Here is a 64,330-nt window from a genome sequence, read left to right as displayed (position 1 = left end):
GGCGCAGATCGGAGCGGAACCCAAGAGGCCGGGAACCGGGCGAGGATGGCGGGAGCGGAACGGGGAGAAGCGGAAGTGACGACACCAGCTCCATCCTCCTCCCGCCTCCTCAGGTCGAGCTGTCAATCCAAGAGAAAATCTGTTTCCATGACACCCGCACGGCGAGGGACGCCGAGCTTGGAAGCGAAAAGCCTTCTGGGAAATGTAGTACAGAGGCTCGGGAGGACAGTGCGCATGCCCGGGACCCTCTTTACTCTTCCTTAAGGGAGAAAACTACGGGGGTGGCAGTCCGGGTCTTCTGCGGCTGCGCAGACGCGCCGCGGGTGGGGGCGGGGACATCCCGGGCCCCCCCCCCCTCTCGAGGCGTCCCCCCCGGGGCTCTGGCAGCCGGGTGCTGCGGGGGTGGAGTCGAGGCCCGGGGTTCGAATCCTGCCTCTCGGTAGCTGGGGGTCTGCGCCCCCGGGCCCCCCGACCCTGCAGGAGGAAAGGAGGCGCGGACCCGGCGCAGCCCCCCACCCATGTGCCCGGGTCCTAGGGGCGTCTGAGGCCGCGTTCGCCCCCAGTGCTCCCCGCACGGCCCCTCAGGCCGGGGGCTCCGGGGGGCTGCCCTCGGGGGGGTCGCACACCCGGCAGGGCCTCCTGGTGTCCGGGTGGGCACCCCAGACCGGCCTCTGACCCTGCTACAATACATTTTATGCATTTTCATGGTTTTCCCACGGCCTCCTCCTGCTCTCCCACCCAGGCAGCCATCTCACGGGACACAGTTTTTTAGGGTTTTTTGCAAGGCAAAGGGGGTTCAGTGGCCGGCCCGAGGCCGCACGGCTAGGCCACTATTATGTGTCTGAGGCCGGATTGGAACCCAGGTCCTGCTGACTCCAGGGCCGGTGCTCCGTCCACTGTGCCACCTAGCCGCCCCCAGAACACATTTTTTAGAGGCTAGATCAGCAAAATTATCAGCGTACCAAGTCCATAGATGATATTCCACAGCTATGGCCCTCCCCCGTCCGCAGAGGACCTGCTTGTTTTTTATTGCCGTCATTTTTGTACCGTTCTGCTGTTTTCTGGCGGTTCTTTCCGCGTAGATCGCTTCTGTTGCTTCTGCTTACTGCACCCCTATCCTATTCATGCTTTATTATAGTGATATTTCAGTGAATTCAGGCAGCGGTGCTTTGGGTGCTTCCCAGATAAATGGACGAATCAACGTTTTCAGTTCTTTGCTAAACAACAAAAAACTATTGCTATAGTCTGGTGTCTAGAACTCTCTTTTTTAACACTGACTTCCTTGGGGTATAGGCTTAGTAGAGGACTCTTGGCGGCAAAGGGTATGGATATTTCTGCATAAATGCAAATTACTTTCCAAAACGATTGTACTAATTCAGTCTCATCAGCAATGCCCCTGTGGGCCTTTCTTCTCACAGATCCTCCAAAACCTTTCTATCTCTTTGTCCTCTGCCAATGTGTAGTAAAGTGATATTGCCTTCTGATGTGTACTTCTCTTATTATTAGAGGTTTGGAGCATTCAGCATGGTTGATAGTTATTTTTAATTGATGCATTCTTTGATCACTTAGCTATTATATGGACAAATATATATATATGTGTGTGTGTGTGTGTGTGTGTATGTGTGTTTACATATTCATACATATTCAGTGTCTATTTTGGATACCAAAATTCTCATCCAAAATATTGATGGAAAGATTTCCTCTCATTCAGCTGCTTTCGCAGCTGCTAGGTGGTACAGTGGATAGAATACCGACCCTGGAGTCAGGAGGACCCAAGTTCAAATTTGGCCTCAGATACTTAATAATTATCTAGCTGTGTGACTTTGGGCAAGTCACTTAACCCCATTACCTTGCCATTACCCTGAAAAAAATGCTTCCATTCATATCCTCAATGCTTTGGGTCATTCACTCATTTTTCAGTCGTTTCTTCCTGTCTCCAGGTTTGCTTGACACAGATACTGGGACTCCAGGTCTGCTGTGTCACCTAGTTTCCCAGAAGCATCAAGCAGCTCAAAGTCATTGATGTTTATCTTTTGTAATTGCCTCTAAATCTTGCTAAGAATACACCTCTTATGTGTGGCCATGAGAAACATGCTATCTATTTCTAATTTTTAAAATGGCATGAGCTATAATAACCAGGTCATAGATCCACTTATAATTTGTGGAAGATGGTGTAAGATACTAGTCTAACCCAAATTTCTGCCTTTTCCAAGCAGTTATCAACAGGGGGACCTATTATTTAATGTTTTATCAGTGACTTGAATCCAAATGGAAGCTAATCAAAGCAGCAGATGACAGGAGGAATAGCCACCACCATGGATAATAGGATGTGGGAAGATCTTGACAATGCAGAAAACTGGGCTGAATTTAGTAATATTAAGTTTAACAAGAACTGATATAAAAATCTTACAGCCAACTGACTTCCCAGATGGTAATGGCTTAAGTGGTAAGTTTTGTCTACCAAAGATCTGGCTCTATTTACTAAGGCACTTGCTGGCCATCTCCACACATCTGCCTGAACTCCAGCCATGATGCTAATTAACCACTACCCCCCAATCATGAACTCTGGCTAGAACAGATTAGCTTTTGTCACATCTTGCCCAGAATATCAAGAGCTCCTTGATATTTGCTGATCATTTCCATACTATGCTACCAAGGGCTTATTTCCCTCTTTCAAGTAACTTCATATGTTAACTTTCCTCATTAGAAGGCAGTTGTTCAAAGACAAAAAAAGGAGGGGGGCCACTAGATGGTGCCATGCAAGGACCCAAGTTCAAATCCAGCTTCAGACACTTAATAGTTACCTAGCTGTGTGAGCTTGGGTGAAACACTCAACCCTATTGCCTTGCATAAACAAACACAAAAAACATAAGGTGGCTGTTGTTTGTCCTTTATTCTTGAAGATCGTGACATCAGGGACGTGGTGCTGTGGCAAGCACATGAATTGGATTGGGGGGGGGGGGCTGTGCTGAGTCTCCAGCCTCACTTTCTCCTCCAGTGTAATCTGGGTTCAGTAGTCAGATATGGCTAAAGACACCTGGAGATGGGCCTGGATGGGAAGCAATCAGGGTGAAGTGACTACCCAAGTTTACATCTCTAGTATTTCCAGGACCAGATTTGAACTCTGGTCCTCCTGACTTCAGGGCTAGGGCTCTATCCCTTGCACCACCTCACTGCCCCTATATTGGAAGATAGTTTCTGAGAGAAAGAACAATCTTGTTTGTCTTATCCTCAGCATTTAATCATAGTGCCTGGTTCACAGACCATGTTTAATCAGTACCTTCTAAGGTCCCCTACCTGGGACAGGTTTTCCCTTTCTTTTGATCTTTTCCCCTTAGGCCTTCATATTAATCTCCCTGGAGATCCTCAGTCTCAGTGGCTGAGGCTTGAAGCTTTGGAAGAGCTGCTAACACGGGAGTCTGTGGGAAGTAGGCAAAGTTAGCCCCATGGGAGAAGACAGTCAGTTCCTAAGCATTATTAAGCATCTACTATGACCAGGCAGTCTGCCAAGCATTGATTTAAAGGCAAGAGAATTCATGCTCTCAAGGAACTCATTCTAATCGGGGATTCAACATGTGCTTTGCAGAGTGCCTATATACAGTAGGTGCTTAATGTTTACTGAATTAAAACTATGGGATAAAAAGGAGCTAATGAAGAGGAAGGGGTCAGGAAAACCTCCTAAATCCTGGATTTTAGGGGAGACTTGAAGCTAGGGAAGCCAGAAGATGAGTCTAAGGAGTCATGGGGGGACAAGCAAATGAAAGTGCAGAGGTGAGGGATGGACTGTCTTGTCTTACAAACAGCAAGGCCATAATTACTGACCTGCAGAATGCTAGTGAGTGTGATGGGGGTCAGGTTGTGAGGGGACTTGAATAGCAGAGGACTTCACATTGGATCCTAGAGATGAGAGACCTGGGCATTTATTGAAGAAGAGGTTGAAATGGTCCCATATCTGTGCTTTGGGAAGATTAATTTGACAGGTGAATGGGGAAGAGACTTGATACAGGAAGGAAACATAGTGCTGAAGGGAGGAGATAAGAGCAGTGTCCGAGGTGGTAAAAAAGTTACTTGGCAAGAGATCATCAATGGGGTGTGTGAGGAGTTGATGATAACAGGAAATTTGGGATCCTGGATGACAGAGGACAGTGTTACCTTCGACATTAAGAGAAAGGACATGGGGTAAGAATGGAGTCAGTTTGGGGCATGTTGAACTTAAGATACCTATAAGACATCTGGTTCTGGAGATGTCTCCTAGGCTGTAGGATATGAGTCTACAGGTTGGATAAGTTAATAATTTAAGCTAAGTCGATAGTAGCAGAGAAGATAATGAAAACATAGGAGCTGTTGAGATCAAGTGAAATAAAATAGAGGGAGAAGAGGACCAGGACAGAACCCTGCCCGCCGATGACTCAGCAAAGTAGCCGAGGAAGTGGTCAGACGGGAGAACCATGGCAACCCAGAGTGACTGCCAGGCCAAAAGCTACACGGAGGTATAGGCCATTGGAGCTGACAACTAAATCACTGGTAAGCTTGGAGGGCAGGTTCAGTTGAACAATGAGAGCAGAGTTCATCTTCATTAGAGAAAGAAGATACAAGACAATGACTACTGGGGGTGGGTCGAGAGTTTTAGGAAGATGTAGAAAGATGGTATATTCATAGGCAATAGAAACACGGAGTAAACAAGGAGACTGAAGTAAGTTAGAGTGGGCAGGCTAGTTGGAGAATGCAAATAGAGGCTTGCCATGGCAAGGACCAGCCTTCTTGTGAAAGGAGGCAAAGGAAGGGAAGATGTATACTATGTGATAGGCGCTATGCTAAGCACTATATAAATAGTATCTCATTTGATCCTCACACCAGATGGGAGATGCTATCATTATCCTCATCTTATAGCTAGTGTCCAGGGCTGGATTTGAAATTGGGTCTTTCTGACTCAAGGCCTAGGGATCCACTGCACCACCACTGAGTTGCTTTAGAAGAGATACTGGAAGCAGACTTGGCAATGTAGGATACAATGAGAAAAAAAGAAAGTTTTCAGTGAATGGCCTCAATTTTTTTGGTGAAATATCAGACAAAATTCTCAGCTGAGTAGGGAAGGGGAACTCTGGGAGGTTTTGAAGAGCCACTATGGTGAATGGGTTAGTGAGTCAATTGGGGAAGTTTGAAAGGATTGCCTGGCAGCAGTGAGGGCCCATTTGACGTCATATAACATAAAAATGTGGTTCAACTTAACTCAGCCTCTTCAAAGTTCAGATCCATTTTAATCCTTGGTAGCCTGAAGCTGCTTATACAAGACTGAGACTTGCTCCACGTGTGCTGTAGGAGCAGAGGTAGATATTCCTAAGAATCTCAGGTTTTAAATTCTCTTTAAACGTTTATTTTTTCCTCTAAATGTAAGATCCTTATTCAATGACTAAGGAGTAGACATGCTACTGGAAAAATTGATTATATCAGTCTGATATTCTCAGTATACATAAACCTAACAGAAATTCTAACTCAAAGGGAAAATGGTTCACAGCTTCTCCTTAGTTGAACAGGATATGGATAGAGGTAGTTTTATTAATGTACCTAGGATCAAAGGGCAGTTAGGTGGCATAATGGAGAGAGTACTGACTTTGGAATCAGGAGGACTGGAGTTCAAATCCAGACTGACACTTGCCACTTATTATCTGTGTGACCTTGTAAAGTCTCTTAACCCTGATTGCTTCACATCCAGGGTTATCTCCAGTCATTCTGATCCATATCTGGTCACTGGACCCAGATGGCCCTGGAGAAGAGTCAGGTGGATGACTTAGTACCGTACCTAGAATCCAAAAGAGACAATGGTTGGCCATCTCACATTGTAGAGCTTATACAATAAGTATGTGAGAACTACAAGAATAATTGTAGTTTAAAAAAAACAATTGCAGTTTATATATCATTTCTTGGAAAGAATAAGGAAAATTTGAAGAACATAGAAAGGCCCTCCAAATTAAATCAACACATACATGGACATTTGGCAACTTTAATGAAAGAGCTTCGAAGAATGGTTGAACAGCAAATAATACCCAGAGGGCAGGAGAGTTATATGGTAGCCATGAGAAGCTGTCTATACATTGCAGGCAAGAAATTAATCAAAAAGTGGAGTACGGGTCGGCATGAAAACATGAATGAGCAACAATGAGCATGGGTTAGTCAGGTAGTGAATGCAAGAGAAAAACAATTAGCTTCTTGTGCTCTGCTGCGGGGGTCCAGCCTCCGCGGGGTTCTTGGAACCTGACAGGAGGGATAGAGTCGGCAAAATGAGTTGAGTCAACAAGTGGGTAAAGGCAGGAGCAGGTTGACTGTCAGCTGCTTGGATTTATTTTTATAGTTTCAGAATCATGTATGTTTCAAGCAAGCTGAGCTCATTTCCTTGGTTACAAGAGTGGACAATTTTCATCATCAATCATAGTTCATGTGGTTACAAGTTTTAATCATGTGATTACAAGTTTAAGTAATAATCATAGTTAATTGACTTCTTATCCCTACTCAGACCATGATGACCTTAACCTGTCTGTTACCTTATTTATTACTATATTGTATAATTGTTAATTCATTTAAAGTTATTAAGCAATTCTTTTAATGGAAAGTTTTTAATATTTTCTGTGTAAGTAATGTTTTTCGATACACTTCCTTAACAATCTATAGTGAGGGTCTTTATGCTTGTCCACCCATCCGTTAACTCTTACAATAACCAATTTTTCTTTCAGGCCTTGTTGGTAGAAGCCACAATTTCTGTGACTTTTTTAATTCTTTCCCATGTAACTAAGGCTGTTAGAGTTCACATATTGGTCCCCCATACTATTTTCTCACTATCTTTTTCATATATTCCTGTGTATGGTAAGGGCAGCAAAACTATTAATTTCCCTGGAATTCTATCTGACCCCATCTTGTATCTGTTTTTCCTGTATATATTCTGACATCTCCTTGGAATTCCCAGTGCTGTATTTTTCAAAGATTTCATAATGCTGAAGCCTTTTGTATGTCTCAGGGAGAGGCAGTCCTGTTAAATTTGGACAGAGTTTACAATCTGTTTTATTCAAGGAATTTTTCTGAAATCCTTCCTTTACAGATAAACCTATAAATATTGGTATGCATGAAATCCCTATATATATTGAAGAAGAAAATGTTGTTCCATCAGGCAGTGTGACTGCCTTGAGTCTTCTTGCTGCAACTGTGTCAAACAGCTTAGAGACCCAGGCTCCCAAAACTCTGCTCCACTGCTATCAACCCATCAAGCAATGAGCAATTTTTAAAGTGCTTACTATGTGTGAGACACTTAAGGGCTGGGAATATAAAAAAAAATAGTTCCTGCCATCAAGGAACTCACATTCTAGAGGAGGAGACCCATTACACACACACACACACACACACACACACACACACACACGGAGAGAACACATACAAAGTCAATACAAGACATTTCAGGATGAAGCAGAACTAGTAGCCAAGGGCCCAGGAGAAACAGGTGCTATTTGAGCTGAATCTTTTTTTTTTTATTATTTGAGTTTTACAATTTTCCCCCTAATCTTCCTTCCCTCCCTGCCCCCCCCAAGGCAGCTGTTAGTCTTCCCAATATGTCTGTGGTATACATTGATGTAAGTTGAATGTGATAAGAGAGAAATAATATCCTTAAGGAAGAAAAATAAAGTACAAGGGATAGAATTACATAGTAAGACAACAGATTTCCCCCCCCCACTAAATCAAAGGTCTTTGGTCTTTTTTTCAAATTCTGCAATTCTTTCTCTGGATACAGATGGTATTCTCCATCACAGATAGGCCAACATTGTCCCTATTGTTGCACTGATGGAATGAGCAAGGTTGGTCATCACTCCCATGTTGCTGAAACTTTTTTTTGTTTTTGTTTTTGCAAGGAAATGGGGTTAAGTGGCTTCCCGAAGGCTACACAGCTAGGTAATTATTACGTGTCCGAGGCCGCATTTGAACTCAGGTACTCCTGACTCCAGGGCCGGTGCTCTATCCACTGCACCACCTAGCCGCCCCCATGTTGCTGAATCTTAATGGAAATCAGGAACTCCAAGAATTGGTAGTGAGGAAAAAGTTCATGCCAGGCTTGGAGACCAATGACAGAACACCAGAGGTACAATGGCAATATGCCAGTATGCTTGGACTGCAGAGGTCAAGGGGCTTAAAGTGTAAGAAGACTAAAGCAGTAATGGAAAGCTGAGCTTCAGAAAAATCCCTCTGGCAGCTGTGCAGAGGATGGACTAGAGGTAGGCAGACCAAAGAGGAAATTACTGAAATAGTCCAGGTGAGAGGGTATGGGGAAATAAACTAGGTTGAGATCTCACAAGGAGAACAAAGGGTCAATTGGGAATTCAAATGGCTTAAATCATAAAGCCTAGATATTTTGTTTGTTTTAAAAATGTGAATCTAACTTACCAAGCTAGGAAGAAAAATATCTTATTAAAAAATCTTTCTTGCCCCTCAGAAGGCACTTTGGAGGAGGGAAAGTCAATTTGCATTTGTAATCAGAGGATTGAGGTTTGAACCTCCCCGGTTCATAAAATGGCAGGCTGGAGGAAGAATCTGAAAAGTCCCCTCTAAGTTTGTGTTTTTTGTTTGGGATTTTTTTGTGTGTTTTTGCTGGGTTTAAGTGACTTGCCCAAGGTTACACAGCTAAGTATTAAGTTCTGAGTCTGGATTTGAATTTACATCCTCCTGACTCCAGGGCCAATGCTCTGTCCACTATACCACCTAGCTGCCCCTAAGTCTGGACTTTGTTCCTTTAAAATTGAATATTGTTCATTTTAATATCAACTCAATGCAAATATCTAAATTTGCTAAATAACTTACTTTCATTTAAATTAACTGTATAAAATACCATACCCTTTTATCAGTCTCATAAGTGATGATCAGGATTCTTTTCTTCCTATGATCAAATGCATTATTATTGTAGCTAGCATTTATAGAACACTTTTAAGATTTACAAAGTATATGTATTATCTCATTTGATCCCCTCAATAACCCCAGGAGGTATGTCCTGCTATTATCTGCATTTTACAGTGATGAAACTGAGGCAAAATGACTTAATGACTTGCACCTGAACACACAGTGAGAGGTCAGATTTGAACTTAGGTCTTCCTGACTCCAACCTGCACTCTACCCACTATCACCTAGCTGCCATTTTCCTAGTTGTTTTATCTCCTTCACAATATTTTATAAGTCTTTCTAGATTTATGACATTAAGATTTTTACTTCTGAGGAAAACACTTCCCCAATAAAGACATTCATTCTATCCCTTCTAAGATTTTGATCAAGAAAAGTTGTGATTTCTCGAGAAAGGTCTTCCCAAATTCATTATACTCATAAAGTTTCTCATCTGAACAGAACATTCCTGGATGAAGTTTAAGATGAGTGGTAATAATCACCAGAAAATCTTTTTTTCTCTACTATGAATTTTTTGATGTTGAATTTTTTTTTTTGCAAGGCAATGGGGTTAAGTGGCTTGCCCAAGGCCACATAGCTAGGTAATTATTAAGTGTCTGAGGTCGGATTTGAACTCAGGTACTTCTGACTCCAGGACCGGTGCTCTATCCACTGTGCCACCTAGCCATCCCTTGAATATGTTTTGAACTCATCAGGTTAACCTTGGAAGGCCTTCCCACCTTCATGCTAATTTCCAATGTGATCTCCTATTGTGGATTAAATTTTTAACTCCTAATTGAAGACTCCTTTTTAAGAAAATTTCCTGATTTTTTAAAAATTCATTTGAAAAAAGCCTTTGTATATTCAATACATTGATAAATCTTTTTTGTTTTTAGGGGTTTTTTTGCAGGGCAATGGGGTTAAGTGACTTGCCCAAGGCCACACAGCTAGGTCATTCTTAAGTGTTTGAGGCTGGACTTGAACTCAGATACTCCTGACTCCAGGACCAGTGCTCTATCCACTGTGCCACCTAGCCACCCCCATCGATAAATCTATACAACACTCTACTTATTTCATTTTTTCCTTTCCCAGAAGTTCTTTGCATAACTATTACATTGATAATGTTTCTCTCCACTATAAATTTTCTGATGTTTAGAAAGATGTGTACCTTGGTTGGACTTCCCATCTTCATTGTATAGCTGCTGATTTGTTTCTTGGGCTCAGTTCTGCCCCACAAAGAATTATGACTCAGACTCAGGAAAGTAGGTTTTGGAAAGAAAATATGAGATTAAAGGATATTAAGAAATTGATAGAAAAATTAGAGTTTTAAGAGAAGACAACGTGGATTGCTGACTGAATTGGCTGGAAGGTCAAAAAGGTGAACCTCTCCTGCAATCTCCTTAAATTCTCTCCCAGAGCCCATGGGAGGGGGTGTGACCTGGGAATGACCCAAGTTACTCACTGGAGATTTTGCCTCTTGGGGAGGGGTCTATTTTGGGTGGTCTTCCAGAACCTGTGCTCCCTGGTTGCCCCACCAAAAAACAATGTAATCCAAATCAAGTTGAAGGTCAGGCCCTCAGATGTGGAAGGAGGCAGGAGGATTCCCTTTCTGATGCAAACAAAAGATTAACAAAGTTTGTCTCCAACTGATCTCATCACCCCCTATGCCCATATTTCTCTGCATCAATAGGGTTTTTCTCCAATATGAATGTCCTAAGGTAAAATAAGCTTTGATGTCCTCAGATGGAAAGTCTTCCCACATGAATGACTGCTAGGTATATAAGAACTTTTTGATGGAGAGCAAGTTGTTAACTCTTAAGGAAAAAGACTTTAAAAATTAATTTCAGGGGGCGGCTAGGTGGTGTAGCGGATAAAGCACCAGCCCTGGAGTCAGGAGTACCTGGGTTCAAATCCGGTCTCAAACACTTAATAATTACCTAGCTGTGTGGCCTGGGGCAAGCCACTTAACCCCATTTGCCTTGCAAAAAAAAAAACCTAAAAAAAATTAATTTCATTTATGAGATTTCTCTCTAATATGACATTTCTGATGTCGAGTCCGTTGTGTCTTCAGACAGAATGCCTTCCCACATTCATTACATTCATAAGGTTTTTCTCCAGTATGAGTTCGCTCATGCTGAGTAAGATGTGAGCTCTGGCGAAAGCCCTTCCCACATTTTTTGCACTCATAAGGTTTTGCTCCAGTATGAATTCTCTGATGTCGAATAAGTGCTGAACTCTCCACAAATGTCTTCCCACATTCTTTACATTCATAAGGCTTTTCTCCTGTATGAATTCTCTGGTGTCTAGTGAGTAATGTCTTCAGACGGAAAGCTTTTTCACATTTGTTACACTTATAAGGGTTCTCTCCACTGTGAATTCTCTGATGTACAATAAGTTGTTTGTTCTCATTGAACGCCTTGCCACACTCTTTGCATTCATAAGGTCTCTCTCCAGTATGAATTCTCTGGTGCACCGTAAGTTGTGCACTACGGCCAAAGGTCTTTTCACATTTATTACACTTATAAGGTTTCTCTTCAGTATGAATTATCTCATGCTGAATAAGTTGTTTCCTTAGGCGAAAGGCCTTCCCACATTCACAACATTCAAAAGGTTTATCTCCAACATGAACTTTTTGATGGTGAATAAGATCTGGGCTCTGGAGGAAAACTTTTTCACATTTATTACATTCATAAGATTTCTCTATAGGTTGGATTCGCTGATGTGCAGGAAATTCTGAGCTCTCACAGGCCTTCCTACACACCTTCTGTTCACAAGGTTTCTCTCCAGTGGTAGTTTTCTGATGTGGTTTCTTTAGATTGAATTCCTTGCCACTTGATTCCATACATTCAGGTTTTTCTCCTCTATGAACTCTCAGAGGTTCAGTAAATTGTTTGCACTCATGGAAGGTCTTATATTCATTGGATTCATAAGTTTTCTTTCTTTTATGAATTCTTTGATGTCGAACAAGTGCTGAGCTCTCAAGAAAAGTCTTCTCACATTCCTTACATTTATAACACTTTGCTCCAATATGAATTTTATGATGTCGAATAAGGTCAGAGCTCTGGTGAAAGCCCTTTCCACATTTAATACATTTATATGGTTTCTCTCCAGTATGAATTCTCAGATGTCGAATTAGTTGTGAGTTTTGACGGAATACCTTTCCACATTTACTGCATCCAAAAGGTTTTTCTCCAGTATGAATTCTCTGATGTACAATAAATTTGGAGTTCTCCCGGAAGGACTTCCCACATTCATGACATTCATAAAGTTTTCTTTCAGAAAGGATTTTCTGATGTTCAGCAAGTTTTTTGTACTCAAGGAAAGTCATCCCACAGTCATTACATCGATATCGTTTCTCTGAAGTACAAACTTTCTGATGCTGAGTAACTCTTTTACTACCTGAAAGGAAGAACAAGGAAGGGGCTGATTAATACTGTCTCCTTTCCTCCAGTTCCCAAGATCTGCTCACAAGCTTTGTAACTTTTCTCCTGCCTGCTCTCTTGAGGGGACAGTTTCATTTGTCTAAGCATTACAATACTCAGTATATGTTATGTAAAGGTAAAATGGTAGAAAATCAATACATTTAAATGAATATAGATTCAAGATTAAACTATTTCTAAGGACAGTTTAAAAGGACAAATGTTTGATTTATGAACAAATCCTCACTGTAGTATAAGTGGTTGACATTTGAGTGAATTAAAGAAATGAAAGAGAACATCAACAAAGAGTTAAAGGCTTTTGCAACTTGCAAATATATTCCTTTTATTGAGATGAAGGGGAAAGGATAGGAAGGAAGGAGACTAAACAAAAATAAAGAGAATGGATATGGGTTGAAAGATGAGCTAAGAGGAACTCTAAGACAATGAATAAGCAATGATGAAGACAATGCTAATCAACTCACAGATGTAGTAAGGTAGCTTCCTCCTCAGTAGTGGTGGCACAAGATGGCTGGATTCATTTCCCTACTATCTCAGGGACGTGACAGGACCCTGTTTAACTGTTGTTTCTCTGGCATCCTCCAGTATAAATGCAAACTTCCTGGGGCAGATACCTAAAAGCTACCATTATCTGGCTTCCCCTAAATGATCACTCCTTATTTTCTGTGTCAAGAGGAGGAAAAGGGCCTTAAAGTATAGAGTCAAATTTCCAGCTGGCCCAGAATCCTTTCCATAAATGCTGTAAGAGGGGGTCACCCAGTTTGCTCTTGGACCCTTCGCCACCTCCCTTCATGTATCCTATGGTCATATTAGCCTTCCTGGCTACCAGGTGATGCTTTTAAATTACATTTAGCTTAAAGTTTGCTAAATTCCCAGGTCTTTCTTTAAATAAGTTCTGTGACCATCTTGTTTTGTGGATTTGATGTCTGGCACCCAGGGATAAAGTTTCTCATTTATTCCTGTTAAATTCCATCTCAATCATCCCAGTCCCATGGTCTAGCCTGCAAAAATTTTCTTGGATCCTGACTGTTACCCCACGGGCCTGCTCTTCCTTCTAGATCTGAGAACCATGCATATACTGAGGTATATTCACTGCAGTTGTGGAGAAGAGGAAAATTCTTATCCATTCAATTAATAGAAGAAATTCTAGGAGACAAAGAAGATTAATCAGATTATAGTAACCTGAAGAGTTTCTGTGTGACAGAAAGCAAGACATCAGAATAAAGAAGCTAAGTAATAACTATAAGGAAAACATGTTGCTTTAAATATTTCTGCTAAAAATCTGATTTGACTTCACAGTAATTGAATCAAATTTCATGAGGTCAAATTCTAAATATCTGAATGGTCAAAAACAGGCACTACAAATTATCAATAACAATCTGAAACATTCATCAGAAAAGTTAAAACAAAGACAATTCTGAGTTCTCACAATATGCTGATGAGATGAATAAAGAGAGTTAAAAATTACTGGTACAGATATTGAGAAATAGGCATTGTCACTCATACTGATGGCAGCACTTTGCCTGGCCATCTTTTTGAAAAAGCAACATAATATAGAATTAGTACTTCAAAACTGACCATGCCATGATTATCAAGATGACTCCAGGGTCTATGCTATATCCACTGTGTGTGACCTTGGGCAAGTCATTTAACTCCATTGCCTTGGGGGGGGGGAACTTACAAAAAAGAAAGGATTCACAGCAACTTTATGTAAAATGAGGACACAAAATTTACTCCTATAATGGGACTAGAAATGACCAAGTTTGATCAGATGAACCCAGTGCTCTGCCTTCACAAGAGCCACACATGGGCCCAGAAATGTCAGGGAAACTAGGCAAGTGACTTGGGTTGAAGAAAGAAGGACAAGGATGACAGTTTCTTTTTTAATAACATCTATCTTCAAAATACTCAGAAAATATCAGAGATACAGAAGCAAAAAGGGAATTAGTAAACTTTTAAGGCAAGCCACTTATTAAAAAAAGAGAATGGTGGTGTAATGGTAAGGGAGACCTGAGTTCAAATCCAGTCTCAGAAACTTAATACTTACTAGCTGTGTGACCTTGAGCAAGTCACTTAACTCCATGCCCCAAATCGATGCAGATGGAATACAAGGATGACTGTTAAAGATAAGGTAATACCCAGGAAGAGAAGAGTAAAACCAATGTCCTTGACTGAGAAATTGACTTTCTACAAGGGACACATGAAGTGACAGCTGCCATCAGCATTGCCTACTGAATGAAAGATGAAGCTCTAGGAAGACAGCTTTAGTACTTGTCCACAGGCCTTAGGGTGCTGTGAGGAGACCCGTCTGTGTCCCATTTTACAAATGTCTTTTTCAAATGAATAGAGCTGCCTTGTCTCCATGAACTCACCTTGAGAGGAGTTTTTTGGGTGGCCTCTTTCTGGCGTCCAAGCTGCTTCTCCTTGCTTCAACTGGTTGATCACATCTGGGTTGAAGACTGCAAATCCTGCTCATTGAAAATGGAAAAGTACTGGGAACACTAAGCTACATCAGAATTCCATTCTAAAACAAAGACCCCTTCCTACTCTAGGCAGAAATGTGGGGCTAGGCAAGCATGGACTGTTGCTTACACTGTCAAATTCCTGGCTTTGTTGCAATCTGTCACTAGTGAAAGTTCAACAGGAGGGTGCAGGGATGATATTTCAGGAAAAGATGGTAGCATTTTTAAAAAAGCATTTATATCATTGAACCCCACTGCCTTGCAAAAAAAAAAAAGCATTCATAAAAATGCAAGAAAAGAATTAAATTCTCAGTCCATCTCTGTGGAAGGAAGGAGGCCTTCTAGGAAGTCCAGAGAATATTTTGGACCTCCAAAAGATACTTTATGTTGTCTTACTAGAAAACATGAAGAAATGGCTTATGGGGTTGGGCTTGGAAATAAACTGTTTGCTTGACTCACCCTTTACTAAGGCAATGGGATCCTTTTCTGTATATTGGCCATAGGATGTTAGGTGAGAATCTTGGACCTGTAACACCACTGAAGGAGAAAGACACAATCTCACCAACAAGGCAAGTTCCTAGTTTCCAGTGGAACCAGGCAGTTCAAATAACCTATCCCTTGGTCACAAAAAGATGAGGCCTCTTTGATTTCCACTTGTCAAATAGTTGCTCAAAGCTCAAGATCCTTGCCCCCAGTACTCAGAAGAGGCAAGGCAAGGTGGGGCAGCCATCCTTACCCAGGTGGACCACATTCCCATAGTTCTCCAGCATCACCTCCTTGTACAAGTCTTTCTGAGATTGATTTAAGCTTCGCCATTCCTGCTGAGTGAATTCCACAGCCACATCCTGGAATGTGACTGATTCCTGAAACACCAAAAATATCTGTATCGACCCAGGAATCTTCCCACCCGTAGTCCCGGGAAGAGAGGGGCAGTGGGCAAGGAGGACACGGCATGGGGCTCTCAGCAAGTGACAGAAGGAAAAAGCATGAATTAAGCATCCTGCACTAACATACACTGTAGATTCAGAGGAAAAAAAACCCAAGATGACCCTTGTCCTCAAGAAGCTTTCATTCTTGGGCAAGTCATTTATTTAACCCCATTGCCTTAAATAAATAAAAAAAAATTTTAAGTAACAAACAAATCTAAAAGAAGAGAAGATTAAGGATCTTAAGGGGGAAAATGGGGAAAAAATGGTAAAGAAAAGGGGGCCAGCTATAATCAGATCTCAAACTACACTACAAAGCGATACTCATGAAACCAGAGAGGTGGTCAGTGGGACAGAATAGACTCATGACATGGAAAGAAATGAGAAGGGATTGTATCCAATGAGCCCCCAGACCCCCACAACCAGGGCAAAGATGATTCAACAGAGAATGTGGAGAAAATTGGAAAACCACGTGGGAAAAACAAGGGCTAGACCCCCATCTCGGGGAGAAGCTCTAGCTGGGCCTTGACCGTCACATCAAAAGCCCTGGAGAGGAGCAAGGAAAGAAATTCATGCTTCACAACTACAGAAAGAAGAAGAGTCGGGGCCACACAAGGAAGCACAAACCAACTTCGGGAAGTTTCTCTGGTAAAGGTCTCATTTCCGAGTTAAATGAGGAAAGGATCCAAATGATAAGTACAAGGAAGAAATGCAAGCTACGGTCCAAATCAGAGAGACGGAACATTCTGAGTCTCCTAATTACCACGGCGGCTGGCGGGAAGGGGACGGTCCAGTGGGTGCAGGAAGCATGGGGGGCTGCCGGGGTCCAAGCAGGTCCTGCAGCGCCGAACTGGGGTGCAGGGGCCGCGGGGCGGCTCCGGTCCTGGGACCCCCGGGCCCCCGTCCCCGGGCCCGGCTCCGCGCCCCCGCTCCGGCGCGCACACACCCCTGGAGCCCCTCCAACTCCTCACCCCAGTCTGGGCCCCAACCCCGGGGCGGCCCCCGGAGGGGTCTCCCCACGGCACCCCCGGGGCGCCCTCCGGGTTTGGGGGGCTCTCACTCACCTGGCCGGGGGCCATGCTTGTCCCGCGGCCTGGGGGGGCAGGTGACCCCCCTCCCGGGCCCCCCCCCCGCGGCCGGGACTTGGCGCCGATTAGTTCCTGTCTCAGACTGGGGGGCGGGGCGGGCGCTGCGCAGGCGCAGGCCTCTCACCGACGGGAGCACGCTGATTGGCGCGGGGCTGGCCAATGGGCGCGCGCGACAGTCTGCGCGACTAGCCCAAGCCCGCCCCCTCGTCCCTCGGAGGCCTCGGACGCCTCGGCCACGCGCTCCGGATCCGCGCCGGGGGCCCATCCCGGGGGCCCATCCCGGGGGCCCATCCCGGGCGCACCCTGACCTGGGCCGCTCTGCACGCCCGGGCCGGCCGGGTAGCTGAGGGCGGAAGTGGCTGGGCGCGGGACCGGACGTGACGCAGACCCCGGCCCAGCGGGCGGGGAAGCGTGGGCTGACAGCCACGGCCTTCTGGGAAATGGAGTCGTGGGCGGGGCCCTCGCGCCTGGCCTGGTGCGCATGCCCGGCCCGCTTCCCTCCTGCCCCCCCAGGGGTGCGTCGGTGACTGTAGAGAGCGCGTGCGCGGGGAGAGCCGTGGCGGCCGCCCCCTAGTGGCCGGCTCTGGGCAGCACCGAACCCCCCCCCAAGCGGTGCCCAGGCCTGCCGGGCCCCCTCTCTTCAGACCCTGCCTCCACCCTGGTGCGGACCCCCACAGCCGCACTAGGGCAGTACCTGGTGGGGAGTCAGCCCCTGAGGGGGCACTGGCCCGGGGTGGGGGCCTCAGGCACGTGACACTCGCACGAGTGACCTTGGCCCAGTCCCTCGGCCCTGACCTTGCCCCCGGGGCCCCCATCGTCCTGACCTTTGCCCCGGCAATTGGTGTTTCCCCAAGACACCGAGCTCTGCGGCTGGAAGGGGCCCGGGGCGGGTTCTCTGCCACAAGCTCGGGGAGGGCACCTGGACTTAGCACCTGCGCGTGCCCCGTGGTCTCCCGGTGACCTGCTGGGGTCCGAGCTGGACTTGAACCCAGCTCTTTCCGTATTCCAGGCCCATTATTCCTACCTGCTCTGCCATTTAGCCGCCGCTGTCTCCGGTAATCCCGGATTAAATACTTCAAAGAAGGGAAATTGAGGCAAAGAGGCGAGAACGTCATCAGCAGGTCAGCAGTGGCTGGCTCCAAGGCCCCTGCACTATATTGATAGAGCATTCTCCTAGGTAAAAATGAGCAAGAGCAGAATGGGGAACAAAACAGTAAATGAGGAGAATTATAATAACAATGTTTGTCCTTCATTTTATTTTTTTTAATTTAAGGCAATAGGGTTAAGTGACTCGCCCAAGGTCACACAGGCAATTCAGTGTCTGAGGTAGGACTTGAACTTGGGTCCTCCTGACTCCAGGTTTGCTGCCCCTTTGTCCCTTGTTTTCAGAGAAGACCAAGACAAGCACACGAACTGGATTTGAGTGAGGGAGTGCTGTTAAGTCCCCAGCCTCACTTTCTCCTACCGAGTCGACTGGAGGTGGTCCCAGATGGGAAGCAATCAGGGTTAACTAATTTGCCCGAGGTCACACAGCTTAGTGAGAGTCGAGTGACTGAAGCTGGATTCTAAATCCTGTCCTCCTGACTCCAAGGCCAGTGCTCTATCCACTGTGCCACCTAGCTGCCCTCTAATGAGGAGCATTGATCCCTCCTGGAGGACCAAGATATAGACTCTTGGGGTTTATACTCTAACTGATTGGGAGTATTTGGGGACTCTCCATTGGCATCACAGAAAGTCATCTTGTGTCAAGAACAGGGGAACTTTCCAAGTATGGGGAACTTGGACAGGTGAGTCTCAGGTGACCTATAATCACTATGAGTTGGGAAGGTGCAGTGGATAGAGCACTGGTCTTGGAGTCAGGAGGACAGGAGTTCAAATCGAGCCTTAGACATTTACTGGCTGTGTAACCCTAGACAAATCATTTAACCCTGACTGCTTCACCTCCAGGGAAATCTCCACCCTCCTGATTCATATCTGACTACTGGATCCAGATGATGCCAGAGGAGAAAGTGAGGTTGGTGACCTAGCACCCATATAGATTAAGCACAGCCCCCTCCTCCACTCAAATCCAAATCATGGGATCCCTGATGTCATGATTGGGAATGAAGGACAAACATTCTTTTTTTTTCCCTTAATTTAAGTCAGTGGGGTTAAGTGACTTGCCCAAGCTCACAAACTAGGCTATTAAGTGTCTGAGGTCACATTTGAACTCAGGACCTTCTGACTCCAGGGCCAGTGCTCTATCCACTGTGCCACCCAGCTGCCCCCATTATTATATCATTACCATCGTCAATATGACCTGTAAGCTACAGTTTAGCTGTTGTAAACTCTGGAGGAGTTCATCTGGAAAAATGGAGAAGTTAAACAGACTGATTTCTGTGGGGGGTGGGGGAGGGAAGTGAGATTAGGGGGAAAATTGTAAAATTCAAAATAAAGAAATTAAAAAAGAAATTGAGACATTAGATGACAGCTAACCTGGCTGGAGCCAACTCCCTGTCACTCTGCCTATCATCCTTACACATTTCTTAATCTACTGTGCTTTATAAGCATTAAACTTTATTAATGGATGTGATTGAAAGTAGATAACTGTTAGAAAATCAATATTCCACAATTCCTCTTTTGATCCTTGAGAGACTTGTCTCATGAATTACCTTACCTAAAGACCTAACTTATCTAAAGGCTTAATCTATAATGGTAGAAAGCATAATCATAGAAGCAGATCTGGGGCACATCATCTCTAACATATTTTAAACTGCCATCATATATCTAGGAATCAATTTTGAGTGTGCTTTGACACCAAAATTAGAGTTGAATATGGAAAAAAATGATAATGCTAACCAAATTAATATTACAGGGATAACAATGCCATCCCCTTAAAAACAGCAAAATAATGAAGAAAACCAGGAAGAGGGATCCCAAGAGCCATAGTTTTGTGTATAGGTTTTGTTGACAAGTAGTGCAATGTCTGACTCAATTTGCTGAAACTCATAGATATTGGGAATAAAAATCTCCTGCCTCGTTAATGCAGGCATCTTTGGTTGATGTGGCATATGTTCCTCCTAGGGCAGCAGTGAGGAAATATAGCACCAGCAGTGATTTGACCCCATCCCTGAAAGAGAGTCACTCTCCACTTGCAGGGAGGTAATGGCGCTGGTTGGTTGTCCTATGATCTGGGTTGCATCTTGTACTAACTTCTCAAGCTCAGCACAAATAGTCCCTTTTGGCTGCATATCCTCTGGTCATGCCCAGAGAGGAATAAAGTCCAAATGATTAGAGTGCTGTGCCCAGTTCTATATATTGGATCTGTTTTGTAGGGTGTCTATTCTTTTACATTCATGGCACCATGTCTCCAAATTTCTAGTAATCATTGTCCTATTAAAGCTATAGAATGATTAAACATTGAAACTAAAATGGCTTTTTTTACAAGATCCATACAGCCAGAGGGAAGTGAGGCAAAGACTTCAACTGCACAAATGGAAAACTGGCCTAGGGTCATCAAACCCCATGGTATCTCTGGAACCTGGTGGCACATTCCAGAGGCCATTCAGTTATGATAGGTAAGGGTTATACAGGAATAATTCTGAGGTGGCTTCTGAAAACCCTAGACAGCACAAATGAAGGACTCTTATTTTTATGTCAGGGATTGGGAAAGTATAATTACACTGCACAGAATTTTAAAAGAGGAATTGACTCTGAACATGGTAAAAATCCAAAAAATGAGGAAGGGCTGATTGTAGACCTGGTTCTGTTTCTGCAATCCCAGGGATGATGAGTTCAAACATTATGGAACCAAATGCAAATGTCGAGAAGAAAAGTATTCCATTTACCCTTAAACTTCTGACTCTTGGGGTGGCTAGGTGGTGCAGTGGATAGAGCACTGGCCCTAGGGTCAGGAGTCCCTGAGTTCAAATCCAGCCTCAGACACTTAATAATGACCTAGCTGTGTTGCCGGGTTTTTATTTACAACGCCGGCTTCTTTATGCTAGTCCGTCCTCTTACTCACCAGTCCAACGCATGATGAGTCTTCGGGGTACCTCCGGCCCCCACTCTTTGATGGGGGAAGAACCAGACAGAGCGCCTGAGGTGGATAATGAGTCTTTATTCTTCTGTGATCACATCCCGCTCTTGCCCAACCTCTCAGCAGACACTTTTATCCCCTCTGTCCTCCCTCCCATGAACTCTTACTCAATGAGGGGCCGAGTTCTGTAACATTCCCTTATAAGGTGATTATGTTTCCCCTGCTAAGCGACCGCCAAGCCTCTTCCCCCCGCCCCCAACATCTCCCCCTTTCTGTTTTACAAGGTTATCACTTGGTGTGACCTTAAGCGGTGCTGAGGTTAGCCTTAAGCGGTGTCATTTCTACTGGCCTCTGATAGCCGGGGGCGAGGAACCCTGTCTTAGGTCATCTCCTTCAACCCAGGACCTTGCCCGTCCTAGGCGCCCGACACCCTCAGGGCCTGTCTTAGGTGGCTGGGTTAGGAGAGGTTGCCCGTCTTGGGGTTTACCTCGTCTTACCCCTAGGTGTCACATGTCATGCATGGCGGCTAGCCAGACTTGGGGATCCTCCCCCGTCTCCATGGCCATGAAGGCTTTCTGAGTAAGAAGCATATAGCCCCTCTGTCGCCTAGCTAGGCGGCAGAAACAGACAACAAGTAGGGTGATTCCCAGAATCAGCGTCCTTGTTCACCCTCAAGGGGGTACCCTCCCGCCATCTGGCAATCCCTCCATGGTATGGGATCCTCGATGTCTTCCCCTGTGGCCACACATGAGGGGCCCCACCGAGGAATCGTGAAGTCCCGTTGAGTTTGATTCACCAGGGGTCGCCAACCCAGAAGGCCTCGGAGCTGGGTCCCCTTTTTTGTCCCTGCTGGGCTGACAGTCGTCTGCGGGAAAAGGCCGACGCAGGGGTCAGTCGGGGCAGTGCTATAGTTAAAATCGTTCTGCCCTGTGGAGTTGAAGTTCCAGGACCGATTTTCTTCCCCGATGTCGAAACATAGGGAGTTGTTCAGGTCCCAGCAGAAGGAGTTCTGGACCGGTGCTTCAGCGGGGTCCATATATGCAGAAGGGAGCCCCATCGATGTATTGGTCACTAGCAAGCGAGGGTAGATCGGGGAGTTCCGTGCTACCGGAAGGGGAGAGGGAATAACTCGGAGTATTCCCCATGTCGGATTTCCTTCAGATGGAGCACCTCCAAGGATCCCTACGACGATCAGAAGGCCTGAAAAAGGAAGAAATTCCTCTCACCCCGTAGGGTTGGGCATTAATCAAGGTCTCTTATCTTGTAAACAGGGAGCCATCTTTCTGGCTCTTCTATCTTATCCCAAGCTGCAACATGTGTTTCTTTAACAGTCTCGAGCTCAAACTGGCCATACTGGGCCTGAACAGCAGGGTCAGTATAGGCTCCAGTTCCACACAGGAGGTCAATGGCTAAATCCAGGGGAGTATAACCCCGGGATTTTGCCAGCTTAGAGGCCTCTCTGCGGGCCTGAGCCTTAAAAGCTAAATATAAGGAGGCATCCAGGCACGCGGCTGCAATTTCGTCAAAGTCAGCAGGGGTCCAAGGGTGCGTAGCAAAGAGGTTTTGCATCGGTCTTTTTACATAAGGGGAGCTTGGGCCGTATTTAGTCACGGCCTCCTTAAGTTCCTTAAGCATCTTAAAAGGGACAGGGCGGTAGTCTCGGGCTCCGGTAAGGGGGTCCGTAAATACCGGGTAGAGGCCCCAGTCATCCCAGTCCACCTCCTCCCCTTTCTCTATTGCTATGGAGGCACTGGTGGCAAGTAGGCCGGATGGGCGGAGCCCTTGAGGGGATCTCTGAAGGGCGGACAAGGAACACGGGGGATTTTTTGCCTCTGTTTCCTGGCTGGGCCGCCAAGCCTGGGGCGCGGCAGCTGTCCAATCAGCGCGGACTCCTCCCTCCTCGTCAGCAGCCTCCCGGTCCCACCTACTCACGCTCCTCTTCCTGCCACCCCTGAGGACTGTTTGCACCCCTCCCTTCCCGCGCTCGGAAACTTCCGGCCCTGAATCTTCTCCCTGGGGGCCCCTTGTTCCCCCATTGTTTCTTCTAAGTTCCTCCCACGGATACAGGGGAGGGGGTGGCCTTCCCTCTTCCTCTGAGCTCTCTGAATCTGATCCCGCCAACGAGCTACCCACCTGAGTGCTGATTGGTCGTGCCAGAGTCACCTTCTGGGGATGCAGGGCTGCATCCACTATCTTATACACTGTAAAATCCTCGGGGGTCAGTTTTCCCGGGCAGGTGTCATTATAGGAGGCCATCTGCTGCCCTACCACCTTCCATTTACCTGGTTGGATCCCACTATGTTGCACCCAAGGGCAGATGTTCCAGATATTCTCAACAAAAGCACGGCACGTCTTGATAGGTAATTTACGGCCATGCTTAGCGCAGAGTTTATAAAGCTGCGCTGCAACGACCCCTTTCTCCTCCGGCTCAAAGGCGGGAATACTATTCCGGCCCCCCATGCTGTCTACTAGCCGAGGCTGCAATCCTAACAGGTGGCAGAACTGGAAAGTTCCCGTTCGGCAAAAGAGAAGGAGGCAGCAGGGCACAATCAGACAGGCCAGCACGGCAAGGAGCGTGATTAGAGCGGAAGGAGAAAGGGAAGAGAAAGGAAGCCTCCATCCTTTATCCTTTTTTTGGGGGGGGGGTTTCAAGGCAAATGGGGTTAAGTGACTTGCCCAAGGCCACACAGCTAGGTAATTATTAAATGTCTGAGGCTGGATTTGAACTCAGGTACTCCTGACTCCAGGGCCGGTGCTTTATCCACTACGCCATCTAGCTGTCCTGCCGGGGTTTTATTTACAACGCCGGCTTCTTTATGCTAGTCCGTCCTCTTACTCACCAGTCCAACGCATGATGAGTCTTCGGGGTACCTCCGGCCCCCACTCTTTGATGGGGGAAGAACCAGACAGAGCGCCTGAGGTGGATAATGAGTCTTTATTCTTCTGTGATCACATTCCCGCTCCCCCCCCACCTCTCAGCAGACACTTTTATCCCCTCTGTCCTCCCTCCCATGAACTCTTACTCAATGAGGGGCCGAGTTCTGTAACATTCCCTTATAAGGTGATTATGTTTCCCCCGCTAAGTGACCTCCAAGCCTCTTCCCCCCGCCCCCAACACTGTGTGGCCTTGGGCAAGTCACTTAACACCATAGCCTTGCAAAAGCCTAAAAAACAAAACAAAAAAACAACAAAATTTCTGACTCTTTAAACTTTCAGAGGAATTTACTGCTACTAATAAAACTAAACAATCTATGTCTCTTGTAACTTATTGGCACAAGGGATATCACTACAAGGGGCAGATTTTGTAGTCATGTGCCTGAGTCCTTTTGTCCAATCTTGATTGTTGTTGGGGTCATCAGCAATATTTCAAAAATATTGGGAAAGTTCTGGCAGGCTGGGCTCCACTGATTTATTGGAAAATCTTGATGAAAATGGCCAAAATTCTAGCTTATGCTGCAATTGCCAAACTGTGGAGTTCTTTCTGTCTTCCCCATAGTTCTCAAATATAAGAAGCATATTTCTGAATCAAGTTGTGTTCTCAGTACAGCTCTGAAGGAACTCTTCCTCCCAGATCTTCTTCTTAGCTTCCAAGAACATATAGGAAGACCTAATACAAGTTCAATATAACAATGTTCTAGTTTATAGTTCTGATTTTATTACCAGAACCACAAAATCATCAAATTAAAAACACAATTCACCATGTCCTAAGGAAGGACTATTTCTCAGATGTGCTATATATATTTCTGATGGAATGTTTTCTGCAGAAGTAGGAAGTTTATCTAGAGAGCCTAAGAATACCTTGCATGGGGTCTTACAATCTTGTAAGTCATTTGGCCAAATAAAGCAACATGGAACTATGTCCCTTGTGAAAACGTTAAACAAGTTATGAGTCTTCCTTCTCTCTGAAATTCCTTGAATTCTCTTCCCCCAAGCTCTTCCTTAGTTTCCCTTTCTCACCCTACAGCCCCCGATCACCTCTCTCTTTAATGCAGAGGGAGCTATGACTGTGTAGTAGTCCCCAAAATGTCTAAGTATGGAAGATTTTTGTATTTAGATGAATGAATGTGATATAAAAATGAAAGGCATCCATTTTTTAAATTTTTTTGTTGTTGCAAGGCAATGACCATTGCCCAATGTCACACAGCTAGATAATTAATCATTAAGTGTCTGAGACCTGATTTGAACTCAGTTCATCCTAACCACAGAGCCGGGTCTCTATCCACTGTGCAACCTAGTTGCCCAGGACATCCATTTTTAAAAGCTAAGTATGGAAGATGTAGGTAAAGTTTTAAAATTTGATTCATTTTTTAATTACTATAAAATTTTAATAGAAATGGATCTTTAAAAATTCTAGATAGTCATCAAGAAAAATTCAAATTTACAAAAATAATGAATATTAATCATATATGCCCCCAAACCCTGAAATCCCATTATTATTTGTTGTACAAAATGTACATAAAGATGAACAAGATAATAAAATGCTATTTTTATGTCTGTTGCTTTCTGAATCCTTAGTTATCCAGGTATTTTTCTGTTACCAATGATGCCAGCATTATTGCTGTTATTTATTATTTATTTTTATGTGTTATTTACAAAACTCTATCATTTTCCCTTCTCTCTCTATCATCATAATTTATATAATTAAATTATATAATTTATATAATTTATTCACCTCTCCTGATTTAATTCTCATTTCCATCAAAAGCAATTTAGTCTCGTCCCTGAATTCTAGTAGCACATAATTCTAGAACCACATCACTTACTGCCAATTGGAAAGCCATCTCAAACTCAACCTGTTCTCCCTCAATCCTCTGCTCTTCTCAATTTCCCTTATCTTCCATATCATGGGGGATAGTAGCACTATGTTCCCATGAGCTGAAAAATGCCCATAACATTTTCTGGCCTCTCTTCTTCCCCCAAAAGTAGTCTGAATTACTATATTAAAAATAAAATGTTAATATGATATCTTTTACATATATTATACGCATTTATGAGTTTCTAAACTTTTTCTGTTACCTGCTAGCCTTTGCACGTCTTCTGTAGCTTCTGAAAAATTCCCCCAAAATTCTCATTTGATTTCTTATACCAACTCACACTACATTGAGCCCGTGATGGAGAAAGTCATAATGTGGGTTAACTGCATTGTAGAGGCATCAGCCTCTTTCCAATCACCCAGGTATTCAACCTTGGAGTCATCCTTAACGTGTAACTCTTCAACATCTCACAAATCCAATCAGTTGCCAGGCTTTGTCAGGTTTATACCTATTCCTCTAATGTCCACCCTTTTCTTTCTACTCACAGACATTACCTCTGTCACCCCGTTGTCTAGACTACTGCAGTGGTCTAGTAATCCTCTGCCTCAAACACCACCACCCCCATCCTCTGAAGAGATGCCAAAATGATGTTGAACAATACCCCAAGGGCTCCCCATGAATTCTCTCAGGCATCTCAATCCCCAAACTTGACAATCACTTTTTCGTTCAGTTATACCCTTTCATTGACCATCAGTCCAGCCAAACTGGCCTTTCTCTTTTATTCAAAAGCAGAATTTCCTCTCCCATCTCCATGCCTATGCCCTGGCTGGCCCCCTCCTGGAATGCCCTCCTCCTCCTCATGGCATCTGAGAATATCCTTTCTTTCAAAGTTTATTTCAAATTTCCTCACTGCTAAGAAAGTCACTAAACTCAATATAGTCTTTAACTCCAAAGAAGTCATTGGAACAGTGAGAATGGTCTCCAGGATACAAATAATTTCCCAACTCCAGATATTTCCTGGGTTGTTCTCCATTCCTGGAAGGTTCTCTTTCCTTATCTCCACTTACTGCTTTCCTTCAAGTCCCAGCTTGTCCAGGGAGCCTCTTGTAATCCCTCTTAATTCTCATCATTTTTTTTAAGGTTTTTGCAAGGCAAATGGGGTTAAGTGGCTTGCCCAAGGTCATATAGCTAGGTAATTCTTAAGTGTCTGAGACCCGATTTGAACCCAGGTACTCCTGACTCCAGGGTCGGTGCTTTATCCATTGAGCCACCTAGCCGCCCAATTCTCATCATTTCTTCTGTTGCTTATTCTGGACAGAGGGACTTTTACCTTTATCACAGTGACAGACATATTGTAGGTGGCAATAGATGCTCATTACTTTGAATGGATAGCACAGGAGAACTAATTAGAAAGTCTTAGGTAAAGTCTCCATGAGGGTGGACTTCTTTGTTAGGCAAGTGACATGGTTGATGCAATAGGAGAGCTACCTTTGGAGAGAAGGAAGGGAACTGAGGCTTCATGGCCTCTGGTTTTCCTAGAGGCAGCAAAGTGGTGTGGTTTGTACTGGACAGAAGCAGAGATTTTGGATATAGGGAGGGTCCAAAGTGAGAAGGCTAGGTTGGACAAATGATGATGACTATGTAATAGTATTCCCCAAGAATCTTTCCCTGGAGGGAATGGAACAGTTTACCACATTCTGCTTCTCTCTGGCACCACTGAACAACAGACCACTGAATCACTCCAGTATTTATATGTCCCAGTTCCTAACATCCAAGGATGGGTTAGTAGACCTGTCAGCTGTAGGATCACAGAAAACCCCAGCCATATATGCCTTTGTCACAGAGATAAGAGACTCCAAACCCCTGCCTGAGCTGGAGAATCAAGGGGTCTTTAGAGAATGCTCAGGGCAGCTTCTTCCTCTGTCTAGGTCTCATAAAAGTGGGACATATAATGGGGTTAACTTGTCCAAAGTCACACAGCTAGGTAATTAAATGTCTGAGGCCAGATTTGAATTCAGATACTCCTGACTCCAGTGCTCTATCCACTGTAGCATCTGGCTGCCCCTGATATGACTATTCTAAGTGCAAGACCCATTTCTTCAGAGAAACAAAAGGAATTTCTCAAAAACAGCTGCCCAAATTATACATAAGGGCCTGAAAAAAATGTCAAACTAATAATAAAAAATGCAAATTAAAACTAAGAAATAAAACTTTACTTTTATTAATAGTAATAAACTTATGAGTAGCCTGTGTACTGAGACTTACAAAGCACCTTCAAGGAAAAGCAGAAATAAGAATGGACAAAAGGCCATTATGTTTGATGATGAGTTGGGGGGGATAAGGTCACTGATGACTTCCAAAGAAACAGAAGATTTGGTTTAGAAACAAGTGGTAAATGGGTCAATTAAGCATTGGTGACACCGGACCTTGTTTGTAAGGAGCCAGTGGAAGATAGACTGAAGAATTATAGAAAGAGATGACTGCTGGAATGTGGAACTAGAAGGGGATTGGGTGAAGTGTGAAGGCAGGGAATTTTGTGTTTGTAGAGTCCTCTGTGACCAGAATTCTGATGGAGAAAGAGATGCTGAGAATATCTGAGAAGTAGAGTGAAAGTGCCAAGTTCTGACAATATTGTCTCAAATTACTACGGTTAATGTAATTGTAATGGAATATTATTATGCAGCACAGATTAAATATGAGGCAATCAGAGAAACACAAAAGACTTGAATGAACTTGTACAGAGCAAAAGAAGCATAAGAATGACAATGACAAATTAAAAGATTATAAAAGGAAGTTAAGAAATGAGAAATGAAAAAATCAATGAAGATCCAGGAGAGAAATCATGAAACAGAATTTCTATCTTACAGCTGAAAGCTCATGAGTAACACAGAATAGCTTAAACATTGTTATATAAGGTCTGTATTTGCTTAATTGTTTTTCTTTTTTCACAAAGAAGAGCTTCATCTGAAAGGTAGGCTAGGAAAATTATGGTGATATAAAAAAGAAACAGCATCAAAAATAAATTAAAAAACAAAATGAGAAAAAACTAATGAAAACTGTGTCTAAAAAAAGAAAAGATAACCACAATTTTCTCAATGAAGTGTAGTCTCAGTGTGAGAATGTACGAGGTAAAGTTTTATAACAGGTATTCAGAAATATTAGGCAGGAATTTACTTTATAATTTTTCCCACTAAATTGAATTCTATAAATATCACGGTATGTTTTAGATAAAATTCTCCTCCAGTCAGTGTCTTCTTAAGGCTTTACCAATCAAAGGCTATATACTCCGGCTCTGGCTGAATTATCTGAGGACAAATAAGTTCTGTTCTCTGAAGGGAAGGTCTGTTCATCTTTTTTTTACAGATCTAAGGCTTCTCTCTAATGTGAATTGTCTGATGTATAGTAAAGTCTGTTCTCTGACAGAAGGCCTTCCCACATTCTTTACATTCATAGGGTTTCCTTCCTTCCACTATGAATTCTCTGATGTCGAGAAAGTTGTGAACTATCACGGAAGGCCTTCCCACAGTCATTACATTCATAAGGTTTCTCCCCAGTATGAATTCTCTGATGTAGAGTAAGTTGTGAACTCTGGCTAAAAGCCTTGCCACATTCAAAACATTCATAAGGTTTCTCCCCAGTGTGAATTCTCTGGTGTAAAGTAAGCTGTGAACTTCGGCTAAAAGATTTTCCACATTCAAAACATTCATAAGGTTTCTCTCCAGTGTGAATTCTTTGATGTTGAGTAAGTATAGTGAACCTACTAAAGGCCTTCCCACATTCAAAACATTCATAAGGTTTCTCTCCAGTATGAATTCTTTGATGTCGAATAAGCTGTGAGCTTTCATGAAAGGCCTTCCCACATTCTTTACATTCATAAGGTTTATCTCCATTATGAATGGCCTTATGCCTACTAAGTCCTGTGCTCCAGCTAAAGGACTTCCCACATTCATTACATTCATAAGGTTTTTCTCCTGTATGAATTCTTTGATGTTGAGTAAGAATTGTGAAGCGACTGAAGGCCTTTCCACATTCATTACATTCATAAGGTTTCTCTCCAGTATGAATTCTATGATGTAGAGTAAGTTGTGAGCTCTGGCTGAAAGCTTTCCCACACTCATTGCATTTATAGGGTCTCTCTCCAGTATGAATTCTCTGGTGTTCAGTAAGTATTGTGAAGCAAGTGAAAGCCTTCCCACATTCATTACATTCATAAGGTTTCACTCCAGTATGAACACTGTGATGTAGAGTAAGTTGTGAGCTCTGACTGAAGGCCTTTCCACATTCTTTGCATTCGTAAGGTTTTTCCCCAGTGTGAATTCTCTGATGTAGAGTAAGTTGTGAGCTCTGACTGAAGGCCTTTCCACATTCTTTGCATTCATAAGGTTTCTCTCCAGTATGAATTCTCTGATGTACAGTAAGCTGTGACTTCTGGTTAAAAGCCTTTCCACATTCATTACATTCATAAGGTTTTTCTCCAGTATGAATTCTTTGATGACGAGTAAGCTGTGAACTTCCATGGTAAGCCTTCCCACACTCAAAACATTCATAAGGTTTCTCTCCAGTGTGAATTCTTTGATGTCGAGTAAGGTCTATGATCTGGGTGAAGGCCTTCCCACATTCTTTACATTCATAAGGTTTTTCTCCAGTATGAATTCTTTGATGTCGAGTAAGATCTGTTACTCGGGTAAAAGCTTTCCCACATTCCTTACATTCATAGGGTCTCTCTCCAGTATGAGTGGTCTGATGTTGAATAAGTCCTGTGGTTCGTCTAAAGGTCTTCCCACATACCTTGCATTCATAAGGTTTCTCTCCAGTATGAATTCTCATATGTTCGATAAGTTGTGAGCGTTGACGAAAGGGTTTCCCACATTCATTACATTTACGGGGCTTCTCTCCAATGTGAATTCTGTGAAGGAAAGTAATAAATGAACTATAGTTTAAAAGCTTTCTCATTTGCCACATTGATGAGATTTCTTTTGGATATATATATCCTATAATAACCAATAGGATAACCGAAACACTCCAAAATTCCTTCTAACTTAGAAAATAACTTCACTGAGTATTTAAAGCTTAAACTCTTTTATCTGAGTATCAAACATATCTTTCCTAGATAGAAGCTTCTATTATATTGATTACTTTCATCACCTCTTCCTTAAAAGGTTTTTCTCCTTAGGGTGGTTTTACTTGCCTAGAATGTTTTTCCACATTTCTCTGCTTCCTCTTTAATTGAGCATCACATTCTGAGGTTTCTCCCAACTTGAAGAGAGAAGGAAGGTCCTTTGAGAGGGTTTCTAAGGATGATTCCCCAGTAAAACTGGCAATCTTTGGAGCCAGCTCGTTGGTTTTAGACACCATTAAATCTGAAAGAAATAAAATGTGTCAATGACTCTGCTTCTCTGATACGACACGTTTGCATAGTCTTGGAATTTCCCAAAAGTTCACAATCCTTTGCCAAATAAGGTTTAGCATGAATGTGTTGCCCTGCCAAAGGTCAATGCCAATGTCAAAGTTGAGGCCAGGGAAATGGACATTTGACTATAAGTTCCATGCACTTCTCAATAGAATATATTGCCACAAAGCAGTGTCTTTATTCTTTATGTATGCTTCTATGAAATGCAGATCTGTGGTCAAAGAGTGGAAACTACAGGGGATACTTTTTGGCTTAATTGAAGGACTTGAATTATGACAGTAAGCTCATTCTCAGGGTTGTACAAGATCTGAGAGATCATCTAATACAGGGATTCTTAACCCTGTAGAGTCTGACTGTGGAGTCAAAGGAGAATATGACATCTTTGACTATACATGTATAACCTATATCGAATTGCTTGCCTTCTCAATGGGGTAGGGTGAGGGCAGAGGGAAAAGAGTCTGGAACTTAAAGTTTTAAAAACAAATGTTAAACATTGTTTTAAAAATGTAATTGGGGGGAGGGGGCAGCTAGGTGGCACAGTGGATGGAGCACTGGCTCTGGAGTCAGGAGTACCTGGGTTCAAATCCAGCCTCAGACACATAATAATGACCTAGCTGTATGGCCTTGGGCAAGTCACTTAACCCCATTGCCTTGCAAAAAACCAATAATGATAATAAAAATAAAAATGTAATTGGGAAAATAAAATATAAACAAAGCATGATATTTATTTTCACTAGACTCCAATTGAGACTTAGCATTTCCTTCAGTTATTTAGACATGGACTTCACAAAGCTATTCAAGGATACAAAAAATAAGTTCTCAAAAATTCCTGATCTAGCCATTGTCTTCATTGTACAAATGAAGAAATTGAGCTCAAGAGGGACTAAATTTCCTGCTGAAAGTCATGGGGCTCAAATTTAGGAAGAATAACTCCCATTACTTCCCCAAACTGTGCTGCCTCTCCACAAGGAATTGTACTCACTCAGTCTGGAAATATCTGAGCAGAGATAGGTGTGGACAGTTCAAGGGATTCCTGCATCTGAAATGAGGTCACACTGGACAGTCCCTCAGTGTCTCGGGGATTTTAAATTTCTAAGATTTTAAACTTTCCAGCTACATCATAAAGGCAGAGATCAGGTTAGAACAGTAACAGGAGTACAAAGGGCTCAGTTATCCCTTTTCCTTCATTTAAGATCCCAGTTGCCTCAGCTTCCACCTGCTTTCTGCATTTAGTTGGGCAATAAACTTTTACTGAACACCATTTTGTCCCAGACACAGTGCTAAGTAAGGAAAACAGATAAAATGGAAAAGACAGTTTCTACCATTGAAGTGTTGGCATTCTGAGGGAAGACAACACATAAAAGGAGCTGAAGGGAGGGTTAGGCAGAGTTGGGAGATAGAGGAAAGGACAAAGCACAGCAGAGAAAGTCTGAAGTCAGGAAGGCAGCCTGGAGAGGAGTGAGCTGGGTTCTCTAAGGCTCTAGAATCTTAAAAGCTCAGAGTGGATTTTGTGGTCAGTGAACACTGAAAGAAGATGGAGGATGGGATTGTTGCCACTGGACTGGAGGGTAGGAAACTGCAATGGTTTTCCAAATTAGGAAGTGGGCAATCTTTACAAGCTACAGACCATTAAACTTGCCTTCAATTTTTTAAATGGGAGGGTTACTGAACAACTAGAAAAGAAAGGCAGTATTTTTTCTTTGAGAACACAAGATGCGACAGAAGAGGAAGTTCATCAATGCATTGCTGGGGGAGGAGCAGATTGATTCAATAACTCTGGAAAGCAGATAAAGCTAAGTGACTAATATATCCATACCTTTGGGCAGCAAGGTGGCTCAGAGCATAGAGTGCTGGGTCTGGAGTCAGAAAAACCCGAGTTCAAATCCAGCCTCAGACATGTTTTAGCTGTGTGATCCTGAAGAAGTCATTTAACATCTGCCTCATTTTCCTCTACTGTAAAATAAGATGAATAATAATAGCGTCTCCCTCTTAGGGTTGTTTTGGGGATCAAATGAGTTAATATTTGTGAATTCATAGCCTTTAGCTTGCAGAAACAAATGCCTGAAGTTAGGAGGAAGCAGAGATCCTGACACAAGCAGCCAAATTTCCTCTCACAAATATAACAGAAGCCTGAGATAGTGGAATGATGTCCATGAATGAATGGACTGTATATAGTTCTAGATAAGAAACAGGGTGAATAAAGGTGAGGGAGAAGGGCAGATGCAAAAGAAACAGTAGTAAATGACTAGTAATCTACTGTTTGATAAACCCAAAGATTTCAGCTTCTGGGACAAGAACTCATTCTTCGATTAAAACTGTTGGGAGGGGTGGCTAGGTGGCACAGTGAATAGAGTACCGGCCCCAGAGTCAGGAGCACCTGAGTTCAAATATGACCTCAGACACTTAATAATTACTTGTGTGACCTTAGGCAAGTCATTTAGGCCCACTGCCTTAATTAATAAATTTTAAAAAATAATTATTGATTAGAGAAATACATATTAAAACAACTCTGGGGGGCGGTTAGGTGGTATAGTGGATAGAGCACTGACCCTGGAGTCAGGAGGACCTGAGTTCAAATCTGGCTTCAGACACTTAATAATTACATAGCTGTGTGACCTTGGGCAAGCCACTTAACCCCATTGCCTTGCAAAAAAATTAAAATCCTAAAAAAAAAACAAACAAAAGAACTCTGAGGTACCACCTCACACCTATCAGATTAGCCAATATGATCAATGCCACAAAGGCTGTTAACTAATACAGTCTTCCTTATCTAGCCTACTCTTGATAAACCCATTACAAGGTGGAGGAGTAAGCTGTCCCTGGACCCGTGTAAAATCTCTCTAAGTCATCCAGAACCAGCCTGGCTGTGATGGGTGAAGACCAAGGCAGCTTTCAGAGACTCAGATTGAGCACATCCAGGCACCCCTGGGATCAATCTCCCCCTTTCTTGTATCTTTTTAAACTAAACACACTATCATTCCTCAAAAGATGTTAGGCTGCCCCTATTAGAATATAAGTTCCTTGGGGGCAGGAACCAGGTCACTTTTTTTCTGAATTTGCATCCCCAGTGCTGAGCCCAGTATTAGGTACCATAGAAAGGTTTGATTAAATACTTTCTCGTTCTTTCATTCACTCTAAAACCCAGAGAGCAAAAAGTCCTTCAAAGGAGGGATTAGCCTATCTGATGTTGGGGGAATCCAGGGTTGGGATCTGGAAAGGGAGCATTTGCTGACTGGGTCAGTGGTACCACTGCCTAAGGTAGAGGGAGAAGAGTAAGTTCAGAGTCTAGGAAAGCAGCGAAGAGGTTCTAACAGAGTTGTGGTGAGCCTGGAGAATAGGGTGAAGAAGACCAAGAGATGGAAGGAAGGAAGCAGCCAAATCAGGGGCTCATGACCCTTTGATGTCCTGGGCCCCGCTGCCCAGTCTGGTGATGTGGCCTTCTCAAAGACTTGTTTGTAAATGCATAAGACAAAATACACCGGATTACAAAGGAGTCCAATGATACTGAAATGAAGTTACATTTAAAAAACCCAAGTTCATGGAGCCCAGGCTAAGAAGGCAGGAGCAGGGGAATATTAGATCCATGGGCTCTGGATGACATCAACAGAGCAGGAGGGTTCAGGGAATGGGGAAGCCAGGTACCTGAGGGCTCATCATTCAACAGAAATGGAATTCATCAAGTATAAGGGCAGGGTTGGGATGAGTGGGACTTGACTGGATCAGACATCAAATTCCTTGAGCAAAGATGGAAAAGACCCACAGAGAGCAAAGAGTAGACTCTAGCTGAAAAATTATCACAGAATTTCAGATTAGGCACTTCAGCAGCGCCCTAGAACTTGTTTGGAGGAAGCCTCAGAAGGAGGGATGGTGAGAGGGGCAAGAAGCAGCTGACTTCTCTGGCCCCGAGGGACTGTTCAAGGAGCCAGGTTTCCTTGACTCAACCTGGAGGTTTACCAAGGGCAACTTGTTAATGGCAGAGGCTAGACATTTGACCTTCCAGGACAGCAATGGAGCTGCCCCTGGGCCTTCTCCCACTGAAATGCCTACCAGGCCTGCAAGGAGCTGCCCTTCCCCCTGCCATTGCTCTCCTTAGAATGCTCTTCAGACAATTTCTGCTCTTCCCAAACTGTGGGGATCAACACTGTGTTCAGGCCACAGTAGGTATCAGTGGGGAAGACTTGCTCGTTCTTGGCAGCTGTGTTTCAAAGGCAAGGCCAAGGAAGCTCCTCCTGGGAGAGACACCTGGGGGGGGGTATCTCAGTGCTTCCTCATGCCAGCAGTTGTCTGTCCAATCATAATGCCTACATCTTTCACCTGGAGATGGACAAAACTTGACATTCTAAACTGTTGAGATGGCTTTTGGTCTTCAAGCTGTTACCTGGTAGGTTGGATCTATAAATCTTGTCAAGTGCCTTGTTCATGTCTCCAAAGTCTGATCACCAATCACACACAGCACAATGTGGGGAGGGATCATGTGACACCAACCACCAAGGACTGCTCATCATCTCATCCTCTGATGGCTTTGGAATCTGTCCATATGTCCTGACCTCCAGCCCACAGCATGAGGCATGACTGGGAAGTTTTGTGAACACTCAGGTAAACCAGGGAAATACTCTTTGAGTGTATTGCTGCCTAGCAAGGGCCAAATAAGACAGACTTGAGTGATGCCCACAGCCTTGGCCCACTTTCCACCTCAACGTCCCTTGGCTTCAACATTCCCTCACACTCTGACCCATTTCTCTCCTTTTATGAACCAAATTCTTTGTCTACACTATGCTCCCATCTCACTTGCTCTTATCACTCACTTCTAGACCCTTTGCAATCTGGTTTCCAATCACATCATTTGATTGAAATCATTCTTTCCAAAATGGCCAATTGTTGTGGGTTCATAACTAGGGAACTAGGTGACCAAGGAAGCCTAAATTAATCCCTTCCTCAGTATTCCCAGAATATCAGCCAGGGAGGAAGACTTGAGGTCACCAGGATTAGCTATGGATTGATCAGAGGTCCCATTGTGGGTCCCTTGGGTCAGGAGCTCTGGAAGCCCCAGGGAATCTCTTTGTAAAGGACTCTTAATGTCCTTGGCCAGGGAGGCCCAAAGGCAGAGATGATGAGGAAGATGTTGCTTGTCCTTCATTCTCAAAGAGGTGATGCCAGGACATATATGTGAATTGAGGGAGGAGGGCTGTGCTATGTCACCAGCCTCACTTTCTTTTCCAGAACCATCTTGGTCCAGTGGCCAGATAGGAGTCAGGATGACTGGAGATAGTCCTGGATGGGAGGCAGTCAGGGATAAGTGACTTGACCAAGGTCACACAGCAACTAAGTGTCTGAGGATGGATTAGAAGAATATTCCCCTGGGGGGGAACTGTGATCAGGGAACAGCAGGAGGCCTAAGTCACTGACCTGCAAAGGATGTATCAATGAGGAAGGTCTAAGAAAAGTGGAGAGGTCAGAAGGGATGGCTTATTAGAGCTTTGTACACTAAACTTGATCTTGCAGTTTACAAGGGAATTGTTGAGGTCTTCTGAGAAAAGGATGAATGGGGGGGTGGTGAGAAGAGCCTTGAAGCAGGTAGATTCCCTCCAGTCCTCCCCAGCAACAACTGATGAGGGTCTGCACCAGGGAGGGGACAGTGTCAGAGAAGTGATGAGGCTAAAAAGGTAGAAATGACAAGAGTTATTAAGAAAGAGCCAACAGAGGAACCAGGCACCCCATACACAAAAGCAGATCAGATCATCTTGGCCTTGCAATCAGATAAATTGACCCCCCCCCAACCACTGGGACAAGCACTGGTCATTTGACAAAAGCTGCTTCAGGGGAAAACTGGATAGCAGTAGAAAAAAGGGAGGTGTGACCAAAATATAACGCTTAGTCAAATTACAAACAAATTAGAGGAACACTGAAAAAAATCATCTCAGATACAGCTCTGAAAAGTTCAAGGCCAAACCAGGGGTAGCAAAGGTCACAGAAGATAAAAGGGATCATTTGGATTACATAAAATGCAAACTATTTACACAAACAGCCAATAAAGCTAAGATGAAAAGGGAAACTATTAAAGGGGGAAGTTGGAGGGGATTCTTTGTAATAAGTTTCTCTAATGAAGTCTGATCTCCAAGATACATAAGCATCTGATTCAGGCATGGGTAAGGTGGAGGCTAGAGCACTAGGTCTGGGGTCAGGGGAATCTGAGTTTGAATATGGCTTCAGACACCATCTGGCTGAGCCATTTAACCCGTTTGCTTCAGTTTTCTCATTTGTAAAGTGGGAGTAACAGCACTTCCCTCCAGGGTTGTTGTGAAGAATGACAGAAATAATTCATTTGGATGCCCATTCTATTCCAAAGAATATCAATCAATCTGACAGGATTCCAAGGAGCAGTGATTCTAAGTTTGGTATATTAAGCCCATGAACTGCAGGAGGTTAAGATCACTTGTGCAATCACTGGAAATGAGCCAAAGGTCTCCACTCTTGGTTTTTCCTGTCTCAGAGACCAAGCCCCAAGGTGCTTTGGAGCTGACTCAACTATGTGGAAAGCACCAATTTACTTCTGTACCTCAGGACTGACTCCTCTGGTCCAACCTTAGGAGCAGTCATCCATCTGATGACCACTGAGTCAGTAAAGACTTCCTGTTGTGCCCAACCCAGGTCCTGCTGACATACGGTTTTGGGTTTTGCTCAGTCTAGCCTCTGTGTCATATGTCAACCAAGGGAATTGTCCTGGATTTGAGATCACTGTTCTTGAATGTCAGGCTGTCAGGGTCCTATATCAGGGTGCTGGAAGGAGGGGGTGTCTCAGATCATGAGGAAGATCCCAGGCCACTTCATTAGAGGGGACCACGGACCCCCCCTTTTTTTTAGCTTTTTTGCAAGGCAGTGGGGGTTAAGTGGCTTGCCCAAGGCCACACAGCTAGGTAATTATTAAGTGTCTGAGGCTGGATTTGAACCCAGGTCCTCCTGACTCCAGGGCTGGTGCCCTATCCGCTGCACCACCTGGCTGCCGCAGACCACAGACCCTTTAATAAAATACCATTGGCTGTGAGTTTGGCTGAGTTTCTATAATCACCAGGAGATCGATGAGATGCTAATATTTGTGAGTCTTCAGTGAAGTGTCTGGCACGGTCGTTTCTCTAAAAATATTAGTTATTGTTCAAATTGATGAGAACAAGCGTCTTTGTCCTGCTGATACACAGGAGGCTTCTGGGGGGAAACTCCAATGACCCAAGTGAGGCCTCGCTTCAGACTGGCAAAGACCATGTTGGCGGGGCTGTGAGAAGCCGAGTCTGTGTCCTGCCAGAGGGGCTGCGGGCACACTGACCGAGCCCCGACCCACTCCTGGCCCTGCTGGGCCCGGCCCTGACTGAGCCCTGCCCGGCTCCGACCCAGGACCCCAGCCCACCCCCAGCCCACCCCCAGCCCACCCCCATCCAAAGCAAAAGAAAAGGTTTCCAGGGGCAAAAGTGCTGCCGGGCAGGCCTTCACCTGCAGCTCAGTCGTGGTCGGGTGGGCACCCCAGGCCTGCCATGTGCTGCTGGAGTGCCCGGGGGCACACGGTGCCCGCCTGGGAGCCGCCTCCACCGGGCCTCGGTGCCCAGGGCGCCCCGGGGCATGTGCCCGGCCGTGGGAGCCTCCGAAGTTCAAGGTGCCCCCCCTCCCTCTGCACGCGGGGCCACTTCGGGCCGTGGGGTGACCAGCCCCACGCCCGCCCCCAGGGGGCGCTCACCTGCCCGCGGCCCCGGCCGCCAGGGGGCGCCGCGCTCCAGCTGGCGGATCACGTCCGGCTTGGAAGAGGCCAGGCCTGGGGGGAGGAGGAGGGCGGGGTCAGGCGCCCCCTGGCGGCCCGGCGGGGCACCTGGGGGTGAGCACGGGGGCGGGGCTGCCCGGCGCTGGGGGCGGGGCCAGGGCTGTGGGGGCGGGGCTCCCCGGCTGTGGGGGCGGCTCCGGGGCGGGGCCCGGGCGCTGGGGGCGGGGCCCGGGCGCTGGGGGAGGGGCCCGGGGAGCGCTGGGGGCGGGGCCCTCACCTAGGCAGGCCAGGTGCCGGAAGTTCTCCAGCATCACCTCCCGGTACAGCTCCTTCTGGGGGGCGGCCAGGCGCCCCCACTCCTCGGCCGTGAAGGTCACGGCCACGTCCTGGAACGTCACGGAGCCCTGAAACACAAGTGCGCGGCCGCTGAGCACAGTCAGGTCCTGGGTTCGAGTCCCCGCCCTTCCTCCGGAGGACACGTGACCCCAGAGCCCGCTCCCCCGGAAGGCTGAAGTCAGCCATCACGTGGTGCCAGGTGGCCAGGGCGCCCCCTGCAGGCCGGCTTGCTCACCTCGGGCCCGGGGGCCATGCTTCCTCGGAGGCGGGGCTGAGGAGGAAGGAGGCCGGGAGCACGTGCGAGGGGCGGGGCCCCGGGCAGCCACGCCCCCACCGCAGCCTCGGGGCCCCCGAGGCGGGAAAGGGAGGGATCTGCGCACGCGCAACCAGGCCCCCTCCCCCACGGCGGGAGCCGGCGGCAGGGGCGGCCGTGCCGCTGATTGGTCACCCAGCCTCACACCCCTTCCGGCTAACCAATCAGCGCGCCCGCTTCCCCTCACCCCCTTCCGGGAAGATCCCGCCTCCGACCTCCGCTCGCTCGGGCCCCGGCTCTCGCTCCCCCGGCCCCGGGCCTGGGGCTCGGAGCCCGGCGACGGTGGCGGCCGAGGGACCGGCGCTGAGGCGGTAACGAGCCTGCGCCCAGGACGGAGGGGCGGAAGTTACGTTCATGGGGGCCGGAACCTCAGCGGGAGGCGGCCCCCGCGCTCCGATGGCCTGCTGGGAAATGTAGTCCGCAGGCTCGCGGGCGGGGCAGCCTCCCCGAGGGCCGGGGATGCCACGGGAGCGCCCCCTCCGGGCCCCCGAGGGCCTGCACCCAGCCGGAGCCTAAGCAGTGCTTGCCCGGCCCCGCGCCCTGGGGTGAAGCCCCCCAGCCCAGGCCGTGGCCCAGCTTGCACCCCAAGAGTCTTGTTTACGACTCAGGAGGGAAAGCTTTGCCTGTTCTGTTTCGAGGGCCCCAAAGTGGGAGTCAGGATGGGGCAGTGGACAGAGCACCGGCCCTGGAGGCAGCAGGCCCTGAGTTCAAGTTCAGCCTCAGACACTTCATACTGACTTCGCCGTGTGACCTTGGCAAGTCACCATCCCCATTGCCTTGCAAAATAGAAACAGAAGCGTATACCTTGGAGCCTTAGGGGTACGGGGCCGCGGTTTCACCACCTGGGGTTTGTTGGCCTGTTTTTAATATTGTCCTTTTTACCATCAGCTCGAAATGCACGAAGGGTTGGTTGTGAGAAAGGCTTCATTTGGATCAACACACCACTAACCCGTTTTAATCCGGTTGTTAGGATTCCACAGGGGTAGAGATTACACGTTCTGTGAGCGGGCCTCGGGGATGCGCCCTGCTATGATGGGCAAGCCCAGCATGGTGGAGGTGACCCCCCACACTTATTTTTGTACCTTTGGACCTGTGGCATCCAACATGATAGGCAGGGTAAGGCAAAGCAACTGCAGTGCATAGATCACTGGCCTTGGAGTCAGGACAGGAATTCAAATCCAGCCTCAGGCACTTGAGTCTCACTAGCTGTGTGACCTTGGGCAAGTCACTTGATCCTGATTGCCTCTCATCCAGGATCATTTCCAGTTGTCCTGATTCCTATCTGGGATGGCTCTAGAGGAGAAAGTGAGGCTCGTGACTTAGCAAAGGATCCCCTCACTCCAATCCAATTCATGTGCTTGTCACGGCATCAACCTCCTTGATGCCATGGTCTTCTTTGAAAATGAAGAACAAAACACAATTATACTTAGGAGAAATGTCCCATGCTTCACTCAACATGAGGCCTCTGCTGATATACCTTTTTTTGGTTGATGCATCATGTTTAGCTCTCAATACAGGATCTATCAACCAAGGGGATTCTGTATTTTGTGGGAACCCCCCCCCCGTTCAGGTATCAAATCAAGCCTTTTAAATATAAAACCCAGGAGAAGGCAGCATCCCAAGTCACAAGGAAGAGCTCAGGTCTGCTTTTTTAAAGGGGTTCAGAGGTCTACCTCTGGGGATTTTCTTCCAGACTGGGCACCTAATACTTCCCACATTGTAGAATTTACTTGCTATGTATTTTAAGGACAGTACATGTCCTTAAAACAGTAGTTTTGCTATTTCCTTCTCCAGCTCATTTTGCAGATGAAGTGACTGGGTCAGAGTCCACACAGCATGTGTCTAAGGCAGGATTTGAACTTAAGAAGACAAGTCTTCCTGACTCCAGACCCTGCACTCTATCCACTAGCTGCCCCAAGCTACTGAAAAGTAGCACACTTTGAATGTTCAACACGTCCCAAAATATCCATCTTTATCTCAGCAAATTGCTAGTGAGACTTGGCCGAATAATTCCTTTGTCCTCTTAGAGATGCTCATGTAGGAATTCCTTCTCTCACATCTGACATTGCTTACCAGTTCTCAACCAAACCCATTTTTATAATTTTTGTTTTTTGCAAGGCAAATGGGGTTAAGTGGCTTGCCCAAGGCCACACAGCTAGGTAATTAAGTGTCTGAACCTAGATTTGAACTCAGGTACTCCTGACTGTGTTCTATCCACTGGGGCACCTAGCTGCCCCCAACCAAACCCATTTTTAAAGCATAAAGCTTCCCAAACCAGATCCTAATCCTGCCTGGCTGAGATCTTTGCTCCCTTATACAGCTTCTTCTTCCACTATGGGACTAAACTGGTCTCTCCAAATTGCTATATGATGTGAGCATGTTTTTGGGGGAAGGGGCTGCTGACTGTGCCAAGCAGTGTCACTTTTTACTGTTAGGAAGCACTCTTTTCCAGAACTAAGGCTTGGCATGCAAGCTCTGCCCTGAGGCTTGACATAACAATTCCTCATGCTCACCCTCTGGATGGACTTGGTAAAATCCCAGAATTTTGTTTCTCCAAGTTCAGACAAGCACCTGCAAGACTCATGCTCTGGTCCCAAAACCAGATATGGATCAAACTTCTCTTTTTTGTTGATCTAATTTTAAGGGCTACAGGTCACAGTTCTCCTTGGTATCAGAGGAGGCCCCAGCATGTGTCCAGTTTCCCTCCTCCAACAGAATAAAGAAAAGCTTTTTGCTAAAGACTATTGTTGGCCTTATGTTTTATTTCTTAGATTTAACTGTGGTTGTGATGATCTGTGTGAGCTCCCTGGTATTTTTAGAGTTACCAGTAGTTGCATAAACTGTGACTCTTTGGCCATGTTTTCAGTCTTGGCAATAGTTATAAAGCTCATGTTTATTCTAGCTTTTCAAGCACCAATTTCCTGTAAATCCTGGAACCTGGATCTTTGCATTAACTTGAACAGAAAATCAAATATGGCAGAGAAAATGTTTGTTCACTGGGAAATTAGCTTAAAATATTAAGTGTTTCTTTAGCACTCTCAAGTAACGTTTAATTTTTACACAATGACAAACAACCCTCCAAGGATGGTGTTCTAGGCTTCACCAAACTTCCAGCAAAGTTCAAGAACCCATAAGAACTTGCTATAGGAAGGGTATGGGGAGGGGACCAATAAGGATATCAAGATAGACCTAAGTTTGGTTGCCAAGGGATCCAAAGACCAAACAGATGTATCTGTATTTGGTCTTTGAGTCAGTAAGGAACATTTTGCTCTCCTATAGCTTTGGAGAGCTTATACTGGAGAGAGGGAAAGCAACAAGGAAAGTGGGGGGTTAGGCCAGGGGAGAGGAACAGGAGTGGTGGCCGTCCCATGGTGCAAGAGAAGGGAGCTCAGGACCAATTGGACTTGATAACTGATGGGCTCTTGGGGAAAGTGACGTGATCGCTGTAAATTTGGGAACCTGAGATTGGAATAATGGCACTTTGACAGAAATAGCAGAGTTCAAAAGGGGCGAGAAGCAGGGTGCAAGTTAACATCTAGAAATGACTATCATGACAAAAGGCAGAAATAATGCTTTTTTGTAGAGATGTTTCCAAAGGTTTATACATTGTCCATCTTTTGAATGGTTTCAGAGCTGTGAAGTATTCACATCAAATGGCAAAATTTAATGAAGAAAAGACATGCATGAGTATGAGATAAGGTGAGGGACATTACTTCTCTCATGTGAAAAAAGTTTAGATCAAGAATTAATTCTATTGAATCATTGACACTTTCAGCAATTGTATTATTAAGAAGCATTTTAAAAAATGTTTACTATATGCCAACTCATACTAAAACAGTCCCTACCTTCAAGGATCTAACATTCAAATGTGGGAGGCATGGATAAATACATATAAATACCAAGTTAGTGGGAGAAAATATTAGAGTGGAAGGTGCTAGCAGCTGGGGGACCAGGAAAGGTCATTTAGCTAATGATTAAAGATCATCAAGGTAAGGGTCAAGAGATGGTAGGGAAAGCATTCCCAAACTGAGAAAAATGCAGGATAAAAGTGTGGGGACAAGAGATATTATATTTAAAGAAGTGCAAATAATGCTTTGAGGGCAGTCAAGAATAAGATTAGAAAGGCAGGAATCAGTCAAGAGAACTGTAAAGATAAAAAAAAGACCTCATATTTGTTTATAGAGGAAATATAGAATCACTAGAGAGCTGATGTGTAGTATACTCAGGCCTGTATTTTGACAATTGGAAGGGTGGACTGGTATGGAGCCTTGGGACAGTGAGACAAAATATAAGACTATTGGGATGATCCAGGAGGAAGGTGACAAGGGTCTGAATGAGGGGAATGGCTATGGAAGCAAAGAGTAGGGCACAAATACCAGATTAGTAGAGAAACAAATGCAGGGAAGGAGACAAGAAGGACACTAAGACTGCAAGCCAAGGTAAAATGGAAACACAGTGATGACTTAAATGGTAATGGAAAGTTTGAAGAGGGATAGGCATGGTTAAAGAAACAAACCCTGCCCACAAAATCTCATCACTGCCATAACAGTCATAGCCTCATTTCTATGCCTTCTGACTCAACACCATTAAAATAGTGGTTTTTGGGGAGGCCTAGGTGGCACAGTGGATAGAGCACCGGCCCTGGAGTCAGGAGTACTTGGGTTCAAATCTGGTCTCAGACACTTAATAATTACCTAGCTGTGTGGCCTTGGGCAAGCCACTTAACCCCATTTGCCTTGCAAAAAAAAAACCACCTAAAAAAAATAGTGCTTTTTACTTATTTTTCCAACAAGCTGTTTTTTTAAACATGTGAGTTACCTAAACAGGGCTAAGGGAGATTCCCAGCAGAGAAATTATAAGGAAAAGAGGAGAAGGTCCAGGACAGAATTGTGGAGAACAAGCAATTTAATGTGCATAAGAAAATAGCCAAGATACAACAAAAACAAGAAGGTAAATTAAAAATAATGCAGAAAGAAAAAAAACTTTAACTGTGATGATCTAAAGACAGAGGAGAGAAATACAAAGATGTACAGGGACTTAGTGCCAAATACTTAACTATTGAAAGAAAATAAAGGAGGATAAGGTTTCTTTCTTGTATGGATTCTTTGATGTACAATAAGTTGGGATCTCTGACTGAAAGACTTTCTACATTCATTACATTCATAAGGTTTCTCTCCAGAGTGAATTCTTTGATGTACAGTAAGTTGTGACCTTTGGCTAAAGGCTTTCCCACATTCGTTACATTCATAAGGTTTCTCCCCTGTGTGGATTCTCTGATGCCGAGTAAGATCTGTTGTCCGAATGAAGGCCTTCCCACATTCATTGCATTCAAAAGGTTTTTCTCCAGTGTGAATTTTCTGATGTACAGTAAGCTGTGATCTCTGCCTGAAGGCTTTGCCACAGTCATGGCAGTCAAAGGGTTTCTCTCCAGTATGAATTCTCCAATGTAGAATAAGTTGTGAGCTTCCATGAAAGGCTTTCCCACATTCAAAACATTCAAAACGTTTTTCTCCAGTATGAATTCTCTCCTGTAGAGTAAGCTGTGATGTCCCATGGAAGCTCTTCTTATATTCTAAATATTCCAGAGTTTTCTCTCGGCTATGAATTCTCTTGTGTAGAGTAAGACGTTTTCTCACACTAAAGGTCTTTCCACATTCGTTACATTCAAAAGGTTTCTCTCCAGTATGAATTCTCTTATGTAGAGTAAGACTTGTCTTCAAGCGAAAGGCCTTCCCACATTCATTACACTCATAGGGTTTCTCTCCTGTATGAATTCTTTGATGTACAATAAGATGTGAGCTATGGCTAAAGGGCTTCCCGCATTCATTACATTCATAAGGTTTCTCTCCAGTATGAGTCGTCTGATGTTGAATAAGTCCTGAGCTACTTCTGAAAGCCTTTGAGCATTCATTACATTCATAAGGTTTCTCTCCAGTATGAATTCTTTTATGTACAATAAGTTGTGAGCTCTTGCTAAAAGCCTTTCCACATTCATTACATTCATAAGGTTTCTCTCCAGTATGAATTCTCTGATGTACAGTGAGTCGTGAGCTTCTACTGAAGGCCTTCCCACATTCATTACATTCGTAAGGTTTCTCTCCAGTATGAATTCTCTGGTGTTCATTAAGGCTTGACCTCTGGTGAAAAGCCTTCCCACACTCTTTACATTCATAAGGTTTCTCTCCAGTATGAATTCTCTGATGTTGAGTAAGGTGTGAGCTCCAGTGGAAAGCCTTCCCACATTCAAAACATTCAAAAGGTTTTTCTCTGGTATGAAGCTTCTGATGTCGAGTAAGATCTGTCCTCAAACTGAAGCCCTTTCCACATTCATTACATTCATAAGGTCTCTCTCCAGTATGAGTTGTCTGGTGTTGAATAAGTCCTGTTTTAACAATGAAGGCCTTGCCACATTCATTGCATTCAAAAGGTCTCTCTCCTGTATGAAGTCTCTGGTGTTGAGTAAGGTGTGATCGCTGATTGAAGGCCTTCAAACATTCACTGCACTCATAAGGTTTCTCTCTGGTATGAATTCTTTGATGTCGAGTAAGACCTGTTCTCACACTGAAGGACTTCCCACATTCATTACATTCATGAAGTTTCTTGCTAGTTTGGATTTTCTGATGCACAGTAAGTTGTGAGCTCTTGTGGAAAACTTTCTCATATTCATTACATTTATAGGGTTTCTCAGAAGTATGAATTCTGTGAAGGGAATGGATGAATTGTGATAAAAAGCTTTCACACATTTATTACATTTAAAATTTTTAAATATGTATCCTGTAATATTCAAAGAGTCTGGATTATAACTCATTACTTGTGGAAAAGAATTACTTTAAACAGATCTGGTTATATTTATAAAGCCTAAACTGAATACTCTTTTTTAAAATGAATTTTTATATCTATGGTTTTAAGTCACCTGTTATTTTTCATCAGTTATGTTTCCTACTGTATCCCTTTCAATATTCTTCTTAGAGTACATCTCTCATAATAAAGAAGAAAAATTCCATTAAAGTAATCAATATATCAAGAAAGTCACATGCAATTTACACACTCATAATCTTCCACCTTAGGAAGCAGGGTGAGATTAGAATTAATCATTATTTTTCAGGGAACCAAAGCTGTGTCCATGTCCCTTCGTCCCTACAGAGACTCTCCGTTGAGGGAAAAGAACTGACCTTAGACTGTGACTTCAGATATACTTTTGCAGTCGCTTTATCTGAATTTTCCCTTAGGATAAAGGAATAGGAATATATTTAAATTCCTAGAATACATATCTTGGGATGCTTCTTTTTTTTTTTTTTTAAACCATTTGTAGAAACATATAAAGGCATCCTGGGGATTCCCTCTTTTAGATATATTAAGACATTCTTTTTTCAGGGCCTCTCCTCAAGTCTTTGGATTCACCAATACTTAATCAAATGACAAGGAGCCAGTGTCTAGTCTGAAATTCTTCTCTAACATCTTTTCTAAAGTCCTCACCAGGGTCCAAAGCAGAGGTTCATAACCTTTTGGGGTATGTCGTACCCCTATGGCAATCTGGGAATCTAAGAATTCCTTCTCAGAAATATGTTTTTTAAATGCACAAAATAAAATACCTAGGAGTGCAAGGATGTTATGATACAATTGTCAAAATATTTTTTAAAATTAATTTACAGATGCCATGTTTGGAACCCTTGTTCAAAAGAAGAAATTATTAGAAGTCGAAAGGGAAAGCAGAAGCTCCCTTGACTCATCCAGATAAACACAGTCCTGCTTTTCTCACTTTTGCCTGGACTGAATCTATTAAGAAAATGACTCTCCTGGTTCCTGAGACAGTTTAAGTTAGCATTCTACACTTGATGAAATAAAGACTGTTGCCTAATATTCTTACTTTGTGTATGAACTTCTGGAATTGTTTTTGCTTCTGAATCTCAAGCATGGTGAATTGCAAATAAAACTGGCATTTGAATCTCCCTTCCATCATCAATGCCCCTAACTATGATGTTATGCATGCATGCACAAGGGAGCAGACTGCCCCCCCCCCCCCAAGTAAACCTGCCATTCAAAAACCCAGAATACTCCCTGTCCATACCTGGCATCATGTTTAAAAGCTTCTTCCCATGTGTTAACACCAAAATGATTCCTTGTGAGCAATCCTAGAAAAGTACCGAGCTTTGGAGCTGACTCGTTGGCAACAGGGACTGTCACCCAATCTGGAACAAATGAAAAATATAAAAACTGCTGTTTCCCCAGCAGGAAGATAGGTAATTCTGCTTTCTCAGGTCTGTCTTATGAAATCTGAACAAGAAACATGACCCTGCACTCATTCATTCACTCATTCATTCATTTATTTATGATTTTTCAAGGCAATGGGGTTAAGTGGCTTGCCCAAGACCACATGGCTAGGTAATTATTAAGTGTCTGAGGTTGGATTTGAACCCAGGTACTCCTGACTCCAAGGCTGGTGCTCTATCCACTGCACCACCTAGCCGCCCCATATGACCCTGCATTTATTAAGCACCTACTATACACCAGGCACTGTGAAGTGCTGAGGATACAAAGAGAAGCTAAAGAGGCAGCCCCACCCCTGAGGAGGGGAGACAAGGCTGTGAAGCACCAAGATGAAAGCCTACCAAAGACTTTTGGCAGAAGGTTGGACTGTGGGTAGAGGGAGTCGATTATTCTTTGTGAAAAGAGAAAACTGGCATATAGTGATTTTAGGACTGACTCAACATCATCTAAGACCTCACAATTTGAGGCCATGCATGCCCACTTCTGCAACTGCCTCTTATGGACAAGGCCTGATCTGGCTTAGGCCGACAGATCCCAGAATTTTTCTTCTCAAATTATCTAATTCAATGAAAACAACATTAATTATTGCTGTTTAAGAGCAACATTGGAATAAAAGGACCACAAAATACAACTGCCTTTCACATTCATTGGTCACTGAGTCTCTGACAAGCTTCTGGACACTCAGGCTCAACAGGTGTGAAAAGCATCAAGTCCTGGTCAACTAGCAGGCAGTCCTGAAGACAGAGCTACCACCAGCAGGTCCAGGAGTCAACACATGTTCCATATTCTTTATTCCAAAATCCAGCAGTGGGGGAAGGCAAAGAATTCTCATGGGTCAGCAATGAGCCCTGAACAAGGAGAGGGACAGAAGGAATCTGAGGGTAAGTATGTAGGGGCTACATGTGGGTGCTGTCCAGGAGAGAGGTACATGTCCACAGATTTGTCTGGATTTGGCTTTTGGGGAGGAGAGGCATGAACACACATTTCTGGAATCTGGCTCATCCCTTTCCAAAGGAGACTTTGATTCTTGCCTGAAGGAAACCAAGAGAAGGAATTCCAAGGATATCTATTCAGTTCTCCTTTGGGGGGAGGGGGGTTCTAAACTGGAATTTTATCTGTCTGCTCCTCTGACTTTTATCTGTCTGAAGGTCTAGGGACACAACTTTTAGGTACAAGGTTTCCAAGTCATCCACTGCCTGAGGCTGCACTAGACTAGGCCTTACAGCTTCTTTCTCTGACTGGTGAGTTCTTCTCTGAACCTCCACTGAGAAAACCTCCACACCATCAGTTCACACCAGGATCAGCCTCTACGTATAAATGCTTCAATGAGCCTTGAGAGCTGAGCAACAATATTTTAAGTTTATATCACTAAACTTGAATGGAATGAGAAAATTTAAAACAATGCCTACAGAAAGGTGGTGCCTTTGACAACCTGCATAGATAGCCTTGTTATATATATACTGGAGACAGGGAGAGGGAAGGGTAAAAATTAACAAAAAAGGAAAATTAATTAAGGAAGAGAGATAGGTAGGAAACCATGGGAAGTTGAGGAATCTACTCCACAAATGAATGAACAGCTTCCTAGTCAACCCCTCTGCCCCCCCCAATACAGGGACCTCAGAGAACCTTTCTAGGTCTCTGTCCAGTCTAGGGAGGTTCAAGGTGGCCTAAAGGCCAAAGACAACATTCTCCTGGCAGACCAGCCAAGGCTCCAGGGTTGTAGGGTTCCCCAGACAAGGCAAGGGCAAAAGCAGTGCTAATGTCCTCCAAAGGGCCTGGCCTTTGGTGCCTGGAGCATTTCTCAGCAGGACTGCCTCAAGAAAGAAGCCAGTGTGAGTCTTCGAGACCACGTTGCCCATGTTCCTCTTTCACAGGATACGGAGGCCCGTGGGTCAGGTTCTCCTGCTTGCTTAAATCCGATTTCAGCTAGCAGTATCTAGATGTGGGCATCACAGGGAGTTACTTCTACTGAGCTTAAACTAGACAGGGATGAATGTCAAGGTGCAGTCCTGGAACAGAATGAGGAAGGGGAGAGTTCCAGCATCCTCTGTCCTAAGCAGGTCTCACCTTCCCAAAACTGGATTCAGTTCTGGAAAGGAATCTAATAAAATGCAGCGGGTCCAGAGGAGAGTCACCAACATGGCAAAGGAACTTGGGAGCATGTCATAGGAGATTGACTGTAGAAAGTGGGGATTTTAACAGAAGTTTTAGGGGAAATACGAGAGATCACTTGGGCTAGAGAACAAGACTAGAAATAGAGAAGATGGACCTGACCAAATGTGGGAGTAGTCACTGAGTAGGTAAAGGGATCATTGCCACCTGAAGGGCTTCAAGCAGAGGGTTCATGGGGTACTCTCAAGATTGTGAGGGCCATGCTACATCTGTAGGACTGTTTGATGTCACCTGAGATTTGATCTGCTGAGGGTTGGGTCGCTAAACCAGGCTCAAACCACCCAACTGGGCCATGAAGCAGTAACTCCCCATGTTCTCCACAAAGAAAGGCCAGGAGAAGACCTAGTGCATGCAGACTCCAGAAGAGCATGCATAATCTCCACAACGTTCCCCTGATCTACCCATCTACAGGGAATATCATTCTGCACTATTCCAGGACAGCTGCCTGGCCACACATTTAAGACGTCTGGTTCCCAAGGAACGAGCAACAGAGCTTTTGGTTGTCCTAACTCATGGGCCTAGGCTCCTTTCACTCGCTCACCTGCAGGACCACATCTGGGGCCGTCTCCCTCGGACAGCCGAGGCGCTTCCCCTCTTTCCAACCGGCAGATCACGTCCGGCTTGGAAATAGCAAGGCCTGTGACGGGAAAACAGAAAAGACTCGTGAAAAGAGAGTCTCCTGAGAATTTAGTTTTAATCCCTGCCTCCTTGTGGGAGAACGACGTGAGAAGGAGATGCAAGTTAGGGAAGGATGCTCCAGAGATCCTGGGGGTGCAGCCTCTTGGCTCTTCCGGCTGCACGGCCCAGCAGACGCTCCCCTTTGCCGATGCCCGGACTGACCCGCATCATTACTGAATCATGTGCCGCAGAGGCGGGCCCGGCTCACAGGGGCCTGCAGGAGGAGGGCGGACGGCCCGAGGGCCAAAGCGGCAGCGGCCCTCACCCAGGCAGGCCAGGTTCCGGTAGTTGTCCAGCATCACCTCTCGGTACAGCTGCTTCTGGGGGGGCTGCAGGCGGCCCCACTCGTCCGGGGAGAAGTCCACGGCCACGTCCCGGAAGGTCACGGCCTCCTGCCACGGCAGACGCACGTCAGCGCGGGGGGCTGGTGGGGGGCTCAGGGCCGCCCCCCGCGGGCCCAGGCGAGGGAGGGGAGCCCCCCCGCCCCGCCCCCCACGGCCTCACCTGGAGGGCACCTGCCATCGCGGCCCCGCCCAGGAGGGAGGCGGCCACGCCCCCGGGGGCAGAGCGCTCGGCGCGGCTCCTGATTGGCTCCGTCCTGGCCAATGGGCGTGCCCGCGCGCGGGAGAGCGTGGCCGCAGAGGCCCCCGAGGCGAGCGGACTGCGCACGCGCCACCTGGCCGGTGCCCCTCCCCCTCCCTCTGCCCCAGGGCCCGCAGCCGCCTGGAGCCTCGGCTCCACCGCTCTCTTCCCGCCCGGCGCCCGGCTCTGGCCCTCATCCACCCCGGCCCTGGACCCGAAGGCTCGGACCGCGGCTGGAAGGCCGCGGAGCCCACCCAGCGGAGAAAGGAAGTGACGTAAACGGGAAAGCCGTGCCGCTCTCCCCACAACCCTCCCCCCGGAAGTCGGGGCAGAGGTCGGCACAGCCTTCTGGGAAATGTAGTTCGGAGGCTCAAGCGCCACCTAGTGGGCCCGAAGTCTCCCTGGGCCTGCCCCACCTGTCCCTCCAGGTGCCTTCTCGGGAAGCCGCCCCATCCTGGCTCCCCCATGGACCCAGTGACTGCGGACTGCGCCCCCCACAGACCCTCTCCGCGTCTTTCCTCCCTCGTCTTCCTGGCACTGCCCCCCAGGAGGGCCGTGCTGCCAGGGATGGGGCCGCCACGCGGTGGGAGGCAAAGACACGGCCCCGGTTGTGTGCCCAGGACCCGCGAAGTGCCAGAGAGAAGCACAAGGAAGGGGCCTCGGCAGGACCCACCTCCCCCATTCTAACTCTTTGGGAGACCCCTGCCGCCCCTGGCTCCCCGCTTCCCGTTGGGACCCCATTCGGGAGCCCGCCGCACTGCCTCACCTCCTGGCTGCTTGGCCTTCCCTCTTTACCTTGTGTCTCTGTTTCCTGAAGTTGCAAGTACAAGGAGTTTGAAGGGATGAAAAATAAATAAATAAATGTTACAAGCATAATTTTTTAAAATTTATTTATATTTCTTTTTTTCTCTTTGTTTTTTTTTTTTTTAGGTTTTTTGCAAGGCAAACGGGGTTAAGTGGCTTGCCCAAGGCCACACAGCTAGGTAATCACTAAGTGTCTGAGACCGGATTTGAACCCAGGTACTCCTGACTCCAGGGTCTATCCACTGTGCCACCTAGATGCCCCTACAAGCATAATTCTGTCAAGTTTTTTTCTCCTATGAATGAATGAATGAACATGACTACCAGTCCTAAGAGAACACTATTGTGCAGATGAACATTAAAAAAAAGACTAAAACATACCTGAAGGGGATGAAATCCATGTCTGGGACAAGATGCCGTTCCCTGAGGTGTCCTGGGCACGCCAAATGGGCTCTCTGTTGTATCAAACAAATGACTACTTGTGCCAACAGCTACATGACCAGGGATATGGGAACCAAAGCTTTAATTTATCAACTGTGATTCCCACATCGAGCGGCTGCCCCGGCGCCCCCCTTACAGAGAACCTTGATTATAAGTGCTATTTTAACAACTGGTCCTGGGAACTCAACGTCAAACTGGCTGAATCCCAGCCCTGGCTGCCCACCTGTGGCAGTGGATCTGCAGAGTTGTGTAGTTGGGCCTGAGCCTGGACCTTCAGGCCACAGTTGTCTCTGGGATCTGAGCAGGAGTTCTCTCCTGGCTTCCTTCCATGCCCAGCCATGTCTTCACTTTTAGGAAGCTTTCCCAATGCCCTGAGTCCCTCCAGGTGCCTTCAAGCTCTTCATCATGTCCAACTGATTCTATGTTCTGGTTGGATAGTCCTCTGTAATTCTGGGAAGTCCTTGAGACCAAGGACTGAGCTTGTCTTTGATTTTCTCTGTTCTCCTGCCCCATGTAGACCCCAGGGTCTTAATGAGTGTGTGACTGGACTTCTGGACTCAGAATTGTGGTTTGCAGACCAGCATTCCTCAGCAGCGGTGACCACCAAGATGATAAGCGTGACCTTCCTGGTGCTTCAGAAGAAAGGGACCCCAAGGGAAGCACACGCTGCAGATCTTCGGTGAAAGGGAAGTGCCTGCTCGTTATTCTACAGGGGGTTATTTTGAAACCAAGTTGTTGAATCATGAATAGCTTGTCAGGGTGCTGTAGAGGCAGCTAGTGGACAGAGCACTGGACTTGGAATGTGGAAGATGTCTTTTTGAACTCAAATCTGCTTTCAGACTCTTATTACCTGTGTGATTCTGGGCAAGTCAGTTCCTCATCTGTAAAACAAACTGGAGAAAAAAAATAGCAAACCACTCCAGCATCTTTATCAAGAAAGCCCTAGTGGCAACTAGGTGGTGCAATGGATAGAGCACCGGCCCTGGAGTCAGGGCATTCTACCCCAAGACTCAGTTGGTCTCTATACACCAAAACATATCTGTAATTGCTGCAGAATTAGTAAAATGAGTGCTTTTGTCAGTCAATGCATACCTGATGGTCCAATGAGAGGATCAGTTTCCTTCAGGAGTGTCTTTTGAAACAAATGCAGCAGTGGCCCAAGAGTCAGGAAAAGCCTCTTCCCATCAGGTGAGTTAATTGACTATAACAAGGTCTAACTCATGCACATGAAATAAACTTGTAAAATTGTGTTCAAAAGTTGTGTGAGGGGGCAGCTAAGTGGCACAGTGGATAGAGCACTGGCTCTGGAGTTAGGAGTACCTGAGTTCAAATCTAGCCTGAGACACTTAAGAGTTACCTGGCTGTGTGACCTTGGGCAAGTCACTTAACCCCATTGGCACACCAAAAAAAGAACATATGGTGATAGCAGCTCCAGGGGAGGAGTGGTTTGCCCTTTGCACACAACCAGACCCCATTTTCCCATCTTCAATTCAGAGTCATCAGAGGAAAGAACTAGGCCTTCCTGGGAAGCAAGCTCAGCAGTGGCATGACCAAGATTGCTCTCTCTTAAGACAGAATCGTTCCCTCCTGTAGACAGTGAACAATGACCAGGTCTGTGGGAAATGTCCTAGCAGACAATAGATCTTTGATGAATTCCCCACTTGCAATGACATTTCCAGCAGATGTTAAAAGACAGTCTCTTTGTCTTGTTACAGATCCCGATCCTGGTTGAGTTAATAGTTAACTGGGGGTCGTTGGCAAGATCCATGAAAGACTGTGTTAGCCCTTCTGAATTGCATCATTGATAAACTCTGTCCTTGGTCCTGGATCCCAGTTCATAATTTTGATGGATCACAAAACTTGAAGCAAAAGCCACATGAGTGTGTTGCTATTTTCACGTTGGTCACTAGATGTCACCTAAGTCTGTGATCACATTTCCCAAGATGGCCCACAAGTATGGGCACATACATATAAAGATCAGATTTGGGGTAATTAATGTGACTTAAATGTTAGTTTCTAATGGATCAACAGTTGGGCAAAAAGTCCTTAGATGACAGAGCACCAGCCCTGGAGTTAGGAGGACCTGAGTTCAAATGTGACCTCAGAAACAATACTTGCTAAACTGTGTGACCTTGGGTAAGTCATTTAACCTCATTGCCTTCCAACTCCCCCTCCCCCCCAAAAAAGATGGGTATGTGCACATGTAGGATTGAGATCACCTCTATTTCTAAGGAATGTTTTTGTGAATTGCTGTGGGTCCTAGCAGCATACTGCCATCACTGATAGAGACCCAGGAATGTAGAATCACTGGGATCTGGAAATTTGATAAAACTAATTAATTCTGGTCAAGGTGTAACTCTGAAATGCTACACACCTTACCACCCACAGAGCTCAGGCCAGGTTAAACATAAGTTGGTGGTGATGGTCCTTCATTTTCAAAGATCACGATGATAAAGTAAAATGGTAAAACAGTGAATGATGGGTGTATGGGATGTTCAGGGAACACCTTGGCTGTGAAAGTTTGCTGATTCCCTCAAGGCTACTGAACCATCTTTAGTATTGATGTTTCACCCAACTCTCATCTGAGGCTCCAAGAAGCTGTAGCACGCACAGAGGCCAACCCTGGTAAAACTATCTTGTCAGATAGGCTACACCAGGCTGAGGGTAACTGATGGTCCTTAGATCCTTCAGTGAGTTAGAAGGAAGTCTACCCCAACCATATGAATACTTCCCCCTGTGAAATGGGCAGATGAGAACAACTAAATGTATGAATAAGAAATTAAAAATAAAATTGGTAAATTGTTTACTGAAACTCATTAGTGCCCTGAGGTTCTTCCTCTGGATATGTTCTACTTGCCAGCAGACCTGGTTAGGGGAATGGCATATATCTTCTTTTGAAATGCTGTTTGAGCACCATCCTCTTCCCCAATCAAAGCCAAACCTTTTCCCTACATAATGACACTATTCATGAGGAGACTGACATCACTCTATTTTGCAAAGCTATTTTATCAAACAAAGCTAAGGAGCTTGGAAATCCATCACTATTCAATATTGCAAGCCCTAGGGAGCTAGAAACACTAGAACTACAGGACTACCCTGGAAGCAGGGAGGTCATCTTTCACCCCTCCTCAGGGTTCTCTGGCACACTGAAGGAGAAGGTTGGGGGTGAGCCAGGGATGCTGACTCCCTTCTGGATTAATGATGTTCCAAGGGCATCTTGAGGTCAGGTTAATCCCCTGGCCGTCTCACGTCAGTGAGCAGGTGAGGCAGGGTTCCCAGGAGGTGAGTGAAGTGAAGGTCAGGAGTGAGCAGCTGAAGACCAATCCAGAGTTGGTAGTGTGGATAGGGACTCCATGTCTGAGCCTCCACCATTGGCTCAGCCAATGCAAGTGGTGCCATCAATTAATTATATTCCCCCAGTTTAGTGGATCCTCAGTAGCCCAGCATTATTTTTACCATTTCCTAGTTGGACTAGCTTTTAGGAAAGAAACAATCATTTATTCTGTAGTTCCTATATGCTGAGCAGTGAACTAAATGTTTTACAAATATGATTTATTCCCAGCGATTATGGAGTTGGTGCTCTCGTCCCCATGGAAGTGATTGGCCCAGAGTCCCCAGCTAGTTTCTAGAATCACATTTGAACTCAGATCTTCCTAATTCCAGGCCCTGTGTTGGTTGCACCTGACCTGCTACACAAACAAACAAAGCAAGTGTTCCTAGCCTTGTATAGTCCTCCCTATTCCCTAATAACAAGCAATTAGAGCACTTAGAGGTTTGCTTTTTTTTCTTAAACAAATACCTCATTTAATTTAGGTGAGTAATTATGGGTCTTTCTTCTCACTGATGATCCTCTTGGATATGTCTAGTAATGGAAACTCTGGATCCACTAAGATGTACTTTAGTTACTATTTGCATGATCCCAAATGACTCCCAGTTCTGCCTACAGCCTATTAGCAGATCTGTCTTCCTACAACTCCTCCACCCTTGGCCCAGCCTGACATTCCTTCGAAAGCTCAGGAGTGTTTGTATTTGTATTTGTATTGTTTGTGATTTGGAGCATTTTTTTGTGTGACCCCAGGCAAGTCACAAAATCTGTCTGCCTCAATTTCTCTTCTGTAAAATGAGGATCATAATACCTTCTGCCTCCCAGAGTTGCTCTGCCAATCTGAAAGCATTGGATAAATGCCATTATTAAGTGTTGTCATTATTTTTGATAAGATCAAAAACCTCACACCAGCAATGAGTTCCCATTTCAATTTTACTGCTCTGTTCACAAGAAAACCAAGACAGGTAGTGGCAGGGGAGAAGTTTTATTGAACCCATTTCACAGAAGAAAAGGAGACAAATCGAGGTTAAATGACCTGTCTCTAGTCTCCAGGCTGATCAGGATGACAGCTGTACAGGTGACAAATGCTCACCGTGCCCCAGGTGCTTTGGATAAAGAAAAGGGAAACACATGGGTCAGCCGTAAGCAGCCCATTCCAGGGGAGACCATGTGCAAACCACTGTGGACTGGAAAACAGTAACATTCAGACACACGTTTCACTCATTTTTCTAATTTAATTTTTTTTCAACTTCTGGTTCATTCTTGATTTTCTCCCATTCCATATTCTCAGCATGGACTAAGCATACAGAAATGTAAGACAAGCCTTTATGACTGACAGTATCTTGTTTTCTCTTTTAAATCTAAAGAAAATCGGCATACAGGGAAGAGCTTAAAGGAAAACAAACAAGGGGATATGATAGTAAATGCTACACACACCCACGGGAAGAATATGGGAGGCAGCTGGGAACTTTCCTCAGGCCTCAGACCCAATCACTAAGCATTTCCTCTGCCCTTCTTTCTCTCCAGTGTCTCTTTGGGTCTCCACTGCCTCATCTCTTCAGGAGAGCCTGGCACCACCTATGCCACTGCCTCATTCTCAGCTCATGCTTCTTTCCATTCTGCCCTCTCAAAGACCATTGAAAAGTACTCAAGGTCTCCACCTACTCCTGTGTATAGCCATGTTCCAAATTTAGGAAAGAAATAATCATTTATTCTGCAGTTCCTATGTGCTGAGCACTGAACTAAATGTTTTACAAATATGATTTGTTCCCAATAATTATGGAATTGGTGCTCTCATCCCCATGGAAGTGATTGGCCCAGGGTCCCCAGCTAGTTTCTAGAATCATAATTAGGGTTAATTCTTTGGGTTTTTTTAGGTTTTTTTTTTTTGCAAGGCAAATGGGGTTAAGTGGCTTGCCCAAGGCCACCACAGCTAGGTAATTATTAAGTGTCTGAGACCAGATTTGAACCCAGGTACTCCTGACTACAGGGCCGGAGCTCTATCCACTACAACACCTAGCTGCCCCTCCCAAGTTCTTAATACTGAAACCAGCTTCTGTCCCAGGGACCTCTCTCATGGCGGCTCTTCCAGGGGCTTCCATTCTAAGAACACCCAAGCCAGCCCAGGCATTTCATTCCTCTCCAGGCTACTGGACCCCCAAATCACCAGGACCTTCTCTACAATGTGCTCATAGAGAAGATGGCTTGTTGGGGGAAGCCTTGGGGAATGACCTGGGCATTCCTCTACCCTAAGTTCACATGCCATTAAACAGAAGTCATCTTTGTTCCAAGTCTTACACTATACCAGTTCCTATACTATACCAGTCTACCTTTAAATTCTTAAAGACCATGCTGATTAACCTTCATTTATCCCTTCATTTAAATGAGCAATCTAAAATAATTTAGGTGGAGATTCCTAGGGAATGAGACTTTTGCTTTGGAGCCACGCCTCAGCAGGCACCAAAGAGGGAGACTTTGAATGCCTTGAAATGCCTTTCAAAATCATACAAGAGGTCTATTCTGCTAGGGAACTCCTTTATACAGTCTAGATCCTGTAGGCATCAACTTGAGGACTCTGTTTATATCTGCCATCTTACAGACTTTAAGTGTCTCCTCCCACTTTTTATGCTTTTCCAGAGATTACTTCCATAAATTTATAACACAGGGAGTTTTATGTGTTTATTCACTATTGCCTTCCCCATTTGAACAGAAGATCCCTGAAGGGGAAAGACCATCTTTATGTCTTTCCTTGTGTGACCAGGGAATAGCACAATGGTTACTAAGCTCAGTACTATACAAAGGCTGGGGAGACCTAAGATGACAAATGAATGTTTAAAAATTACTCAGTGGGGAGGCTAGGTGGCGCAGTGGATAGAGCACTGGCCCTGGAGTCAGGAGGACCTGAGTTCAAATCCGACCTTAGTCACTTAATAATTACTTAGCTGTGTGGCCTTGGGCTAGCCACTTAGCCCCATTAGCCTTACAAAAACCTAACCCCTCCAAAAAATTACTCGGTGAAAAAAAATTACTCAGTGGGTGAGAGACACAACGAAGATTTGAGCCTGGCAGTAGTGGGACCTATAAGAAAGATGATACCCCTGCCCAAAATGATTCCCAAAGGGCTTTGAACCTCTGCATACTCTTTGATCCGGCAATACCCTTGCTAGAATTTTTTAAAAAGGGGAAAGAGCCTATCTATATGAAAATATTCACAGTTGCTCTTTTTGTGGTGGTTAAGAATTGGAAATTGAGGGGATACCCTTCAGTTAGGGAATTGGCTAAACAGGCTGTAGTTTATGCTTCTGTTGGAAGCCATGACAATGGATTTTGGGACTGGACTTACTGGCAAATGAGCCATGAGATCCCACTGCCCTGAAGCAACAGCCAATTGTTAGTCCCCAAAAGAGTCCTCTTGCCTGTTAAACCCACTCCTCTACAGCCACATTCTTACAAATTGTTGATAAGAGCTCCCTCCATCCTTTACAAGGGGCTTACTTTCATATTTGGGGCACAGTTCATTTTCCACCTAATTGGTCATTGAATCCCATGTAGATTTTATCAGTTTTGTTTTTCTTTTAACTGATCTAGCTCTTTTTCCATTTTATATTCATCTATGAAAGAAGCAAGATGTTCTATCTTTTGCTAGTTTGATTCAGTTATTTTTCTTTATACAAAACTTTTAAAGGACAGTACCTTATACCAGTATAACTTTACTTTCTTTTTAGCAGGGTTATTTTTTTTTTGCAAGGCAATGGGGTTAAGTGACTTGCCCAAGGCCACACAGCTAGGTAATTATTAAGTGGCTGAGGCCAGATTTGAACTCAAGTACTCCTGACTCCAAGGCCAGTGCTCTATCCACTGAGGCACCTAGCCACCCCTAGCAGGGTTATTTTTTAAAATAATATTTTATTTCCCCCCAATTACATGTCAAAACAATGTTTATCAATGGGTTTGTTTATAGTTTTGAGTTCAAAAATCTATCCCTCCCTCCCCACTCTCTGAGGTAGTAAGCAATATAAAATAGGTTACAGTGTTGAGATTCAGCCTGTTCACAACAGTTTAGAAGAACCAATATCTAATTTTATGTTGAGTTTGGCAAACTAGTTGTTAAATTGGCACTCATGGTCAAGGTTCTCTCTAAGGTGGGTACCATCACAAATTTACATTCCTTACTCTTTTTAAATGCTCATCTGTGCAAGAGTATTTTCTAAGCTCTGGTAGTAACGTTCATTCCATCCATGGGCGAAAAAATTGATGGAATTATATTTGTAACGTTTATTTTTTCATTTCTTAAAACTCATTATACCTTTGATGAAATACTACATTTGAATTTCCTCATTTTTGTTACTTCAGTAAATAAACACATAATATAAAGAGAAAAAGTGCCAAACAACCAGGGTGACAAGCTGTCGTTTGTTTCCGCTTTCTCTTATGGTCAAAATTCCCCCTAGATATTATGTTATTACCTTTTTTTTAGTTGACTTTTTTTGAAAGGCAATGGGGTTAAGCGACAAGGTCACAAAGCTAGGTAATTATTAAGTATCTGAGGTCACATTTGAACTCAGGTCCTCCTGACTCCAGGGCCAATCCACTGTACCACCTAGCTGTCTCTGAGGTATTCCCTTAATAGTGAAACCAATAGGAAACTGAGAGACAGTGAGTCAATAGAAATATAGATTTTTAAGGGCTATCTTATTTATTGTACAGTCTCTAGACGGTATTGTTGATGGATGTAATTACCCAAATTCCCAGGTTACATGCCTTTGGATCCTAGGTGAGATCCCATCCAACTAGAGAACTTTACAAAGACTTTAATCCAAGATGAATTCTGGCCCACTGGGTAACCCTGTTTTGCAGTATTTTCACATTTCCACCTCTAACTGTAGTTAAGAGGAAGTCGCATCTATAATTATTTTGCTATTACTTATGAAAGTATAAGAGTGTTATTAAGTGAGTTATTTGGGATTATGGTCATATTAAAATCTGAAATTGGTTTGATTCTTTTTATTCAGAGCAGTCTGAAGAGGTACAGCAGAATTAGTTTATTCTACCTAGCATGGATGGGAATGTCAAAGAACTCAACCCACAGCAGCAATGGGGGTAGATGGGGTGGGCAGCCAACAACATCAGACTTGCTCCCTTCTTTGGGGTCCCTATTGTAAACTTTCCAGGTTACTAGAAACCATCTGTGTGGACACAGCTTTCATCCCTGGAAAATGAGTTAGTTTGGGTTATGATGTTCCTACACAATGAAATTGGCTTGCTAAGGATTTATGGGTTTATGATAATGTAGAAATGATTTCTAATGATTGATCTTTTTATCAGAATGGGTATAAACTGAAGAAAAACAAGTGAAAAATACTATGTGAAATCTCTTATCTTTGTTTGAGTTCAAGTAAACATTCATTGCTCATTGCAACTCCATGAGAGGGAAAATAATTGTGTCCAATTCTAAACTGTGATTAGTGAGGTTTAAATTTAGGTATAATTGCCTGGTTCGAGAGAAATGCCACAAACTACTCAGAGGGAATGTGATCCTAAACTGTTACAAATAGATATCTGCATCTGGGAAAAAGCCCAGAGAATGACATGACGTTGCCACAGCCTAAGGCCATATCTTAATGGCTCAGTCACCCCATTGAGCTACATCCATTCAACAGGAATGTTTGCCAACTACTTATTCCTGAGTCTGGCTAGGAGGTGGAATTGTTACTGGTGGTCAACAGAGGCACTTAGCTATTAGACTATTAATAGATGAAATTAAATCAGAAACATCATTTTGGTTTGAAGAAGAGAATTTTAGTACAATCAGTTTTCTTGGAGGGAAGTAACATAGAATATTTACATCAAAGGAAAAGTCAATTTTATCTAAATTTATTACTAATATGAAAATGACATCTATTTGTACTACATGTCCTTTGGGACACACATACTTTATTATAAATAATTTATACAATATGTACTGTTTTGAACTTGATTTCTTGAGGGCTATGCTGAATGTTTTGCTATTAGTTAACCCGATGACTTTTATATGACTTCATTTGTATATCATGGGTTATCTTCTTGTGAAACATTTTCTTGACCTATGTTTTGTCCATTTCCGCTTCTCCTATGGACGGGGGGCAATGGAAATATTAAATAATTGTATTAAATCAGAATTAATTTAAATTGAATGGTACTTAAATTTGTATCTCTAAAATAATTAACAGTTAATTGCTAAATATTGTGAAATTAAAAATAATTTGAATAAAAATTGAAGTACAAGTACAAATGAATATATCTGTAATTTGGAAGATTTTGTGAATTTGGCCTTCTGAGGTACTTAAATGTTTGATTTGCTATTTGGGTGTCTTACAAATATCACTATAGCAAGTCATTAGCTTGTTATGACCAGTGTTCATGTCAGATACAGGGTTTAGAGTAAGACAGAAATGGCACTGTAAACTAAATTTCCTGAAGTTTTCAGGTAAATTCTGGGTTTCTACATTAGCATCCCCCTTTTAGCTCTGTTATTGATTAGATTAGAACTGCAAGGTTTGAGATGGTTTTCCCAACACAAACTAATTATTGAAGTTCAGTTTAAGAGTCTGAGACCTCACTGAGATGTTTTGTAACAGATTCTGGAAGAACATCTGAAAAAATTCTACAAGGGTCTTGCAGCCAGAATGGGGAGTCCAATGGAGGGTGTTCTGAAGTCAGGATGTTTTTCAGACTGCCCTGAGGAAAGATAATGTGGAAGAATTGAAGACTGCATGGAAGGTCTGAGAGCCAGTGCTGACTAAATGGATATTGGAAGTATTACACTGTGGGGGGCTTAATGTGTTTATTATTGATACTCCTTTATCTTGTATTTTCTGCATCTGAATATTCAGTACTCTTGTTTATCTTGGTATTGTGTGATTTTTCCCCTTCAAATTAGTCCCTAATTTGGGTCATTCTTCCTACTGAAGCAGGGGAACAGAGGCAGAGAGATATATTATAATCTTTCCTGCCTTTTTTCTGTATTAAAAGACATATTATAATCCTTTTCTTTTTTTGAATTATATTTTTCTTTCTGTACTTACAGGCAAAATCCAATTACCTAAACAAAGTCCCCTCCTCAATGAACAAACCCTGTTTCAAATAGGCACTCTGTTAAAAGTTATTTTTTTAATCAAATTATCTATTTTTCCAACAACGTGCAATGGTAGTTTTCAGCAATCAATTTTTTGGCAAAGTTTTGAGTTTTATATTTTTCTCCCTCCTTCCTTCCCTTCTCCCTCTCCCCCTGACAGAAAGCAATCTAATATAAGCTATATATGTAAAACTGTGCTAAATATAGATCTATGTTAATCATGTTATAAAAGAATCAAATCCAAATGGGGAAAAATTAGAGAGAAAAATGATATAATACATATAACAACTTTCAAAAATTGGAGATAGTAAACTTTGCTTGCATTTAACACCCCAGTTCCTTCTCTAGATATGGATAATATTTTCCATCACAAGTCTTTTAGAGTTGTCTTTGATTATTGTACTGCTGAAAAGAGCAAGTCCATCATGGTTGACCATCACCCCATGTTGTAGAAGTTAATTTTTTATTTGTTTTTTTTGTTTCCTTTTTTTAAAGAGTTTATTTACTTTGAGTTTTACAATCCCCCCCCCCATTCTTGCTTCCCTCCCTCCACCCCCCACAGAAGGCATTCTTTTATTGTTTATATTGGTTCTATGTTATACATTGATGTCAGTTGAATATGATGACAGAGAGATCATATCCTTAAGGAAGAAAAATAAAGTATGAGATAGTAAAATTACATAATAATAAAATGCATTTTTCCTAATTTGATAGTAATAGTCTTTGGTATTTGTTCAAAGTCTATAATTCTTTCTCTGGATACAGATGGTATTCTCCATTGCAGATAGCTCAAAATTCTTCCTGCTTGTTGCACTGAAGGGATGAGCAAGTCCATCAGGGTTGATCATCATCTCCATGTTGCTGTTAGGATGTACAATATTTTTCTGGTTCTGCTCATCTTGCTCAGCATTAAGAACAGTTAATTTTTAAAAACTGTTAAACTTTCCCTATTCTTTTTATTGACTCTGTACTAGTCTGGTATACAATCCATTCTAAATTAGTGTCTTCAAGTAATCTCTCCAGAGACAAATGTCATATAAATTCTGTGAGGCTAAAATACCTTGTGTTAACAGACACCCTTCCTCCCAGTCAAGCTCAGGTCTTCGTTAAGGTGATATAAATTCTTAAGTCCCTCCCTGAGACTATTCTGACCCCTCCCCTAACTCCTTCCAGTCCTGCCCCAACCTCACCACAGCTTCCTTTGCCTGGTTATTAAGAGTTCTCTTAACCTTCAAAGGAAAATTTACCTGGGGATAGCTGGGTGGTGCAGTGGATAGAGCATCCACCCTGGAGTCAGGAGTACCTGAGCTCAAATCCAGCCTCAGACACTTATTACCTAGCTGTGTGGCCTTGGGCAAGCCACTTAACTCCATTTGCCTTGCAAAAACCTTAAAAAAAAAAAAAAAAAAGGAAAATTTACCTGGCCAACACTGCATATTGCTTATTCACTTGCAGAAACCTTTTTTAATCAAGTTTTTTTTCTTAGAGAGCCATGTGATTTCTTCATTTATCAGTGAACCCCCAGCAGTCCTTATGATCCCCCACCTCTAGCCC

General features: G+C 44.4%; 2 protein-coding genes across 4 annotated transcripts; both read right to left on the bottom strand.

Moving 5' to 3' along the window:
• Positions 1–5,970: 5,970 nt before the first annotated feature.
• On the bottom strand, positions 5,971–17,100 carry LOC141497131 (uncharacterized). Of its 3 annotated transcripts, XM_074199759.1 has the most exons (5): positions 16,797–16,889; positions 15,543–15,669; positions 15,266–15,343; positions 14,717–14,812; positions 5,972–12,306 (listed from the first exon to the last, which is right to left on the bottom strand). In XM_074199759.1, exons 1-5 carry the CDS (start codon positions 16,809–16,811, stop codon positions 10,919–10,921), a joined length of 1,704 nt encoding a protein of 567 aa, XP_074055860.1. In that variant the 5' UTR covers positions 16,812–16,889; the 3' UTR covers positions 5,972–10,918. The 3 variants fall into 3 exon arrangements, with proteins under 3 accessions (XP_074055863.1, XP_074055860.1, XP_074055861.1); XM_074199762.1 differs by lacking the exon at positions 15,543–15,669 and having other exon boundaries at positions 5,971–12,306; positions 16,797–17,100; XM_074199760.1 differs by lacking the exon at positions 15,266–15,343 and having other exon boundaries at positions 5,973–12,306.
• Positions 17,101–27,839: 10,739 nt separating this feature from the next.
• LOC141497214 (uncharacterized) lies at positions 27,840–51,348 on the bottom strand. The gene is given in 7 exon segments (XM_074199861.1): positions 27,840–29,059; positions 29,061–30,489; positions 44,490–46,094; positions 47,464–47,584; positions 50,377–50,472; positions 50,779–50,905; positions 51,018–51,348. Coding segments are annotated over 7 exon segments (3,498 nt in total). The 5' UTR covers positions 51,036–51,348; the 3' UTR covers positions 27,840–28,957.
• Positions 51,349–64,330: the final 12,982 nt, after the last annotated feature.

The sequence above is a fragment of the Macrotis lagotis genome, chromosome X, assembly GCF_037893015.1.
Source record: "Macrotis lagotis isolate mMagLag1 chromosome X, bilby.v1.9.chrom.fasta, whole genome shotgun sequence".
Classification (NCBI taxonomy): domain Eukaryota; kingdom Metazoa; phylum Chordata; class Mammalia; order Peramelemorphia; family Peramelidae; genus Macrotis; species Macrotis lagotis.
The sequence above is the reverse complement of the archived record's forward strand: the minus strand, read 5'-3'. Positions and strand labels throughout refer to the sequence as shown.

Bases quoted from the DNA above. Each gene is read 5' to 3' on its own strand.
- LOC141497131 (XM_074199762.1), bottom strand. From the start codon at position 17,085: ATGGGCCCCCGGCGCGGATCCGGAGCGCGTGGCCGAGGCGTCCGAGGC. The intron at 15,344-16,796 runs GTGAGTGAGAGC...TTTCTCCTTCAG, and splicing joins CAAGCATGGCCCCCGGCCAG to TGGTGTTACAGGTCCAAGAT. The intron at 14,813-15,265 runs GTGAGTCAAGCA...TTCAATGAGCAG, and splicing joins TCCCATTGCCTTAGTAAAGG to GATTTGCAGTCTTCAACCCA.